This window comes from Hyla sarda, chromosome 10 (genome assembly GCF_029499605.1).
Source record: "Hyla sarda isolate aHylSar1 chromosome 10, aHylSar1.hap1, whole genome shotgun sequence".
Classification (NCBI taxonomy): Eukaryota; Metazoa; Chordata; class Amphibia; order Anura; family Hylidae; genus Hyla; species Hyla sarda.
In genome coordinates this window covers 8,546,179-8,610,783 of record NC_079198.1, presented here as the reverse complement: position 1 = coordinate 8,610,783, position 64,605 = coordinate 8,546,179, and the positions used below count along the sequence as shown (strand labels likewise).

Genomic DNA, 64,605 nt, shown 5'->3' with positions numbered 1-64,605 from the left:
TGATCTCTCATGCTGATCACTGGCGTGTATTTCCAGGAAAAATGGTTTGGTGAGCAAACCGAAACGTCGCCTCACGTTGTGTGAATAAAGACACTATCTGGCACTTTAAAAGGGTGTTGCTGCTGCTTAACTGTTTGTATCTACGTGGACCCCTGGACCTGGGATCTCGCTGACGGCACCCGTGCACTTTATCTGGGATGTGCGGCTTTCCTTGTTGTTTTTAGATAGATAGATATGAGATAAAAAGATAGATAGATGGATAGATATGAGATAGATAGATATGAGATAGATAGATAGATAGATAGATAGATAGATATGAGATAGATAGATAGATAGATAGATATGAGATAGATAGATAGATAGATAGATAGATATGAGATAGATAGATATGAGATAGATAGATAGATAGATAGATATGAGATAGATAGATAGATAGATAGATAGATAGATAGATATGAGATAGATAGATAGATAGATATGAGATAGATAGATAGATAGATAGATAGATAGATATGAGATAGATAGATAGATAGATAGATAGATAGATAGATAGATAGATAGATAGATAGATATATACATAGATAGATATGAGATAGATAGATATGAGATAGATAGATATGAGATAGACAGATATGAGATAGATATGAGATAGATAGATAGATAGATAGATAGATAGAAAGATATGAGATAGATAGATAGATATGAGATAGATAGATATGAGATAGATAGATATGAGATAGATAGATAGATATGAGATAGATAGATAGATATGAGACAGATAAGATAGATAGATAGATAGATATGAGATAGATAGATATGAGATAGATATGAGATAGATAGATATGAGATAGATAGATAGATAGATAGATAGATAGATAGATAGATATGAGATAGATAGATATGAGATAGATAGATAGATATGAGACAGATATGAGATAGATAGATAGATATGAGATAGATATGAGATAGATAGATAGATATGAGATAGATAGATATGAGATAGATATGAGATAGATAGATAGATATGAGACAGATATGAGATAGATAGATAGATATGAGATAGATAGATAGATATGAGATAGATAGATATGAGACAGATATGAGATAGATAGATAGATATGAGATAGATATGAGATAGATAGATAGATATGAGATAGATAGATATGAGATAGATAGATATGAGATAGATAGATATGAGATAGATAGATATGAGATAGATAGATATGAGATAGATAGATATGAGATAGATAGATATGAGATAAATAGATATGAGATAGATATGAGATAGATATAGATAGAGTTCATTTGTACTATTGATTTATGGAAGGTTTGCTGAAGGGTTAGTGGCCATTTACATTCTGAGGCCAATTACCACTGTGTTAACTCTTTCAGTGCTGAGCGCTTTGACCGCTGAGATTTGCTGCAAAAATATCCCATTATTCTCTACTTAGCAATGTCTGTTATATCATTTCATATCTATTTTGATAACCATCTATTTAACGCGAATATCTGCTAATCCGGCATCTATCGTCACTGGTGAGGTGATGTCACTACAGACGCTGCTATTAACCCTCTAATTCCCGCTGTACTCTCGCACCCTCCCATACACCCAGGACGTCTGTTACAGCCCGGGGCCTCATCTCCCCATCAGCAGCCGGGTTCCATCATGGTAGCCCCTGCCTCTTTGCGCCTGCTCTTCTCTCTCCTCCAGCCTCTGTTAGTTCTTCTGGGACTTCCCCTCCATCCTCTTAAGCCGGGGGGGGGGGGGGGCAGTCATGTCCGCCATCAGTGCAGGTAGTGTGATGTCACATTACATCGACAGGACACATGCATGGAGGTAGACACAGGTCCGCTTCTTTTTTCTCCGCTTAACTCCTGCAAAACAACGAAAACCTGATGGACCCCATTCAAAATCAATAGGACCCGTTGGTGTCCGTTGTGCAACAGGCCCTTCTTTTGCACGTGTGACGGAACACCGGAACACACATGTGAACCTACCTGATGTCTGTGCTTAAAAAAAGAAAACTCCCTCTCTATTAACACCTACAGGGAACTACTTAAAGGGGTATTCCATGAATAGGTAATAAATGAACTTGGGTCAATAATGGCATCTGAGAATGTAGATTTAGTGGCTGTTACTGAGACACGGTTTAATGAAAGTAATGACTGGGACATATCCATACCAGGGTAATCTTTATACAGAAGAGACAGAGAAGACAAGAAAGGAGGAGGAGTGGCCCTATATGTGAACGATAGCATAAAATCTAACCTAATACAAGTTAGTGAGGCCAACATAGTGTGGTGTCCCGGTACCATATAGTATACCGCACCTTGTATGGTGGTCCCCAAAGTCAGAGTTACTTTGTTCCAGTAGGGTCCTCCTGGTGGGATAGCCCCTAGTCGCCTCTTCCTTCCTCATTTCTATGATGTTTACATGTATAAATAATTGTGTATTTAATTGTCTATATAGTGTCGTAGGATCTTAGGTCACATGACTAATGTTAATTCTAGTAAGGTATGTTGAAGGACCTTCCTAGGTCACGAGTGTGGTCACATGGTTAGACCATAATTCCTTGTACATATAAGGGAGCTGCCAGCCAATCCTCGTTCTCTTGGGTTCCGGACCAGTGAGGAGAGAAGTGATCCGTGCAACTTACAAAGACAAGCTTAGGCCTAAAGCCTTCCAGCCTCAGCCTGAATCTAATCGTGAGTTACGATATCAATCCCCGCTAAAGCTAGTGTGACTGCTGGACCTAAACTCAATCCCCTAAATCAAGCGGAACAGCACTTATTCCTTTTCTAAGAACTCACGGTCCCAACCAACTGTCAGGATCTTAATAGACTCTTGTACAAAGACTGTTCCTGTTTAATGTTGCATAAAAGCTGCAGCAAAGGTTCCGACAGTTTTCTGAAAACCTCCAGTTGTGGACAATCATTTATTATACCTCCCTATCGTTCTTGGGACGGGTAGCGATAGGACATGCATATACAGAGGAGCCCCCCACCCTGGCGTCACGAGTGATAAGGGTTAAGCAAGCACCCTTTAGTTACCGCACAGCTACACCCCATATACCCTACAACCCCAGGCTACCACAATAGAGTCAGTTTGGGTTACGTTGCAGTTTGGTAATCATGCAGTAACTCGTGTAGGTGGGATGTATAGATCACCCGGCCAAGTTAAAGAATTAGATGATCTACTAGTTGGGGAAATATCTAAAATGACAATGAAAGGAGAAGTTATCATTATGGGAGACTTCAATCTTCCAGATATAAACTGGAAAACCAAAATGGCTAGTTCTGCCAGGAGTACAGATATTCTAAATTCCCTTCTGGGATTATCTCTACAACAAGTGGTTGAGGAGCCAAACCGGAGGGAGGCCATTTTGCATTTGGTATTGTATTCAACTCTCTGGAGCCAGTTGATATGAAGAAAATTTTTCTTTCATGGAGTACCCCTTTAAAGGGGTACTCCGGTGAAAACCTTTTTTCTTTTAAATCAACTGGTGGCAAAAAGTTAAACATATTTGGAAATTACTTCTATTAAAAAATCTTAATCCTTCCTGTACTTATTAGCTGCTGAATACTACAGAGGAAATTCTTTTCTTTTTGGAATGTTCTCTGATGACATCACGACCACAGTTCTCTCTGGTGACGTTATTATAATAATAATAACGTTTTATTTATTGTTGTCCTTAGTGGGATTTGAACCCAAGTCCCCAGCACTGCAAGGTAGCAGTGCTAACCACTGAGCCACCATGCTGCCCTTAGCATACATCTGCTATGCATGGTTGCTAAAATGGACAGAGATGTCAGCAGAGAGCACTGTGCTCGTGATGTCATCAGTGTTCCAAAAAGAAAGGAATTTCCTCTGTAGCATTCAGCAGCTAATAAGTACTGGAAGGATTAAGATTTTTTTAATAGAAGTAATTTACAAATACACCACCACTGAAGAAGGGGTACTACTAATGTGCTTTGAACCCCGAAACGCATTTGGTGACTGTGATTGAGTTATATTCAGTACACACTACAGCTGCGGCTACACAGCGTTTATTGGAGAGTTCCTTTCTGGAGAGACTTCATCCATTTATCATCTATTATCCACCTACTTTATGGATCCGCATTGAAATCCATTTGCTAAACCGGTATAGAACCCTCCACTACTGGAATATTGCTTTAAAGTTCCTTGGAGTTATACTTTTATCTGCACGTACCAATCATCTGCATCCAACGCTATCCAGTGCCTACCAGCCTCCCGCACAAAGTGAGCTGACCTGCCATCAGCTGACCTCAGACGCCAAGGGGCAGCTCGCCGGTGAGAGCCGCTGCACATTTTGGCGACCATCACGCCGCCCCGGCTAGAGCGCATCTGACCATCGTCCATCTGCTTACCAGCGGTGCGGTGAGTGGCACAACTGTGCCAGAACATTCTATTTCTTTTGCAGACAACTTGAATGTGGAGTGGAAAAAACGCTAACAGCGATCCAGCTTCAATAGCCATTCTACAAACTGATCTGTACCCTACCTATACCTGTTACAGGACATTATTATATTACAGGACACCTTTTTTTCAGGACAATTTTAGGATACTTATTTACTTTACAGGATATCAACTCTACCATCTACAAGACCGCCATTTGACATCTGCAGCGTAATTAACACGTACCCCTATTCACAGGATAGGGGATAAGTGTTTGATCGGGGGGGGTCCGACTGCTGGGACCCCCTGTGATCTCCTGTACGGGGCCGCGGCTGTCCCGTGCAGGGGGCGTGCCAGCCGCAGCATGACGTTGCGGCCGGCACGCCTCCTCCATACATCTCTATGGGCAGGAACACTGCCTCCCCGTCTCCCCCATAGAACTGTATTGGGACGGGGAGGAGACAGGGCGTCACCGTCGACCTCTAGGGGGGCTTACCGTCAACGCTCACAATGAGCGCTAATGCCGGCGCCCCGTTATGGAGATCGAGGGGGGTCCCAGCGGTCGGACCCCCCGCGATCAAACACTTATCCCCTATCTTGTAGATATATTGTGCTGCAGTTGTCCTTTAATCATTGAATATTCATTGCATAGAAGGTTTTTCTGACCGATAAGCATATCAAACTGATTTTCTTTCTAGGAGGAACGTTTCCATTTTTTTTTTTTTTTTTTTTTTTTTTCATGCCTAGATCCTCATTTTTGTGCACACCAGTTACACTATCATTTTGACAGCTATAGTAGATACATTGGCTACATCAACCTATGTCATTGAGGGTATCACCAATACTATTCGTCTTCGCTCTGTAGTGTAACACCTAATTGCTCTTATATATTTTATTGTACCTTTTAACCGTTTGTGCGCTACCGTAAGGGCCCTGCGGTAACGCATATTTTATATCTTCTAATAAACAATTTATCAGTCCAATCATGATCTTTCTTTTTCGCCATTTTTGATACCAGACATCTACCATTCAATCTTTTTGATATTGAGCTGAGGACTAATAATCAATTTTTGCCCCCAATTTACAAATATGTTTAACTTTCTGCCACCAGTTGACTTAAAAGAAAAATGGTTTTCACCGGAGTACCCCTTTAAACAAATATAGTAAAATGTGACTGTAGTACCTAAATTTTACCACTAGATGTCACCAAGTACATACAAAACTCAAGAGCTTTGCACAGACTAGAACAGTGGTCTTTAACTTGCGGACCTCCAGATGTTGCAAAACTACAACTCCCAGCATGCCCGGACAGCCGTTGGCTGTCCGGGCATGCTGGGAGTTGTAGTTTTGCAACATCTGGAGGTCCACAGGTTGAAGACCACTAGACTAGAAAATAATTTTTTTTTTAAATGTCTGATGCTTAGATACAGTATCACTTGTAATGAACCTTTACCAGTATTTAAATTGATGCCAGTCCTCCATAAAGAGTGGTAAGGCTGGGTCACAATGCTATATTTCCCAGCCATTTATCAATTTGGCGCATAACTCAGGAGCCTTAGGCGTATTCTTAACCCCTTAGTGACAGAACTAATTTTTGGTTTGAGGATAGTAAAATAAATAAATAAGGAAATTTTAGCCGTCATAACTTTTTTTTCCCTTTTTTCTACTTATGTGAAGCTGTAGGAGACCTGATATTGTGGCAAGAAGAGTTGTAGTTATATATATATATATATATTTATATTTCTTTATTTATTTTTTAATCATTTATTTATTTCTTTATTTATTTTTATTTGCTGCATTTCTGTTTTTCTGCATTCCAAGATATATATATATATATATATATATATAATTATTATTATTATTATTTTATTTTTTTATTTTTGTTCTATCAACGTTTTCTTGCAGGATGATTTGTAGTTTTTATTGGTGATATTTTTATGGTATATAAAATAGCTTTTATTATTTTGGGATGGTTTCCATTAGTTTTTTTCCCTTTTCTTTATGGCATTCATCAGTAGCGCACTTATTGCTTGGGTGGTTGCAATTGCGGTTTTTATATTTTTTGTTTTTTTTTACACCTTTAGAAAGAAACCCGCTTTTTATTAAATAAAAGTTTATATATATAATTTTACAGCATAGTTTCATTTTGTATACACAATATTTAACTTTATTCTTTCAGTCTCTGTAGGGGATTTAACTGTGTGAATGCTTGATCGCTTACATCAGTGTTTCCCAACCACAACTACAACTCCCAGCATTCCCGGACAACCTCTGACTGTTTCATTCTAAATACTGGAGTTTACATTTTGGCTACTAGGCCTAAAACTGAGCTGAGCCTTCGGTACAGATAACTTCCCAGCAATGTCCTCCCTATCATCACGCACAGGAGTGACAGGGAACACCAGTAGATAGATAAGATAGGATCAGGGCATTTATAATAGGTGATGGTCACAGCTCAGCCTCTCCCTCGCCCCCAATGCAACAATAACCTCTGCAAATGACAAAGTGATGTGTAGTAAGATACAGTCTTCAGTATTAGTAGCCAGATCAATCTATCATCTATCTATCATCTATCTATCTCATATCTATCTATCTATCTATCGCTCTCATATCTATCTATCTATCTATCTATCTCATATCTATCTATCTCATATCTATCTATCTCTCTATCTCATATCTATCTATCTCATATCTATCTCATATCTATCTATCTATCTATCTATCTATCTATCTATCTATCTCTCATATCTATCTATCTCATATCTATCTATCTATCTATCTCATATCTATCTATCTCAATGAAAAAATGCAGCAGCACTCCGTTGTGAATGAAAAAAGTGGAGTTAGGCTTTATTCATCAGGTGCAGTACACAACGTTTCGACCGTCTCTCACGGTCTTTGTCAAGCAAGGCACATTCATAGTGTAGGGTCCGTCCCAATGAGGTCACCTTATCGTGGTGGGATGGTACATGCTATTTGGCCAAATGGTAAGCTAAGAACCTCTATTTTACACTATAGCAATATAACATTTTATATATATCTTTGTGCTAGCAGTGTGCTGCTGTATTCTTCTGCTTATCTATCTATCTCATATCTATCTATCTCATATCTATCTATCTCATATCTATCAATCTATCTCATATCTATCTCATATCTATCTATCTCATATCTATCTCATATCTATCTATCTATCTCATATCTATCTATCTCATATCTATCTATCTCATATCTATCTCATATCTATCTATCTCATATCTATCTATCTCATATCTATCTCATATCTATCTATCCATCTCATATCTATCTATCTATCTCATATCTATCTATCTCATATCTATTTATCTATCTCATATCTATCTATCTCATATCTATCTATCTCTCTCATATCTATTTATCTATCTCATATCTATCTATCTCATATCTATCTATCTATCTATCTATCTATCTATCTCATATCTATCTCATATCTATCTATCTATTTCATATCTATCTCATATCTATCTATCTCATATCTATCTCATATCAATCTATCTATCTATCTCATATCTATCTCATATCTATTTATCTATCTCATTTCTATCTAATATCTATCCTTCTACAAACACAATGACATTAGTTAGCCACTTACAGTAATATTACAATATTAGTCACAGCGGAGAACAATTGCGTTATGTCATTTGCCGCTCCCATGCTGTAATTCTCCGTACTATGTTACCATGGTGACGTTTTCGCTCCGGAGTGGCCCTTTTTGGTAGTAAGCTGTACTTTTATCTGGCGTCTGGTTTACTTTGGAGCCTCGTGTGACATTTATCACTTACACGTAATTGATAATGATGGATTTGGCCTGGGTTTCATCATGACCTGAATTATTTATTGGTCATGAATTTCCAGCTGGCTGGAGCTTTATGCTACTTTATCGGAATCTCGAAATCAGGCCCTCACAGGAGTCATGACAAAAAGGCAGTAGGGGGTGCAGTGGTCTCCAAACTGTGGCACTCCAGATGTTTAAAAACTACAACTCCTAGCATGACCGGACAGCCAACGGCTGTCCGGTCATGCTAGGAGTTGTAGTTTTGCAACAGCTGGAGGTTTACTGTCTGAAGACCACTGTTTCAGAAACTCAAGTCATCCCTGGGGTGTTCACTGCATCATGTGGAGCAAATATACACCCACAAGCTGTATCCTAATCCATATTACAACTCCAGGAGGGAGATTCAGTCAGAAGGGAGAAGTTGGACAAGGGCTCTTCTCCTGATCTATATTACAACTCAGAGAGGGAGATTCAGTAAGAAGGGAGAAGTTGGACAAGAGTTCTTCTCTTAATCTATATTACAACTCTGGGAGGTAGATTCGGTCAGAAAAGAGAAGTTGGACAAGGGCTCTTCTCCTATTCCATATTACAACTCAGAGAGGGAGATTCAGTCAGAAGAGAGAAGTTGGACAAGGACCCTTCTCCTTACACCCTGACATATGGTACTGCAGCACAACAAACCGTGAGCAACAAAGGACTTTTAAGTATTCATACTCACCATGGGGAGCCATTTGTAAAGGCCCATTTTCAGTAGTGCATGTCTATGTTTCTAAAGTAACACTCAACAGTGCTTCAAGTCCTTCTCCTGAGACTCTCAAAGCCTGAAATCTACTAAAGCTACCAAGGGGAATGTTGCCTCTTCCCATACACTGAAGCCAAAGTGTGTGAACGTTCCATTATTCTGAGTCTTAGGAGACTTCTTGTATTGGCTTATACAGAAGAACATTCATCAGTCAAGTTGCCATTTATGGTTCAATGTTGGTGTTAAAGGGGTACTCCGGTGAAAACCTTTTTTCTTTGAAATCAACTGGTGGCAGAAAGTTAAACATATTTGTAAATTACTTCTATTAAAATATCTTAATCCTTCCTGTACTTATTAGCTGCTGAATTCTACAGAGGAAATACTTTTCATTTTGGAATGCTCTCTGATGACATCATGACCACAGTTCTCTCTGCTGACGTTATTATAATAACACTTTATTTATTGTTGTCCTTAGTGGGATTTGAACCCAAGTCCCCAGCACTGGTGGCTCAGCAGTGCTAACCACTAAGCCACTGAGCCACCATGCTACCCTTAGCATACATCTGCTATGCATCTGCTATGCATCTGCTATGCATGGTTGCTAAAATGGACAGAGATGTCAGCAGAGAGCACTGTGCTCGTGATGTCATCAGTGTTCCAAAAAGAAAGGAATTTCCTCTGTAGCATTCAGCAGCTAATAAGTACTGGAAGGATTAATATTTTTTTAATAGAAGTAATTTGCAAATATGTTTAACTTTCTGCCACCAGTTGATTTAAAAGAAAAAAGGTTTTCACCGGAGTACCCCTTTAAATTTATTTGGGCCTAAATCATGGGTACATCTGCCCTCAGATATCATGACCACGGGGTTCAGTCCCTCATTGACAAAGAGTTCTGAGACCATAGAAAGGTGCTCAAGCTACTGCTTCAGCCTTCAAGCTACTGTGATACCAATAATTCTATATGGAGTACTACAACTACCAGCTGGCCCTGCACTACAATCCCATCTTCCACACGGTTAAGGGGTATTCCAGGAATAAAACTTTTTTTTACATATCAACTGGCTCCAGAAAGTTAAACAGATTTGTAAATTACTTCTATAAAAAAAATCTTAATCCTTCCAATAATTATCAGCTACTGAAGTTGAGTTGTTCTTTTCTGTCAGACAGCAGTGCTCTCTGCTGACATCTCTGCTTGTTCTCGGGAACTGCACAGAGTAGAAGAGGTTTGCTATGGGGATTTGCTTCTACTCTGGACAGTTCCCGAGACAAGTGTCATCAGAGAGACAGAAAAGAACAACTCAACTTGAGCAGATCATAAGTACTGAAAGGATTAAGATTTTTTTAATAGAAGTAATTTACAAATCTGTTTAACTTTGTGGAGCCAGTTGATATATATATATATATATATATATATATATATATATATATTTATATATAAAAAAAAGTTTTTCCCCTTTAACACACAAATGAATTAGGAGAATACAAAGGAACCAACTCCAGATTCAAGTCATGGCTGGAAGGCTTCATGGTTGTTTGGGCTGGATGGAGAAAAAAGGAAAAAGAGAACAACCCCAAGAAGACGCTGGATATAGGAACTACTCCAAGAAGACATTTATCAAGCCTTTTTACACTGCTTTATGGTGTAAATTTGTTGCAGATTTGTGTGCAACTTTTTGCTAAAGTGGTTTTGGCTAAAATGACTTGGTGCACCACTTTGCAGTGGTAAGAGATTTCTTTAAAAAAAGCGCATAGCCCTCAATTACACCCCAAACCTACACCAACCCAGACCTGCCTTACAAAAGAGGCTGTAGACAATATAAAAAAAAAGTTTTAGAAAAGTTGCAGAAAGGGAATCATACAAAGAGGTGTTCTGAAGCTAAATTTCCCATAATTGTGTCCTAGCCCCATATTTATCACATGTCCTGCGCCATTTATTACATTTGGTGCACGTACACTCCAACCACACCAATAAAACCTGTGTATAACGTCAGTGCACCTACACCGACTGTAAGAGATGTCCCCCATAGTCTGTAGTCACCGGATGAAACTGCACTGTAATCACTTATAAGAATAAAAATCAACAACATGGCTCACCGTCTCCAGACCTGTGTTTACCCTTAAAACAAATCTATATGCCGGCTGTCGACAGTAACTCAATAAAATGTATTATTCAAAGGGTAACTCTCATTAAAACTAATTTTTTTCTACTGCACTCCTTATGGTAAATAAAAAATATTTCTAATATACTTTATTAAAAAATAAATTAAAAAAAGTTTTCTATGTTTTATTTGTGCTCAAGATCACATTTTCCCCCATCTTATAGACAGATTTAGGACCGAGGTCCAAACACAGGAAGTGCAGCCTGGAGTGCTGAGGGGTGTGTCCTGCCTCATCCAATCATAGCTCCTCTCACACTTAACTGCCATATGCTGTTGGTTGGACACATACCCCCCCCCCCTTCCCCTCAGCACTCCAGGCTGCACTTCCTGTGTTTGGACTTCGGTCCTAAGTCTGTGTATAAGATGGGGGAAAATGTGCTCTTGAGCTTTTTTAAGCACAAATAAAACATAGAAATACTTTTTTAAATAAAGTACATTAGAAATATTTTTTATTTACCATAAGAAGTGCAATAGCAAAAATTAGTTTTCATTTTAGTGCCCATTTAAAAAGAAAAAAAAAAAAGTATAGTCAATTATACAAGGATAAATAAATCACAAATATAATGCAATAGAAAGTAATGGCAACCAAACTGATAAAACATCTTACAGAGGTCATTAGCAAAACCTACAGGGCTGGGAGCAGGAGGCCAGCTGATGACGGTAGTACGGAAGCCTGGGAGGTCCAGCCATAGGTTGGATCGCACAGGCTGTTAGCGTAGTACTGACTGTTATACTGTGCTGCAGTACAGATGTACTGCAGCATAGAATAACCTGTAAAAAGTAAAAAATAAATAAAAGGTTTTCAAATAAATTAATAAAGTGTAAAAACAGTAAAATAAAATAGATGCCCTTTTCCCAATAAAACCCTATATTATCACCCAAAAAATTAAAAACACCCAAACCTGTACATAATAGGTATTGCCATGATCGTAATGACTTGTACAATAAAATGATAATTGTATCTATCCCGCACGGTGAACGCCATAAAAAACAAAAACAGCAAAAACACAAAAAACGGTCCTAAACGTAGAATAAAAAAATATCAAAAGGTAGCATCAATCGCAAAAAATGGTACCAATAAAAAGAACAGCTCATCCGGCAAAAAAAAAAAAAAAAAGCCCTCACACAATGGTGTTGGATGAAAAATAGAAAACAAAGTTATGGATGTCAGAACTTAACAACACAAAAAAGGGGAAAAAAAAGGATTTTAGTGAGAAAAGTTTTTGGGTCCGGTTAGAAAACCGTATACGGGGCAAAAATGAGCCGACCGGAGTCAGAGTTTGACTCTGGTCGGATCATTGAAATGAATGGGGTTCGGGCGGATCCGGCTGGGATACGGGAGCGGACGGCTTTCGCTCCCCCCAACCGGATCCAGCACCCATACACTACAAATCCTAACTTTCTGGCACCAGTTGATAAAAAAAAAAAATTTCCAGGAAAGTACCCCTTTCCTTTAATCAACCGCTCGCCATGTGGTTCTATGGGGAGAATTTACTATGGCGGCCAGTCTTAAAAGGGGTACTCCGGTGGAAAACTTTTTTTTTTTTTAAATCAACTAGTGCCAGAAAGTTAAACAGATTTGTAAATGACTTCTATTAAAAAATCTTAATCCTTCCAGTACTTATTAGCTGCTGAATACTAAAGAGGAAATTATTTTCTTTTTGGAACACAGAGCTCTCTGCTGACATCTCTGTCCATTTTAAGGATTGTCCAGAGTAGGAGAAAATCCCCATAGAAAACATATGCTGCTCTGGACAGTTCCTAAAATGGACAGAGATGTCAGCAGAGAGCACTGTGCTCGTGATGTCAGCAGAGAGCTCTGTGTTCCAAAAAGAAAATAATTTCCTCTGTAGTATTCAGCAGCTAATAAATGCTGGAAGGATTAAGATTTTTTAATAGATGTAATTTACAAATCTGTTTAACTTTCTGGCACCAGTTGATTTAAAAAAAAAAAAAAAAAAAGTTTTCCACCGGAGTATAAGTTTATAACAGGCAGCGTCCTTAAAGGGTTAAACACCAAATGTTTATTATTGAGGCTGTGTTTACATGTTGCAGTACTTTATACTGTAATTAGGCAGTACAGTGAGGACTACAGAAGAAGAGTTGTGGTCGACCAGCAAAGATCACACCATAAGTAAGGCCTGTCACGCCCCCTCCCATAGATTTCCATTGAGGGGGCGTGGCCGTGACGTCACAAGCCTCCGGCGCTGCACCCAACGCTCTAAACAATGCCGGGTGCAGCAGGGAGATCTTGCTGATTCCCAGCGTTGGGACCCCCCATGATCAGACATCTTTTACCCCATACTTTGGATAGGGGATAAGATGTCTAGGGACGGTGTACCCCTTTAATGTTTTGGAATGAACAAGTCACAGTTCTGACCTTAGTGTAATAGAAAAAACGGGGATTGACCTGAAGTGAGCAGCTCATGGGACTGAACCCACCAACATATTAAAGGGGTACTCCGCTACCCGATTTTGTTCCAAACGCTTGGAGTGGGCGGTGGGGTCGTTAGATCACAGCCACGCCCTTTGTGACATCACGACCACGCCCCCTCAATGCAAGTCTATGGGAGGGGGCGTGGCGGCTGCCACGCCCCCTCCCATAGACTTGCATTGAGGGGGCGTGGCCGTGACGTTACGACTCCCGCAGCCTGCTCCAAGCATTCTAAACGAACGCCGGGTGCTGCACAGAGATCTTATCCTTTATCAATTGGATAGGGGATAAGATGTCTAGGGGCGGAGTACCCCTTTAAGAATGTATATATTTGTATGTATACACCAATATATTATGTATGTATAAGAATATATAATAGTATAATTATAACTCATTTTTGACCCATGTGAGGGAATCATTTCCATTGAAGTTCCCTTCCCAAATAATCCAGATTGTGAGGCCCCCAAACCCTGGGGCTCCTCGGGGTCCACAGGCAATGCTATTTAGGGTGACCTCAGTTTACTCTCCATTATGTGCGTCCACACTCCCTGTTGCACATTACATTACTCTGGTATTAGTCTTGATATTTGCTTAATCTAAAATGTGTCTAATAGATCTTAATGGAATATGTAATACGATAGGACTGAACGCAAAACATTTCCTGCTGCAATGGTAAATGACTGGACCGATCCAGCAGAACATGGAAGCCCAGAGCTGCACGTATGATCAGCTTCAATCCTTGTAAACGGCCACAAATGTCAGTACAACCAGGACAATGTTCTGTTTCTTCTAGTGATGACAAAAATTAGAACAGCGCCACCTGTGGGCCACATATTTATAATTAAAAAAAATTCACTTGGAAACAATGTTCTGGAGCCTTATGTCTTGGACCCATTGAAGACCCATACTCCAGAGATGCACTCACTATTCTGCTGGTGAGGTCACTGTGTACATACATTACATTACTTATCCTGTACTGATCCTGAGTTATATCCTGTATTATACCCCAGAGATGCACTCACTATTCTGCTGGTGAGGTCACTGTGTACATACATTACATTACTTATCCTGTACTGATCCTGAGTTATATCCTGTATTATACTCCAGAGCTGTACTCACTATTCTGCTGGTGAGGTCACTGTGTACATACATTACATTACTTATCCTGTACTGATCCTGAGTTATATCCTGTATTATACTCCAGAGCTGTACTCACTATTCTGCTGGTGAGATCACTGTGTACATACATTACATTACTTATCCTGTACTGATCCTGAGTTATATCCTGTATTATACTCCAGAGCTGTAGTCACTATTCTGCTGGTGAGGTCACTGTGTACATACATTACATTACTTATCCTGTACTGATCCTGAGTTATATCCTGCATTATACTCCAGAGCTGTACTCACTATTCTGCTGGTGAGATCACTGTGTACATACATTACATTACTTATTCTGTACTGATCCTGAGTTATATCCTGTATTATACTCCAAAGCTGTACTCACTATTCTGCTGGTGAGGTCACTGTGTACATACATTACATTACTTATCCTGTACTGATCCTGAGTTATAACCTGTATTATACTCCAGAGCTGTACTCACTATTCTGCTGGTGAGATCACTGTGTACATACATTACATTACTTATCCTGTACTGATCCTGAGTTATATCCTGTATCATACTCCAGAGCTGTACTCACTATTCTGCTGGTGAGGTCACTGTGTACATACATTACATTACTTATCCTGTACTGATCCTGAGTTATATCCTGTATTATACTCCAGAGCTGTACTCACTATTCTGCTGGTGAGATCACTGTGTACATACATTACATTACTTATCCTGTACTGATCCTGAGTTATATCCTGTATTATACTCCAGAGCTGTAGTCACTATTCTGCTGGTGAGGTCACTGTGTACATACATTACATTACTTATCCTGTACTGATCCTGAGTTATATCCTGCATTATACTCCAGAGCTGTACTCACTATTCTGCTGGTGAGATCACTGTGTACATACATTACATTACTTATTCTGTACTGATCCTGAGTTATATCCTGTATTATACTCCAAAGCTGTACTCACTATTCTGCTGGTGAGGTCACTGTGTACATACATTACATTACTTATCCTGTACTGATCCTGAGTTATATCCTGTATTATACTCCAGAGCTGTACTCACTATTCTGCTGGTGAGGTCACTGTGTGCATACATTACATTACTTATCCTGTACTGATCCTGAGTTAAATCCTGCATTATACTCCAGAGCTGTACTCACTATTCTGCTGGTGAGATCACTGTGTACATACATTACATTACTTATTCTGTACTGATCCTGAGTTATATCCTGTATTATACTCCAGAGCTGTACTCACTATTCTGCTGGTGAGGTCACTGTGTACATACATTACAATCCTTATCCTGTACTGATCCTGAGTTATATCCTGTATTATACTCCAGAGCTGTACTCACTATTCTGCTGGTGAGGTCACTGTGTACATACATTACATTCCTTATCCTGTACTGATCCTGAGTTATATCCTGTATTATACTCCAGAGCTGTACTCACTATTCTGCTGGTGAGATCACTGTGTACATACATTACATTACTTATCCTGTACTGATCCTGAGTTATATCCTGTATCATACTCCAGAGCTGTACTCACTATTCTGCTGGTGAGGTCACTGTGTACATACATTACATTACTTATCCTGTACTGATCCTGAGTTACACGTATTGATTAATCCTGAATGTAACATAAAATATAGTCATGTCTTTCAATTCTTGTAAATATTTGGGGTTAACCCTTTCAGCTCCATCTCTCCCGGTTACGTCTGGCCTCCGGTTCATCCTCAATAAACATTATGATCCAACTGTTGCTGATCTCTCTGATCTCTGGTGTTTCTGCTCCTCAGACTCCGCACATCCCTGGTTCCTCGGTCACGTCTGATGTAATTCTGAGGCTTTTACTGCTCTTTGCCATTTCCATTTTATTTATCCCCTCCCCTCGGTGTTTTTTTTTATGGCATAATCTTATGAAGCCAACGCCCTGTTATAAAGTAAATCTGCACACAGTCTGCACAGTAAACTCCTTGTCCTTATAGCGTCTTCAAGTCATGGAAGGATCACATCTTCTGCTCCTCTGCATCTTATCTGGTGGCATCACAGCTGCAGGTAGGTACCCGGGCGAGAGGGCAACGGCGTCAGGTGACCTCCGACTACTCACATTATTATAGATCAGATTTCTATTTTATGTCAACTTAAAAAAAAAAATATATATATATATTTATAGCATCATAACAATACACCTAATAAATGATTTATTTGTTTTAAATTTAATTATTGTTTCATTAAACAATACATTTTATTTTTTTATATTTATTTTATTAGTTTTTTTTTTATATTTACATCTGTATTGCACTTTTATTAATATTTTTAGCAGCAGAATATTTTTTCTTTTTTAATAAACCATGAAGTTTTCTTTTTTAATACATGTTTATTACACTAATATTTTCTTATATTTTTTATAGTATTATTGTTATTATTGTTTGTATTATTATTATTATGGTTTCTATTATTAATGTATTATTATCCGTTATTATTTTTGTTATCCATTATTATTATTACTATTATTATTATATTATAGTCACTTACACAACTAAATGTTATTTTGATATATAAATAAATATATATATATATATATATATATATTTTTATATATATATATATATATATATATATATATATATATATATACTCCCACTTACTTCTCCTGATGATGATGATTGGGGATATAGATATAACTGCATATTAGAGTATAGTTAATTACTAATGTATATAGGAGAGTTACGCACTTTATTAATAAATCTCCCCCATATAGATGATTAAAGGGGTTCTCCGCTTTGAACAGTCCTTACTTTTTTTGGAAAAGTCTCTAGACCAGTGGTCTTCAACCTGCGGACCTACAACTCCCAGCATGTCCGGACAGCCGTTGCATCAATGAATTTCATTCCTGTAACTGGGTCATGTGATCACCAGTCTGACTCACAGAAAATCACAGTGCTCAATGCTGTGTTTTTTTTTTGACCAGGGTTCTTCCAGCTGTTGCAAAACTACAACTCCCAGCATGCCGGGACAGCCGTTGGCTGTCCGGGCATGCTGGGAGTTGTAGTTTTGCAACAGCTGGAGGTCCGCAGGTTGGAGACCACTGCTCTAGACAATAAGCTGATCACAAGGTGTCCCCCTACTAAGCCCCTATTGATCAGCTGTCATCTGGAGAAACCTGACAGTAAGTGTTCACTCTTCCTACAGCGCCTCCGCAGGTGTAATCAAGTATTACACAGTGTCCATTCATAACAGTGAGCTGCCCCTTTAATTGAAGGAAATGGCTGGTCCCCGAGAGACTGTGATCCTTATTATAAACAGTCTCTGCTTTGGCCTGATGGACTTTACAGAGACACATTGAGCACTTACAACCTTAAAGGGGTACTCCGGTGAAAACCTTTTTTTTTTTTATTTATTTATTTTATTAATCAACTGGTGCCAGAAAGTTAAACAGATTTGTAAATTACTTCTGTTAAAAAAATCTTAATCCTTCCTGTACTTATTAGCTGCTGAATACTACAGTGGAAATTCTTTTCCGTTTGAAACACAGAGCTCTCTGCTGACATCACGAGCACAGTGCTCTCTGCTGACACCTCTGTCCATTTTAGGAACTGTCCAGGGTAAAAGGAAATCCCCCATAGCAAACATATGCTGCTCTGGACAGTTCATAAAATGGACAGAGATGTCAGTAGAGAGCACTGTGCTCGTGATGTCAGCAGAGAGCTCTGTGTTTCAAAAAGAAAAGAATTTCCGCTGTAGTATTCAGCAGCTAATAAGTACAGGAAAGATTAAGATTTTTTTTAATAGAAGTAATTTACAAATCTGTTTAACTTTCTGGCACCAGTTGATTTAAAAAAAAAAAAAAAAAAAAGTTTTTCACCAGAGTACCCCTTTAAAGGGGTACTCCACTGCCCCAGCATCCGGAGCATTTTGTTCCAAACGTTGGGTGCGGGCTACGGGGGGTCATGAGGCCCCCTCATGATGTCATGCCACACCCCCTCAATGCAAGTCTATGGGAGGGGGCTTGGCAGCCCTTTCACATTTTGTTATGTTTTTTACCCTTTTTTACATTTTGTTATGTTGCTCCTTGTACTAAAATAAGAACAAAATTCAAGAACCCTCCATCATTCTGCCCTAAAACCCCATAAAGGGAATAAAAACTATTGGGGAGATTTATCAAAATGAGAGGAAAAGTTGACACATAGGAACCAATCAGATTGCTACTTTTATTTCTTTTTATTTTAATGAAAGAAGCAATCTGATTGGTTGCTACGGGCAACTGCACCACTCTTCCTCTGCGCAGGTTTTGATAAACCTCCCTATATGTTCCTATACAGCGATGTGGACTAAAAAGTGAAATGGTTAAAAGTAGTCAGAAAATAGTAATAAAATTATATATTTAAAAGTTTTTTTTTAAGTAGTTAAAGCGGTACTCCGGTGAAAAACTTTCTTTTTCTTTTTTTTTTTAAATCAACTGGTGGCAGAAAGTTAAGCAGATTTGTAAATTACTTCTATTAAAAAATATCAATCCTTCCTGTAATTATTAGCTGCTGAATACTACAGTGGAAATTCTTTTCCGTTTGAAACACAGAGCTCTCTGCTGACATCACGAGCACAGTGCTCTCTGCTGACATCTCTGTGCATTTTAGGAACTGTCCAGAGTAAAAAGAAATCCCCATAGCAAACATATGCTGTTCTGGGATGTTCATAAAATGGACAGAGATGTCAGCAGAGAGCACTGTGCTCATGATGTCAGCAGAGAGCTCTGTGTTTCAAAAAGAAAAGAATTTCCGCGGTAGTATTCAGCAGCTAATAAGTACTACAGGATTAAGATTTTTTAATAGAAGTAATTTACAAATCTGTTTAACTTTCTGGCACCAGTTGATTAAAAAAAAAAAAAAAAGTTTTTCACCGGAGTACCCCTTTAAACATGACAGAAACTAATCAAATGGATTGCTATCGTACCATCCTGGGGAATACAGATAACGTGTCAGTTTTGCTGCAAATTGTTTATGGCTATTAGAAGAAAAAATAAACACAAAATATTTAAAAATATAGCGTCCTCAAGGGGTTATGGAGAGGGAGTAATATCTTTCCCTCAGGAAGTGGATCAATTCCTCAGGAGACTGGTAAGGCTGTGTTTACACTTGGGGAAACTGTGTTAGGGAAACACAGCCTAAAGGTACGTTCACATGTGCGTATTTTGCTGCAGATTTTCTGCAGCAGAATTTGCTGCCCATTAAAGTCAATGGGGGAGTTTTCATCAAAACCTGTCCAGAGGAAAAGTTGCTGAGTTGCCCATAGCAACCAATCAGATCGCTGCTTTCATTTCTCAGAGGCCTTTTCAAAAATGAAAGAAGCGATCTGATTGGTTGCTATGGGCAACTCAGCAACTTTTCCTCTGGACAGGTTTTGATAAATCTCCCCCAATGGGTGAGAAGATCAGCAGAAAAGTGTGAGAATGTATCTGAGGGTGCATTCACACCACGTTTTGTACATACGGGTGCCGGATCCGGCGGGGGGAGGGGCAACTGGGTGCTTCCGTACCCCGGCCGGATCAGCCCGTGACTCCATTTACTTTAATGACCCGACCGGAGTCAAGCGGGGACTCTGGTTGGCTCAGTTTTGACCCGTATGCGGTTTTGGACCGGACCTAAAACCGTAGGAAACCGCATACGGGTCAAAACTGAGCCGAACAGTGTCACCGTTTGACTCCGGTCGGGTCATTAAAGAAAATGGAGTCACGGGCTGATCCGGCCGGGGTACGGAAGCACCCAGTTGCCCCTCCCCCCGCCGGATCCGGCACCCGTATGTACAAAACGGGGTGTGAATGCAGCCTTAAGGAAAGTTTTCCAAATAACTATTTTACTTTATTCTGATATCCCCCCACAACCATGGCACATTATTCTGCACAGGTCTCTTAAAGGGGAATTCCAGCTTTATATATCTCATCCCCTATCCAATGGGACCCCCGCGATCTTGGTGTAGCCCCCCGGCATTCTGTGCCAGGCACTGCCTCCGAGACCAAGACATGACGTCAAGGCCACACACACCCCTATTAATGACGTCACAAAGGGGCGAATCACGTCTCGGTCTCAGTGACAGCACCCGCCACAGCATGCCAGGGGCTGCACAAGATCGCGGGGGTCCCAGCAGCGGGACCCCCGCGATCATACATCTTATCCCCTGTCCTTTGGATAGGGGATAAGATGTTTAAAGCCAGAATACCCCTTTAATTTCTGGGTTCTCTCCTGCGCTCTCTTTGTCGCCCCCTGGAGTGTAATGCACTTTGTAGCAGTTGCCATAAAAGCAGCAGATCAGCAGAGACTGATAACTAGTCAGAGGTGGTAACACTGACCTCCATTCATCACTAGAATATCTATACTAAAAGAGCACTGACTACACCAATACTGCCCCCTAGGGGTAACAGAACGAATCTGCAAAATGAAGGCGTTTGAAGATGTTGAACATGTTTCATTCTGTTCTAGACATATCCTGCGTACAGTGTGTTGGGGAGAAGAACTGTCACGGATCTGCAAAGAAATGTCCGTCGGGTGTTGAGGATTGTATCTCAGTTTATGAAGAAACTAAAATAGGTATTGTATGTATATGGACTGTCAGGGAATGCTGGGAGTTGTAGCTTTGCAACAGCGGGAGAGCCCCATGTTGGGTAACACTGATCCATTAATGTGTACGTGTCGTTAGCAAAAACTCTTTATATAATGTACATAATACTATTATAAGTATATTTGTAGTATACATTGGTGAAAGGAGAACCGTCACATGGCGCTCAGCCTATCGCTGGCCGCCGCGATGTTCAGCCTCGGCCCATAATAGGCTGAGCGCCATGTGACGCTTCGTTACACCCGGAAGTATGAAGGAGATGGACCGGAGGACCGATCAGCTGTAGTGACGCTCCGCGGGAACCCAGGGAGGTGAGTGATGGTTCATTTTCATTTATTTTGCAGCTCGGGGAGGACGGAGCAGGAATACTCTGCACTAGAGTACTCCTTTAAGAAGTGTGTATAATTTTGGGTGAAAAAAGCTGTCCCTGCAGCTATTGCCTGTGTGTCTCTGTGAGGAGACCAAATACAGGAAGTGAGGGCGGGACAGGCTGCTGACTTGTCAATCATCCTGCTGTGTGAGCCACAGGCATATCATAGAGCCTCAGTGCACACTGTCCTGCTTGTCCTCAGTGTACAGAGCCCTGCTTGTCCTCAGTGTACAGAGCCCTGCTTGTCCTCAGTGTACAGAGCCCTGCTTGTCCACAGTATACAGAGCCCGGCTTGTCCTCAGTGTACAGAGCCCTGCTTTTCCTCAGTATACAGAGCCCTGCTTGTCCTCAGTGTACAGATCCCTGCTTGTCCTGCTTGTCCTCAGTGTACAGATCCCTGCTTGTCCTCAGTGTGCAGAGCCCTGCTTGTCCTCAGTGTACAGAGCCCTGCTTGTCCTCAGTGTACAGATCCCTGCTTGTCCTGCTTGTCCTCAGTGTACAGATCCCTGCTTGTCCTCAGTGTGCAGAGCCCTGCTTGTCCTCAGTGTACAGATCCCTGCTTGTCCTCAGTGTACAGAGCCCTGCTTGTCCTCAGTGTACAGAGCCCCGCTTGTCCACAGTGTACAGAGCCCTGCTTGTCCTCAGTGTACAGAACCCTGCTTGTCCTCAGTTTACAGAGCCCTGCTTGTCCTCAGTTTACAGAGCCCTGCTTGTTATCAGTGTACAGAGTTCTGCTTGTCCTCAGTGTACAGAACCCTGCTTGTCCTCAGTGTACAGAGCCCTGCTTGTCCTCAGTGTACAGAACCCTGCTTGTCCTCAGTGTACAGAACCCTGCTTGTCCTCAGTGTACAGAGCCCTGCTTGTCCTCAGTGCATAGAGCCCTGCTTGTCCTCAGTGTACAGAGCCCTGCTTGTCCTCAGTGTACAGAACCCTGCTTGTCCTCATTGTACAGAGCCCTGCTTGTCCTCAGTGTACAGAGCACTGCTTGTCCTCAGTGTACAGAGCCCTGCTTGTCCTCAGTGTACAGAGCCCTGCTTGTCCTCAGTGTACAGAGCCCTGCTTGTCCTCAGTGTACAGAGCCCTGCTTGTCCTCAGTGTACAGAGCCCTGCTTGTCCTCAGTGTACAGAGCCCTGCTTGTCCTCAGTGCATAGAGCCCTGCTTGTCCTCAGTGTACAGAACCCTGCTTGTCCTCAGTGTACAGAACCCTGCTTGTCCTCAGTGTACAGAACCCTGCTTGTCCTCAGTGTACAGAACCCTGCTTGTCCTCAGTGTACAGAGCCCTGCTTGTCCTCAGTGCATAGAGCCCTGCTTGTCCTCAGTGTACAGAGCCCTGCTTGTCCTCAGTGTACAGAACCCTGCTTGTCCTCATTGTACAGAGCCCTGCTTGTCCTCAGTGTACAGAGCACTGCTTGTCCTCAGTGTACAGAGCCCTGCTTGTCCTCAGTGTACAGAGCCCTGCTTGTCCTCAGTGTACAGAGCCCTGCTTGTCCTCCATGTACAGAGCCCTGCTTGTCCTCAGTGTACAGAGCCCTGCTTGTCCTCAGTGCATAGAGCCCTGCTTGTCCTCAGTGTACAGAGCCCTGCTTGTCCTCAGTGTACAGAACCCTGCTTGTCCTCAGTGTACAGAACCCTGCTTGTCCTCAGTGTACAGAGCCCTGCTTGTCCTCAGTGCACACTGTCCTGCTTGTCCTCAGCGTACAGAGCCCTGCTTGTCCTCAGTGTACAGAGCCCTGCTTGTCCTCAGTATACAGAGCCTGCTTGTCCTCAGTGTATAGAACCCTGCTTGTCCTCAGTGCATAGAGCCCTGCTTGTCCTCAGTGTACAGAGCCCTGCTTGTCCTCAGTGTACAGAACCCTGCTTGTCCTCAGTGTACAGAACCCTGCTTGTCCTCAGTGTACAGAGCCCTGCTTGTCCTCAGTGTACAGAGCCCCGCTTGTCCTCAGTGTACAGAGCCCTGCTTGTCCTCAGTGTACAGAGCCCTGCTTGTCCTCAGTGTACAGAGCCCTGCTTGTCCACAGTATACAGAGCCCGGCTTGTCCTCAGTGTACAGAGCCCTGCTTTTCCTCAGTATACAGAGCCCTGCTTGTCCTCAGTGTACAGATCCCTGCTTGTCCTGCTTGTCCTCAGTGTACAGATCCCTGCTTGTCCTCAGTGTGCAGAGCCCTGCTTGTCCTCAGTGTACAGAGCCCTGCTTGTCCTCAGTGTACAGATCCCTGCTTGTCCTGCTTGTCCTCAGTGTACAGATCCCTGCTTGTCCTCAGTGTGCAGAGCCCTGCTTGTCCTCAGTGTACAGATCCCTGCTTGTCCTCAGTGTACAGAGCCCTGCTTGTCCTCAGTGTACAGAGCCCCGCTTGTCCACAGTGTACAGAGCCCTGCTTGTCCTCAGTGTACAGAACCCTGCTTGTCCTCAGTTTACAGAGCCCTGCTTGTCCTCAGTTTACAGAGCCCTGCTTGTTATCAGTGTACAGAGTTCTGCTTGTCCTCAGTGTACAGAACCCTGCTTGTCCTCAGTGTACAGAGCCCTGCTTGTCCTCAGTGTACAGAACCCTGCTTGTCCTCAGTGTACAGAACCCTGCTTGTCCTCAGTGTACAGAGCCCTGCTTGTCCTCAGTGCATAGAGCCCTGCTTGTCCTCAGTGTACAGAGCCCTGCTTGTCCTCAGTGTACAGAACCCTGCTTGTCCTCATTGTACAGAGCCCTGCTTGTCCTCAGTGTACAGAGCACTGCTTGTCCTCAGTGTACAGAGCCCTGCTTGTCCTCAGTGTACAGAGCCCTGCTTGTCCTCAGTGTACAGAGCCCTGCTTATCCTCCATGTAAAGAGCCCTGCTTGTCCTCAGTGTACAGAGCCCTGCTTGTCCTCAGTGCATAGAGGCCTGCTTGTCCTCAGTGTACAGAGCCCTGCTTGTCCTCAGTGTACAGAACCCTGCTTGTCCTCAGTGTACAGAGCCCTGCTTGTCCTCAGTGTACAGAACCCTGCTTGTCCTCAGTGTACAGAACCCTGCTTGTCCTCAGTGTACAGAGCCCTGCTTGTCCTCAGTGCATAGAGCCCTGCTTGTCCTCAGTGTACAGAGCCCTGCTTGTCCTCAGTGTACAGAACCCTGCTTGTCCTCATTGTACAGAGCCCTGCTTGTCCTCAGTGTACAGAGCACTGCTTGTCCTCAGTGTACAGAGCCCTGCTTGTCCTCAGTGTACAGAGCCCTGCTTGTCCTCAGTGTACAGAGCCCTGCTTGTCCTCCATGTACAGAGCCCTGCTTGTCCTCAGTGTACAGAGCCCTGCTTGTCCTCAGTGCATAGAGCCCTGCTTGTCCTCAGTGTACAGAGCCCTGCTTGTCCTCAGTGTACAGAACCCTGCTTGTCCTCAGTGTACAGAACCCTGCTTGTCCTCAGTGTACAGAGCCCTGCTTGTCCTCAGTGCACACTGTCCTGCTTGTCCTCAGCGTACAGAGCCCTGCTTGTCCTCAGTGTACAGAGCCCTGCTTGTCCTCAGTATACAGAGCCCTGCTTGTCCTCAGTGTATAGAACCCTGCTTGTCCTCAGTGCATAGAGCCCTGCTTGTCCTCAGTGTACAGAGCCCTGCTTGTCCTCAGTGTACAGAACCCTGCTTGTCCTCAGTGTACAGAGCCCTGCTTGTCCTCAGTGTACAGAGCCCTGCTTGTCCTCAGTGTACAGAGCCCCGCTTGTCCTCAGTGTACAGAGCCCTGCTTGTCCTCAGTGTACAGAGCCCTGCTTGTCCTCAGTGTACAGAGCCCTGCTTGTCCTCAGTGCACACTGTTCTGCTTGTCCACCCACACTTGTATTTGGACTCCTCACAGACAATAGCTGAAGGGACAAAAATATAGACATTTTTTTAAACAATGTATATTACAAAGATACATATAATGTTATTTTCTACATTATATAAAAAGTTTTTGCTAATGACAGGTACACTTAAAAAAAAAAATTACCTGTCAATCATTCAAGAAAACACAAATTGTTACATTGCTTTTGTTGAGTTAGAGGTCGGTCAGGACATGTCCCTATTCTACCCGCAGCATTAGGTGCCCTCTGGCATGCCTATGGGTAAAACCCTCCTCTAAGTGGTTTAAGATCTGGAAATCATTAGTAAGAAGCAGGAAACAGAAAAAACAGAGAAAGAACAAACATTACAGAGGTTTATACTAATGGGTGAGCGATGACTTCCTGAAGGTAAGGACAGCAGGCGGCGGATCTGAGCCACGTAATTACTACAACCAAAGATTTAATTACAGGTCAAAGCATCAGCTTCAATAGACAGAAAAATACAGAAGTATATTAATAAATAAATACAGGTCAGTCCTAGTATCAGCTTCATAGAACAGAAACAACATCACTAAATAGATAGATAGATAGATAGATATGTATGAGATAGATATATGTGAGATAGTAGATAGTAGATAACTAGATAGATAGATATGAGGTTTTTGAGATAGATAGATAGATATAGATATGAGATAGATAGATAGATATAGATATGAGATAGATAGATAGATAGATATGAGATAGATAGATAGATATGAGATAGATAGATATGAGATAGATATGAGATAGATAGATATGAGATAGGTAGATGGATATGAGATAGATATGAGATAGATAGATATATATGAGATAGATAGATATGAGATAGATAGATAGATAGATAGATAGATATGGGATAGATAGATGTGAGAAAGATAGATAGATAGATATGAGATAGATAGATAGATAGATAGATATGAGATAGATATGAGATAGATAGATAGATAGATAGATATGAGATAGATAGATAGATATGAGATAGATAGATAGATAGATAGATAGATATGAGATAGATAGATATGAGATAGATAGATAGATAGATAGATATGAGATAGATATGAGATAGATATGAGATAGATATGAGATAGATATGAGATAGATAGATGTGAGATAGATAGATAGATAGATATGAGATAGATAGATAGATATGAGATAGATATGAGATAGATAGATAGATAGATAGATATGAGATAGATAGATAGATATGAGATAGATAGATAGATATGAGATAGATAGATAGATAGATATGAGATAGATAGATATGAGATAGATAGATATGAGACAGATAGATAGATATGAGATAGATAGATAGATAGATAGATATGAGATAGATATGAGATAGATAGATAGATATGAGATAGATAGATAGATATGAGATAGATAGATAGATAGATAGATAGATATGAGATAGATATGAGATAGATATGAGATAGATAGATAGATATGAGATAGATAGATATGAGATAGATAGATAGATATTAGATAGATATGAGATAGATAGATAGATATGAGATAGATAGATGGATATGAGATAGATAGATAGATAGATAGATATGAGATAGATAGTTTGTTAAATAGATATTTTAGGTAATTTCCTGAGACATATCCATAATTGTATATAGCAGAGCTCTTGACGTGTTACTTCTTCCAATTTATTGTGGATGTATGTTACACAGGTGGAAAGATAAAAACATCAATCTTCATAAGACTCTGTGGTAACTGCTCGGACTATAAGACGGCGGCCATACGGTTCGGTAAAGGTGTCCTGAGGACCAGCGCCACCTGCTGCAAAGGAAACAACTGCACTCCTGCGGACCCCATCAGTAAGTGCTGGAGAAATTAATGGAGGTATAGAAAGTTTATGCTTTATGGCAGTGTTTCCTAACCAGGTTGCCTCCAGCTGTGGCAAAACTACAACTCCCAGCATGCCCGGACAGCCAACGGCTGTCCAAGCATCCTGGGAATTGTAGTTTTGCAACAGCTGGAGGCACACTAGTTGGGAAACACTGATTTATAAAAGACAAAAATGCTTAGGCTTAAAGGGGTACTCCTGTGGAAAACTTTTTTGTTTTTTGGCACCAGTTGATTAAAAAAAAAATTTTTTTCCAGGAAAGTACCCCTTTAAAGGGGTACTCTGGTGGAAAACTTTTTTTTTTCTTTTTTTTTTATCAACTGGTGTCAAAAAGTTAAACAAATTTGTAAATTATTTATATTAAAAAATCTTAATCTTTCCAGTACTTATCAGCTGCTGAATACTACAGAGGAAATGGTTTTCATTTTGGAACACAGAGCTCTCTGCTGACATCATGACCACAGTGCTCTCTGCTGACATCTCTGTCCATATGTTTGCTATGGGGATTTTCTGCTACTCTGGACAGTTCTTAAAATGGACAAAGATGTCAGCAGAGAGCACTATGGCCATGATGTCAGCAGAGAGCTCTGTTTTCCAAAAAGAAAACCATTTCCTCTGTAGTATTCAGCAGCTAATAAGTACTGGAAGGATTCAAATGTTTTTAATAGAAGTAATTTATAAATCTGTTTAAGTTTCTGGCACCAGTTGATTCAAAAAGAAAAAGTTTTCCACGGGAGTACCCCTTTAAGACTTGGCTCCACAGCGCCATCTGGCTTTGTTAAGATTGTGTGTTGCCGTGACCATCACATATGTGGAGGGATGTTTTCTCACACATTTCGTTTTACTGTAGGCTGTAAAGCAAGACTTCATGGTAGGAACTGTTCTGCTGACATCTAGTGGTGAACATGAGAAATGCAATGTGATGTTTTTTTTTTTTTTTGCTTAACATCTTAATTTAATTTTTTTTTGTTTGTTTTTTATTCTACCATAAGTTCCACCGCCTAAACCTACCTCTAGGAACGTCAAAGCCAAAGGCATCACGTGTAAATCCTGCTTCGCCTTAAACGCAAAAAACTGCGATTGTAACAACGTCTTTGTGGATTGCACCGTGGAGGAGACGAGATGTGTCTCGCGGTCGATCTCTGCTACAGGTAAAGTTCTTCAAAGACGGCGAGAACTTAGATCTACGGAGGTGACGCCTCTGATAGTGTGGGAACAAAATTTTTAGTACAGTAAAGATCAGCAAGTCAATTGGGCTCAAATCAAATTTTATCCAAATTTTGCAGTCCAAAATTCATTTTTTTTAGAATTCCAAATTTTGTTTTGTTATTTGTTGTGGTTTTTCTCTGCTGTACTGAGTGGCCCAAAGTTGAAGAAACACTTTTATTTATTTTTTTATTTAATTTATTTTTTTATTTTTTATTTAATTGAATTTTTTTAATACATTTTTTATTTTTTATTTTTTTTTTATTCAATATTATTTATTTATGTTATTTATGTGACACAACTTAACCCCTTAAGAACCAAGTTACTTTTAACCTTAGGGACCAGGCCAATTTTATTTTAGCGTTTTCGTTTTTTCCTCCTCACCTTCTAAAATCCATAACTCTTTTATATTTCCATTTACAGACCCATATAAGGGCTTGTTTTTTGCGTGACCAATTGTACTTTGTAGTCAAACCTCTCACTTTATCATAAAATTGTACGGCGAACCCAAATAATTATTTTTTGGGGAGGAAATGTAAATGAAAGCCACAATTTTGCACATTTTGGAGGGTTTCGCTTTCACACTGTACACTTTACGGTAATGACGTGTGTTCTTTATTCTGTGGGTCGATACGATTAAAATGATACCCATGGCTAGATAATTTTTTATTTTTGTACCGCTTAAAAAAAATCTAAAACTTTTTGTACAAAATCAGTAATCTAAAATCGCCAAATTTTGACCACCTATAACTTTTTCCCTTTTCCGTATATAGGGCAGTATGGGGGCTCATTTTTTGCGCCATCATCTGTTCTTTTTTATTGATACTGCATTTGCATATATAAAACTTTTAGATAAGTTTTTTATAGCATTTTTTGGGGAATAAAATGTGACTAAAAAGCATAATTTTTGGCCTTTTTTTTTTTTTTTTTTTTTTTTTACATTTACGTTGTTCATCGTACAGGATCATTAACATTATATTTTGATAGTTTGGGCATTTATGCACGCAGCAATACCAAATATGTTTATTTAAAAAATGACGCTTTTTGGGGGTAAAATGGGAAAAAGTGACAATTTTCATTTTTATTGGGGGAGGGGATTTTTATTTATTTTTTTAACTTTTATTTTTTTCAATTTCTTAACTTTTTTTTTTTTAACACTTTTTATGTCCCCATAGGTGACTATTTATAGCAATCATTTGATTGCTAATACTGTTCAGTGCTATGCATAGGGCATAGCACTGATCAGTGTTATCGGTCATCTTCTGCTCTGGTCTTTCTCGATCTCAAACCAGAGCAGGAGACGCCGGGAGACGGACAGAGGCAGGTGAGGGGACCTCCGTCTGCTATTACAGATGATCGGATCCCCGCGGCAGCGCTGCGGGCGATCCGATCATCTATTTTAACATGGGCACTCCCGCAGATCACGGCATCTGAGAGGTTAATGGCAGACATCCTCGCGATCGCGGATGTCAGCCTTTACCGGCGGGTCCTCAGCTGCTGCTAGCAGCCGGAACCTACCGTGTTTGACGCGAGCACCGCTCATATGCTCATGGTCATACACAGGATGTAAATGTACTTCCTGGTGCGCTAAGTACCGCAGCACCAGGATGTACATTTACATCCGTGGTCGTTAAGGGGTTAAGCTCGTATAAGAGAATAGTGTAGAGGTTCTTGTGGATGCCTTCTGCTTTCCTGTTTTTGCTGATGTGGCAGGCATGGGGTTAGGCTCCATTTTGGATGTAATTCCATCACTGAAATGATTTCCTAATGCTGCCTACATTTCCCATGAATCTTCTGGTTTTGCAGAGAGAGGGAGTGGAGTCTGATCGCAGCACCTGCTCTTCTAATTAGGCTACTGGTGTTGGAGATCACCTAGGAGACTTTGTGAAGGGTTGGGGTCAGTTAACATTATGTGCAGTTTTCATGCATATATATATAGTGGTCCCTCAACATACGATGGTAATCCGTTCCAAACGGACCATTGTTTGTTGAAACCATCGCATGTTGAGGGATCTGTGCAATGTAAAGTATAGGACAGTGGTCTACAACCTGCGGACCTCCAGATGTTGCAAAACTACAACACCCAGCATGCCCGGACAGCCGTTGGCTGTCCGGGCATGCTGGGTGTTGTAGTTTTGCAACATCTGGAGGTCCGCAGGTTGTAGACCACTGTTAGAGGAAGTTGTACTCACCTGTACCTGCCCTCCGGACCGTCACCGCTGCCCGGGATGTCGCTGCGTCCCCGAGGTGTCTCCGATGCTCCGGCAAGGCCTCTGCTTCCCCGGCATCCGCGCGCTCCGTCGCCGCAATCACGTTGTTACGCACGCCGCTCCAATTGGATGACGGGACGGCGTGCGCAGCGACGTGATGACGACGATGGAGAGCGCCGACGATGCAGGGGATCCCAAAGAAGACGCGCCGGAGCCCCGAGGACAGGTAAGTGATCGTCAGCGGACCACACGGGGCACCGTAAACGGCTATCTGGGGGCAGCTGAAGCAGTCTGCGCTGCCGGATAGCCGTTTATGCGATGGCCCCGACATACAAAAGCATCGCATATTGATGCTGCCTTCACCATGCGATGACCTCTGAGAGGCCATCGCATGTAGAAATTATCGTATGTCGGGGTGTCTTTATTTACTCCAAACGAGCGACGTTTCGGCCGGCTCACCCAGCCATTATCAAGCTTGATAATGGCTGGGTGAGCCGGCCGAAACGTCGCTCATTTGGAGTTAAAAAGACACCCCTTTCTTCACAAACCTAGAGTGCCGCTGTTTCTACTTTTATATATATATATATATATATATATATATATATATATATATATTATTATTATTATTTTTCCACTTACATGACCGACATTTTTTTCTTTCCATCTTTACAGGGAGACAAGGGTACAACCATGTAGCCGCCATCCGAGGCTGCACCACGGAGGACATGTGCGTCCCGGCCGAAAGAGCATTGAGGGTTAACAAAACTAACTTGAAGTTCATCAGTGTCTGCACGAATGAAAGCGACAGCGTCCGCAACTGTTTGTTACCGCTCGTCCTCACCGCCGCCATGTTCTTCATGTCTACAACACCCACGTGACAACGTACCGCCATATAAAAAATACCCGTGCAAAACTTCTGAACTCCCGTCAGAGTCACCTTTATAACGCTTTGCTTTCCTTATTTACTAGCTTACAGGTAAATGATGCTTTCTCCTCCATTCACTTCCAAAGATTTCTGGTGGAGCAGGGCATTGTGGGTGTGGTTTTGTTCAAAACGCTCGGAGCCAGAGGCCGTGATCGTTATGTCATGGCCACGCCCCTCCTGATATCACGCCACGCCCTCTCCATTCATGTCTATGGGAGGGGGCGTGTTGGCCGACACGCCCCCTCCCATAGACATGAATGGAGCAGGCCTGGCGTGACGTCAAGCGGGGGTAAGATGTCTAGCAGTGGAGTACTTCTTTAAGCTCACAGCGAGACAGGTAAGGCTCAGCTGTCCGAATACTTGGCAGGGGCATAACGATAGGGGGCGCAGAGGTAGCAGTCGCATCAGGGCCCCAAAGCAACAATCTACCCAATAAGAGACTAATTTTATAAATGGCACATGGGGCCTGGCTGCGGATTTTTGTAATGGGGTCTAGAAACTACAAGTTACGCCTCTGCTCCTGGTATATATTAGGTGACAAGTGGCAGAATTTTTTACCTTTGTTTTGAGTGTGAATGGAGACCAAAAATGTCAAAAAGTAAAAAATAAGGACTTATTAATAATAATAATAATAATTATTATTATTATTAATAATTATTATTGTTGTTATTATTTCATTATTAATAATAATAATAAAAATGATACATAATAAAGTCTTGTAAAAAAAAAAAAAAAAACTAAAGCAACCAAGAGAAAAGGCAGCTCACACCGGAGAAACGGACATGGACGGGTGCAGTGGTGAAGACTACGTATGCTCCAGAAAATCCTTAAAATTCAAACAATGGCGAAAGTGACCTTATGAATGACAAATGGTTTGTAGTGTTTTTTTCCTATTACGTTCGCAAGTGCATACAAACATATCCACGAAAAAACCCTAGAAGGTCTTCACATACCAAAAATTCTCAAAAAGTTCTTGGACCCATCCATTGGAGCAAAAGATGAAGACTTTGGAAGTCTTTTGCTAAAGTGATCCAGACAGGTTTTTTTTTTTAGGGGTTTTGAGCCCAAATTGTGTCGCCAAAATTAGCAAAAATCCAACCAACTCTACTTTTTACTCAGAAAACCGTAAAAAAGGGTGTGGCCACTGTGGAAAGTGGGTGTGGCCTACAAAAGGGGTGTGGTCCAGACATTTTCCACAAAAAAAAATAACTAAAACATTTCCTAACGTTTCCTTATAAAATGGTGGATTTAAGCTCTGGAAAACCAACAGCTCAGAGCATGTGTAAAAAAAACTAAAATTAGTAAATACCGTGGAAAAATACCTGTCGGAAAAAAAAAACACAAAGAAAACTACACTCCCCTCTTAGTAAATCAGGGCCTATGGCCCTGATTTACTAAGAGTGGAGTGTAGTTTTCGTTGTGTTTTTTATTCCCCGACAGGTACTTTTTCATGATATTTACTAATGTTGCGCTTTTCCTAAGTATTTTTTTTATACCTCCTTTCCCCCAATGACCACGCCCCTTTTTGGGTTTTCTGCGTAAAATGGAGAGTTTGCAGGTTTTTCAGGTTTTTCTGGATTTTTTTTTTTGTTGCAAACTGTGGTACATGTCATGTCCGACACAAAAACCCCACAAAGACTACTCTGAACCCCACAAAGACTATTTAGTAAATGAGGCCCATTGAGTTGGTGGTTAAAGTGGTTATCCAACATAAGGGACTTACCTACTGGACAGTAATGGACATGCTTAAGAATGATCCATGCCTTTCTTGGAACTAAATGGCTAAACAGCTATTTCCTGTTGGAATTCCCTCCCTCCAGCTACACATCCCATGATCCCTTGTTTGTGAGTGTAAGGTCCCTTTTCTCCCTCCCACACATCAGCCATCCCACCCATTGAAGCACACCTGAGCTGCCTTCCATGCTGTGTTGTAATCAATAAACTAGTGTTTTCTAACCAGGGTGCCTATAACTGTACACAACTACAATTCACTAAAGAATGATCCCCCCCCCCCCCCCCACCCAACGGTTGCTCCACCCATTGAAGCACAGACATGCTCCCTTTGAACACCTGACTATTGATGTAATATCTCCGGTCGCACTGCAACTTGGGCAAACCATAGATGACATTCATTTTGTATGCTGTTAAAAATAAACATCGGGGCAAAGATCACAGAAGAATTGCAACTTGGTGGTTGGCTCTACTGCCATGTAGGACCTGTCCAACCGGGTCAACATTGTCTTTCTTTGGAAATTGCCATCACATCTTTCCTCTTGGCACTATGGTGTGACCATAAATAGTGTGTAAGGTCATCGAGAAACTAAAACAATAAAAATTATGTATTTTAGACTTTACTCCCCTGCAACCTGTAACCGCCATCCATTTGCACTAGACTGGCTCCATTGACTTAGAATGGTCAGAGTTTGCCGCATCTGGTATGACCTCATATTTATAATGCATTTGAAAAGTCTTTAGAGACTTTCTACAGAAATGTCAAGTGCCCCATCATTGTGCTCTCAATATAACTGAGAATGTGAAAACAGAATTATAATTATTTGCAGATTTAGTAAAAGAGGGGGAAAAAAACGAATACTCCTCATGCACATAAGTATTCAGACCCTTTGCTACGACCATTGATATTAGCGCTGGCTCCTTCCATTTCTCCTGATCCCATCACCTGCTCAATACCATCCCTACAGTGATCATGGTGGGGGCAGCATCATGTCTGGAGGAAACCAGGCACTGCCCATCACCTGCCCAATACCATCCCTACAGTGATCATGGTGGGGGCAGCATCATGTCTGGAGGAAACCAGGCACTGCCCATCACCTGCCCAATACCATCCCTACAGTGATCATGGTGGGGGCAGCATCATGTCTGGGGGAAACCAGGCACTGCCCATCATCTGCTCAATACTATCCCTACAGTGATCATGGTGGGGGCAGCATCATGTCTGGAGGAAACCAGGCACTGCCCATCACCTGCCCAATACCATCCCTACAGTGATCATGGGGGGGGCAGCATCATGTCTGGAGGAAACCAGGTACTGCCCATCACCTGCCCAATACCATCTCTACAGTGATCATGGTGGGGGCAGCATCATGTCTGGAGGAAACCAGGCACTGCCCATCATCTGCCCATTACCATCCCTACAGTGATCACGGTGGGGGCAGCATCATGTCTGGAGGAAACCAGGTACTGCCCATCACCTGCCCAATACCATCCCTACAGTGATCATGGTGGGGGCAGCATCATGTCTGGAGGAAACCAGGCACTGCCCATCATCTGCCCAATACCATCCCTATAGTGATCATGGTGGGGGCAGCATCATGTCTGGAGGACACCAGGTACTGCCCATCTCCTGCCCAATATTATCCCTACAGTGATCATGGTGGGGGCAGCATCATGTCTGGAGGAAACCAGGCACTGCCCATCATCTGCCCAATACCATCCCTACAGTGATCATGGTGGGGGCAGCATCATGTCTGGAGGAAACCAGGCACTGCCCATCATCTGCCCAATACCATCCTCACAGTGATCATGGTGGGGGCAGCATCATGTCTGGAGGACACCAGGCACTGCCCATCACCTGCCCAATACCATCCCTACAGTGATCATGGTGGGGGCAGCATCATGTCTGGAGGAAACCAGGTACTGCCCATCACCTACCCAATACCATCCCTACAGTGATCATGGTGGGGGCAGAATCATGTCTGCATAGATGGATTCCATAAAATATAGCTTTTACTAAGTTCATATTAAAATGCAGAGTATACCAGACTCATGAAGAAACAGGAATAATTATTTTTTTTTTTTTTTTAAATGGCCCACCTAAGTGATTAACAATGTAAAATATCCATGCTGGATTGATGCGTAACCAGCAAATCACATGATCGATCTGGGTTATCATGTGATCTGCTGCTTTTCCTTCATCATCTCACCGCCCCCTTCCCGCCCTGCTTCTTCCGTCCTCCAAAAAAAACACTATTTACTGGCTTGCGCAAGCCGAACCGGTAAAGGCTCGAGACTTAGCTCAGCCAGAAAAATCCTAAAGTTCGGGTCAACCTTGTATAATGGGGCCTCTCACAAAAGAAGGATATCAACAAACGCGGCTAAACTGTGACTCCATTGCTTCCATTCAGCATGGATATTTTACATTGTTTATCACTTAGGTGGGCCATTTAAAAAAAAAAAAAAGATAATTTCATGTTTCTTCATGAGTCTGGTATACTCTGCATTTTAACAAGAACTGAGTAAAAGCTATATTTTATACAATCCATCTATGTCTCATGAGGCCGGAATAAGTTCACCTGCACGAAACCTACCGGTTTGTAGCCTCTGAGCTTCCCGCACCATCTCGGACATCCATGGCGGCTTCAAGACTCTGATTTACATTTTGCGGTGAGTTGCTGGACTTCATCTCCTTTGTTTATCTACATTTTTGTTTCCACTGATTCCTGGCATCACCAATACTTTCAGCTATATCACTGAGCCGTCATCTACCATGGACCTTCATCTACATGTGCTAGTTTTCATGCTTTAGGTGTGTTAGGTGCCTCCATTTTCTATTTCTCTACGTTACTTGCAAAGGTGAGAGTAAGGTTGGCCATGGTGGTTTAGCTCTGGACCTAACTGGCTGGTCAATTATAAACTTTTCCAGAAGGGCCTTAGACTCCGCCATGAATGGGTCCTCCTCTTTGTGGATGCCAACTGGAGCAACAGTATTGGTGGAATAGATTATGCAAAGAAAGGTAGGTATCTAGCACTACCGTGAATTCCAGGGTCACTATGCAGGCGGCGACTTTCAGAAAACCGGAATATTCCTATGCAGATATAGGTACTGCTACGAGTGTAACAAATCCATACAATGTGGAGCATAAGAAGAAAAGACTCGGCGACTCACCGTTCTGCGAAGACTTCACTTTATTCCAAGAGGTGTTCCCAAATACACATCAGGCCAGAGAGGGCAAGGGATGAGGCAGGGGGTGCGGGTAGGACTGCGCAGTTTCGTGCTGGTCTGACACTTCCTCAAGCTACATGCACACCATGCCGTTGCCGGTCTGGCACTTCCTCAAACTACATGCATACCATGTGTGTGCATGTAGCTTGAGGATGTGCCAGACCGGCACGAAACCGCACAGACCTACCCGCACCCCCTGCCTCATCCCTTTCCCTCTCCTGCCTGATGTGTATATGTGAACACCTCTTGGAATAAAGTGAAGTCTTCGCAGAACGGTGAGTCGCCGAGTCTTTTCTTCTTATACTCCACTATTGGTGGAATGCCCATGGGCACTTGTACGGGCCGGTTTCTGTTTTTCAGCCAAACGTGAGAAACAATCTTGGCATCTTAAAGAAACGTGCAAAGCTGGCAGCGCCGGAGGGAATATTGGCAGAGTAGGTGGAGGTGCTTAGTCCAAGAGGCCTCGTTCTTCAGGGTTCAACTCTCTTAGTCTTCATACCTCCACTTGGCTGTCCCATATCTACGGTAGCGTCCTTCCTTCCCTCCGTCCACAGCCACTAACAGGTTACTCAGTGTTGTCTACTGGGCCAGTGGGAAAGGAGAACAAACACAGCTCCCCCCCCCCGAATGGGGAAATAAAACAGAAAAACAATGTATTATTATAATCACTTTCCAACTAAGTGACTCTCTATGGCAGTGGGACAACTAAGACTCTCTATGGCAGTGGGACAACTAAGACTCTCTATGGCAGTGGGACAACTAAGACTCTCTATGGCAGTGGGACAACTAAGACTCTCTATGGCAGTGGGACAACTAAGACTCTCTATGGCAGTGGTCTCAAACTGTTACCCTCTAGATGTTGCAAAACTTCCACTCCCAGCATGCCCGGACAGCCGTCGGCTGTCTGGGCATGCTGGGAGTTGAAGTTTTGCAGAATCTAGAGGGCCACGGTTTGTGACCTCTGCTCTATGGTGATGGTACTCACAGCTGGAGCTCATCTGGCATCACATATCCGGTTATTGAATAGACAACATTATCATTATGTGATGATGGGCAGGTGATGGGCAGTACCTGGTTTCCCCTAGACATGATGCTGCCCCCACCATGATCACTCTAGGGATGGTATTGGGCAGGTGATGGGCAGTGCCTGGTTTCCCCCAGACATGATGCTGCCCCCCACCATGATCACTGTAGGGATGGTATTGGGCAGGTGAGGGGCAGTACCTGGTTTCCCCTAGACATGATGCTGCCCCCACCATGATCACTGTAGGGATGGTATTGGGCAGGTGATGGGCAGTACCTGGTTTCCCCCAGACATGATGCTGCCCCCACCATGATCACTGTAGGGATGGTATTGGGCAGGTGATGGGCAGTGCCTGGTTTCCTCCAGACATGATGCTGCCCCCACCATGATCACTGTAGGGATGGTATTGGGCAGGTGATGGGCAGTGCCTGGTTTCCCCCAGACATGATGCTGCCCCCACCATGATCACTGTAGGAATGGTATTGGGCCGGTGATGGGCAGTGCCTGGTTTCCCCCAGACATGATGCTGCCCCCACCATGATCACTGTAGGGATGGTATTGGGCAGGTGATGGGCAGTACCTGGTTTCCTCCAGACATGATGCTGTCCCCACCATGATCACTGTAGGGATGGTATTGGGCAGGTGATGGGCAGTACCTGGTTTCCTCCAGACATGATGCTGTCCCCACCATGATCACTGTAGGGATGGTATTGGGCAGGTGATGGGCAGTGCCTGGTTTCCTTCAGACATGATGCTGCCCCCACCATGATCACTGTAGAGATGGTATTAGACAGGGGATGGGCAGTGCCTGGTTTCCCCCAGACATGATGCTGCCCCCACCATGATCACTGAAGGGATGGTATTGGGCAGGTGATGGGCAGTACCAGGTTTCCCCCAGACATGATGCTGCCCCCCACCATGATCACTGTAGGGATGGTATTGGGCAGGTGATGGGCAGTACCAGGTTTCCCCCAGACATGATGCTGCCTCCACCATGATCACTGTATAGATGGTATTGGGCAGATGATGGGCAGTGCCTGGTTTCCTCCAGACATGATGCTGCCCCCACCATGATCACTGTAGGGATGGTATTGGGCAGTTGATGGGCAGTGCCTGGTTTCCCCCAGACATGATGCTGCCCCCACCATGATCACTGTAGGGATGGTATTGGACAGGTGATGGGCAGTGCCTGGTTTCCCCCAGACATGATGCTGCCCCACCATGATCACTGTAGGGATGGTATTGGGCAGGTGATGGGCAGTACCTGGTTTCCTCCAGACATGATGCTGCCCCCACCATGATCACTGTAGGGATGGTATTGGGCAGGTGATGGGCAGTACCTGGTTTCCCCCAGACATGATGTTGCCCCCACCATGATCACTGTAGGGATGGTATTGGGCAGGTGATGGGCAGTGCCTGGTTTCCTCAATACATGATGCTGCCCCCACCATGATCACTGTAGGGATGGTATTGGGTGGGTGATGGGCAGTGTTCAGCGTTTGTGTATCTTCAGCTCTCCTATAGAGATGCATTGAGGGGGCACCTTGACCAGTGCTTCAAGCCATGGTCGGCACACTTTATGCAGAGGGGGTTTCCAGCAGTCATACCCACAGCGATCTGACACTTATCCCCAATCCTACGAATAGGAAATATGGTTTTTTTTTTTCAACTGGACTATTCCTTTAAGGTGCATGATACATAATAATATACTGTAATTACTCTAATTATTAAAAAATAAATAAAAGCCTTCGGAAATTCTTGGGTTAATTTCAGTTAACAACTTAGAATCACAAGACCCGATAAAAATCGTTGTGCATTTGTCATCTCTAAACTCAGGAAGAAAACTGAATCTGCTTCTCTTCCTCTTCCCTTCACTTCCCCGACTTATTATAAGAAAGCGGATCACAGATACGACTGAGTCATTTTGCAAAACCAACGCCCCGGTTTCTGGAGAAAAAAAAAAAACATAACCGTCTTCTGCTGTAGGTCGCGCAGTTGTTCTCGTATTATCCTCCTGGAATCATGAACAATGCTGGGCTCCTGCTCCCCTTCATCCTCTCCTCCCTGGTGTCTACAAGTAAGTAACTCTTTATATAATGCCTGGATTTCTTTTTATATTTTACAATTTAAAAAAAAAAAAAAAAGCTAAAGAAAAAGCGGTGATAAAGTTTGAAAAAAAAAGAGTAGTTAGTCAAATCCAAATTTAAAAACAAAATATTAGTTCAATTTTACTGCAGATTTTAAAATGATCTTTTCATCTCCCCCTTCTGTGGAGAACCATATTGGTATTTTTCCGGACAGAGCTGTTATTTCTTTAGGGCTACTAAGTAGTTAAAAAAAAAAAAAAGCTTTTGAATATTTTTGAATTAATATTGTACAATAATTTAAAAAAAGCAAAGCAAAATAAATCGGCATTTATTCCATTTCCTTTTAAGTTTCATTATTGTTTTTCGAGTTTTATGTCCCTTTCAGAACGTTTCTGGCTTCTTAGACTCTTCCAGCCAGAAAGTTCCAATTAAAAAAAGGAAAAGAGAAAAAAGTGTTCCATTTCCATATTTGTCCGAGATTTGGCTCCAATTCTAGGAAAATCTGACACATTGAGAAGCTCTGGATTCTGCGGAGTCCGTCACTAGTTAACTCTTCGAGCCGCTCCTCCTTGTTCTTGTTAATGTAGAGAGCGGATTAAATTTAGAAACCCTGGCGAGTAACTCTAGGAGAGGAATGTCGCCCCCTACACCGCCTGGACCCCCGTCTGTTACTAAATGCCATACAGTAAATGCACGAAGAGTACAGGAGTGCCGTTCTAAAATAGGACACTACTACGCTATTATAGGACGGCTCGGGTAGACACAAACTTCCTAGTGTTTACTAATTCGACGGAAAGTCAAAAGTTTTATTTTCTTTCAAGATTTAAAAAAAAAAAATATTATAAGAATTTTGTGGATAAGCTGCAGTACCAAACATCACCCATGGTGGGGCTATTTCTTTAAAAAAAAAATTCTTTTGAAATGCTTTACAGCCCTATAAGTATGTGTTTGGAGCTTTTTTTTTTTTTTAGTTTTGCTAATATACTGCAGCATAGACTATTATTAGAGAATAATGTAGAGGTTCTTGTGGTGGCCTTGTGCTTACCTGTTTTAGCTGATGTGGCAGGCATGGGGTTTTCAGTCATACTGATTGCAATTCTATCTCCGTAATGATTTCCCAATGCTGTCTACATTTCCAATGAATCTTCTGGCTTTGCAGAGAGAGAGGGGGTGGAGTTTGATCACTGCACCTGGTCATCTAGTTAGGCTGCTGGTGCTGAAGGTCGCCCAGGTGAACTAATTAGAGTCATGAGTGGGTTGGGGTCAGTTCACACGTTGCAGTTTTGATACATTTTCTTATTTAAAGTGTGTTTTTTAGAGAAATATTGCCATGAGGTGAAAGTGATTTGACCTATAATAACAATTGAGGTGTTTAATGAAGATTTTAAGTCTGTAGGCTGTGTTCACATGTTAAAGAGGTACTCTGTATGAAAAAAAATATTTAATATCAACTGGTGCCACAAAGTTAAACAGATCTGTAAATTACTGTATAAACCCTAAAGTTAGACCAATATAGCTGGGCTGCCAAATGCACTACACAACCCAGTGCACAAATACCCCTCAGAGGGCCATCTAGTCCAGTATGTGTTCCCAGACTATGTAAAATCTTTCCCCCAGTCACAATATATATATATATATATATATATATATATATATATATATATATATATATAGACCCGACGTACATTTGCACACTTGAACTAATTTAGATTGCATCATAACCAGAACAGGGGGCTAGTCTCTCATCAATGAGGTTGGTCAGAGCAATAGACACCGCTATGTGGTTCCACATCCAAACCGTATCCCCTGTTGGTGTCTCATTTAAAGGCGCACTCCGCCCCTAGACATCTTATCCCCATCCAAAGGATCCGATCTCGGCTGCGGACATCACGGCCACTCCACGCTCGTGACGTCACAGCCACGCCCCCTCAATGCAAGTCTATGGGAGGGGGTGTGACGACCGTCACGCCCCCTCCCATAGACTTGCATTGAGGGGGCGTGGCCGTGATGTCACGAGCGGGGCACGGCCGTGAGGTCATGAGCCTCCGGCACTGCACCCGATACTCTAAACAAACTCCGGGTGCAGCAAGGAGATCGCAGGGGTCCCCAGTGGAGGGGCCCCCGCGATCAGACATCTTATCCCCTATCTTTTGGATAGGGGATAAGATGTCTAGGAGTGGAGTACCCCTTTAAAGGAAAACTGTCAGCTTTCTCCCCCTGCACTAACCAGCGGTACTTGCTGGTAGTTATGCGGGGGGCGCTGATCAGTTTGATGCTTACCGTGCCCAGATCCGCTGCGCCATTCGGCCCTAATCTTCTATTTAAGTATATGCTAATGAGGGGCTAACTGGCACTCTGACATCAGTGCCGCTGGCTGCAGCACCGCCCAGCTCATCAATATTCCTCCCCTCCCTCCGCCTCTCCCTCTTCTTCCCGCTCTGTAATGAAGAGAGAGGGGAGGAATATTGATGAGCTGGGCGACACTGCGGCACTGACGTCAGAGTGCCAGTCGGGCATGGTAAGCATTAAACTGATCAGCATCCCCCGCAGTACCAGCCAGTACCGCTGGTTAGTGCGGGGGGGGAGAAAGCTGACATTTTTCCTTTAATGATTCCACACTGGAGCCACGTGTGCTCCCAGCCTCAGTAGACCACTGCATAGCATCTGAGGGCAATGTAAATAAACAATGAAGGGGGGGGAATAAAAACAGCCATACTTACCTCCTCCTGACTCCTCCTGACTTCAGCAGCTCCCACAGCATGGCCTCTCCGCTCCACTAGAGAAAGAGTTCGGCCTCTCGTGACTTTTAGCTACATGCAGCCGGTGGGCACTTGAGCGATTGACAGGGCGAGGAGCCATTGGCTGTCAAACTTCCCCCAGAGGGCAACATTTAACTAACCTCATTAGGAGACGTTAACAGTTAAATGAGGGACATGTGGGGGACAAGTCTCATGATCGGGACTGTCCCACCCAAATCGGGACAGTTGGGAGAAATGTGTTATTGTTCAAGGTCATGTTTCCATGGAACAGCACAACATGTGGTCACGTTTGGTACTGCAATGACATAAGTCAAAGACCTCTTAGTGGTTCAAAGACTGTAGGTTGGAAAGCCCAGGTATAGTCTTGATCTACGGTAATTGTCTTCTTTATTTATTTCAGCCTTTTCTCTGTCATGCATGGAATGTACTGTGCAAGGAGAAAAACAGTGCCAAGGACCCTCAGTTACCTGTCCTGCAGAATTTGATGCCTGTGTTGCAACCTTAGAGAGTAATACTAAAGGTGAGCTATAGAACATAACTGCGTGAGAAGGTTCTATTCAGCAGCCATGACCTTAAGTTAACTTCGCCTTGGAATGTGGGCCAGAACGTTCTTCCTATGTCCTTGTGGTTACATAAATATTCCTCCCACAAGAGCTTAAAGGGGTACTCCGTCCGTAGACATGTTATCCCCTATCCAAAGGATTGGGGACAAGATGTCGGATCATCAGGGTCCTGCCACTGGGGACCCGCGCGATCTCCCTGCTGCACCCGGCATTCCTTTAGAGCGTTGGGTGCAGCGCCGGAGGCTCGTGATGTCACGGCCGCCCCCCAATCATGACATCATGACCACGCCCCCTCAATGCAAGTCTATGGGAGGGGGCGTGACTGCCGTCACGCCCCCTCCCATAGACTTGCATTGAGGGGGCATGGCCGTGACATCACAAGCGGGGCGTTACTGTGACGTCACGAGCCTCCACCCCGCATCGACAATCATCTGGCATGGAGCGAAGTTCTGATGTGCCACAGCCAAAATTGTGGGGGCCCCTAGTGGCGGGACCCCGCGATCAGACATCTAGACATCAGACGTCTAGGGGCGGAGTACCCTTTAAAGGGAGTCTTCATAAGACACCCCCTGTCTATTGTCCTGTTAGGACATATGGACATCATAGGGTGGGATGTGTGATCCCCAACCCCCCACCCCCATCATAGAGTGGGATCCCCACCCCCACCCTCTGTTAGCTAAAGTGGAGAATCACTAATCTTCAGAGCCTTTCTCCCTGGAGGACTCATGTTACATGGTCTGTCTTTTATTTGTATGGGCATCATGTAATACTAAGTTTCTCCTGCAGTGGCCGCTACAGAGGAAATCTGAGGCCCAACAAAAGGTCCCTCTGCAGTGATCGATTTATACAAGAGTGACAGTGATCTCGGCCACTATTGAGGAGGTAGCTCAAATGTGTGGCTCTTAGCCAACGGCCATGGCCGACCAACATGTAAAAACTCTAATGTATACAGAATGGCTCCAAGATAATATTAGAGACATGACTTAGAGCTCTGGGGCCCAAAACCCAACCTATCTAGAGGCCACAAATGTATTCAGAGTAAATCAAGTGTATTCAAAAGTTCCCCCCCAAAAATCAGATTTGCCTGAATTCTAAATTTTTTGGAGACATTTTGGGTGAATCTCTGAAAATGATTGCCCCTATTTTGGCAAAAGAAGGGTTAGGGTTAGGATAGCGTTAGGGACCCCAATTGTACAAATTTTAGCTAAGCTGAAAATAAAGGGGTTGGACGCAACCATAGAGACCTCAGAGTGTCCTTCCTGACTTTTCAGGGCAATTCGGGCACTTTCAAATCCAAACCTGAATAGAATCTAATGGCCAATTCGACTGAATCTGGTCTAAAACAATTTTTGGGAAATGTACCCTACTCTACTGGTGTCCATTGAGCACAATGTCCTGTGTATGGTAGCAACCTGGTGTTGTAAGGTTTATAGGTAGATGGCAGTCCTTGGCCCTTATAAGGGTATTCCACCCCTAGATATCTTATCCCTTATCCAAAGGATAGGGGAAAAGATGTCAGATCACGGACGTCCCACCACTGGGGACCCCCTGCGATCTCGGCTGCGGCACCCCAGACATCCGGTGCACGAAGCGATCTTCGTTCCGTGCCGGATGACTGGCGATGCGGGACAGGGACTCGTTACTTCAAGGCTTGTGACCCTCAATGCAAGTCTATGGGAGGGGGCGTGACGGTCATCATGCCCCCTCCCATAGCCCCTTAAGGACACAGCCCATTTTGACCTTAAGGACACAGCCAATTTTATTTTTGCAATTTCGTTTTTTCCGCTTCGCCTTCTAAAATCCATAACTCTTTTATATTTCCATTCCCAGACCCATATGAGGGCTTGTTTTTGGCGTAACCAGTTATACTTTGTAATGACATCACTCATTTTACCCTAAAATGTATGGTAAACCCCCCCAAAATTTTTTTGTGTAAGGAAATGTAAACAAAAATCATAATCTTGCAAATTTGGGGGGTTTCTTTTTGGCACTGTACACCTTACGGTAAAAATTACATGTTTTCCTTATTCTCTGGGTCAATACGATTCTATTATTGTACTGCTTTTAAAAAACCTCAAACTTTTTGGATAAAATTAGTACGTTTAAAATTGCCCTATTTTGACCACCTCTAACTTTCTTATTTTTCCGTATTCAGGGATGTGTGAGGACTCATTTTTTGTGCCATGATCTGTAGTTTGTTTTATTACCACATTTGTGTATGTGTGACTTTTTGATTGCTTTTTATTACATTTTGTTGCAATTAGATGTGACAAAAAAGCCGAAATTTGTAGTTTTTTTTTACATTTACGCCATTCGCCATAGGGGATCATTAACATTATATTTTTATATTTCGGACATTTACGCACGCAAAAATACCAAATATGTTTATTATTTATCAGGTTTTTTTTACGTTTTTTTTTATTAATATGGGGAAAAGGGGTGATTTAAAACTTTATTGGGGGGTTTAAAAAAAATTTCACTTTTAAAAAAACTTTTTTATACATTTATTTTATACTTTTTTAGTCCCCAGAGCACACTATTTATAGCAATCAGATTGGTAATACTGTTCAGTGCTATGCATAGGGCATAGCACTGGTCAGTATTATCGGCGATCTTCTTGTCTAGTCTGCTGGAAGGTAGATCAGTGCAGAAGGCCCCGGGAGTCGGACGGAGGCAGGTGAGGGGACCTCCATCCGCCATCTTGGCTGATCTGATCCCCGCGGCAGTGCCCGGGCGATCAGATCAGCCATTTTAAGTGCCGCACTGCCGCAGATGCCGTGATCTGTATTGATCACGGCATCTGAGGGGTTAATGGCAGACATCAGCGCGATCACTGATGTCCGCCATTACCCGTGAATCCGCGGCTGCTGACAGCTGCCGAGACCCGCCGGGAATGAAGCGAGCACAGCTCCTGCACTGGCGTCACAACTGCACTGTAAATGTACAGCGCTGTGCGCGAAGTGACTCTATGCAGCACCGTACATTTACAACGTACCGGCGCATGTCCTTAAGGGGTTAGACTTGCATTGAGTGGGTGTGGCCATGACGTTCTGAGCGGGGCTTGGCCCTAATGTCACGTGTCTCCGGCGCTGCACCCAAATGCCGGGTGCAGCAGGGAGATCGCAGGGGTCCCCTATGATCAGACATCTTATCCCCTATCCTTTGAAAAGGGGATAATATGTCTAGGGGTGGAGTACCCCTTTAAGCCTGAGGGGCCCCAAAGCTTTTCCTCCACATAAGAAGACACCAGAATGATAATGGCCCTTTGTCGGTGAAATGCTGGTTACGTTTTTGCAATGGGGCCCTGAAGCTTCAAATTATGTCTCCACATAGTGGAAATGCTTTTCCCTCTTTGTCATATGTTCTTCTTCGTTCTTTTTGTAGATGGAAAGGATGTGACGTACAGACAGTACTGCGGGAAGAGAAGTACCTGCTCTTATGGTGGAACTCTGACCACAAACCTTGGTGTAAAAAGAGTCAGTAGCAGTTGCTGCTTTATGAATAACTGTTCTCCTCCGATGCCGAAGTGTAAGTATCATCTACAAATGGTGGCTATAAGTAAGCGGTAGGAACACCCACTGATATGGTCTCTGAGGCCACAGGATCTCCTGCACCTCCTGAGAGGGAATCTTGTAGAAATCTAGCAGGATTTTTCCACAAAACGAGTGGCGGGGTTATACCAATGTATTCCAAAGTGGGTGTTTCACATAGTTAAAGGGGTAATCTGCCCCTAGACATCTTATCCCTTATCCAAAGGATAGGGGATAAGATGTCTCATCGCTAGGGTCCCCGCGATCTCGGTTGCGGCACCCCAGACATCCGGTGCACGGAGGGAACTTCGCTCCATGCCGGTTGACTGGCGATGCGGGGTGGAGGCTCTTGACGTCACAGGCACGCTCTACACGTGACGTCACGGCCACGTCCCTCAATGCAAGCCTATGGGAGGGGGCGTGACGGACGTCACGCCCCCTCCCATAGGCTTGCATTGAAGGGCGTGGCTGTGATGTCACAAGCGTGGTGTACCCGTGACCTCCCGAGCCTCTGGTATTCTAAATGACCACCGAGTGCAGCAGGGAGATCACTGGGGTCCCCAGTGGCGGACCCCCACAATCAGACATCTTATCCCCTATCCTTTGGATAGAGGATAAGATGTCTAGGGGCAAAGTACCCCTTTAATGCCAATTTTTGAAAGGCAAATAAGTTTAAACTCTGCCCCTTTTGTGTTTGGGATCAAAGGACTGTCCAATGACTATTGGCAACTATGGACTGGGAATTCAGATGTTGAGCAGGAGCACATGGTCTACACTTTTTGGATTGTGTTTTTTGACCTTTTTAGCCATTCTTCTTATAAATAAATAGGAGGAAAGGGGAAGAGAAAATGTAGAACCAAGATGGCTGGTTGGAAAAGAAAAGCAGTGTAGCAAAGCAAGTAAAATAGGAAGAGTTCGATGAGAAGACATTGATGATTTAATCCTAAAATGAAGCCCCGGAAGATCAATGATTGAGTTGCAAAATGTTATTTTCCTTTCTAAGTACCCACAGAAAAAACTGACAAGAACGGGGTTTCCTGTAAGGCCTGCAGTGAAGAGAAGGGGACAACGTGTGAGCCGAGCACCACTATAGAATGCACCGGGGACGAGAAGGAATGTGTGTCAATGACCGTCACCAACAAAGGTACAAATCCTCAGCTGTCACTTATATCAGTCCGAAAAGTTTTTATAAACCTTTTTTCTCACATGAACAGATAGAATAGGTAGGCCAGCTCACCACAGGTGGGTCCCATCCACAGCACGGCAGAACCAAAAGTCCAATGCAAATAGAAGCAAAAGCCAGCGTGGATATAGTAAAGTGCAGAGTCCCGTTTATTTCAGGAAAAGGTAAATGGTATAAACCTCAGCTACTGCAAAACTGCATTATTACAGCGAGCCAAGTGCTCGGGGGACTGGATGGAGCCAAACAGGAGGTGCAGGTGACCAGCGGGGGATCAGGGAAAGGTAAGTATGGCTTTTTTTTTTCATCTCATCCCCTCCCCCCCCCCCCCCCCCCCCATTCCAGCAGTATAATATTTTTATCAAACACTGGAATACCTCTTCCTATAACTCGTAAACTTTAATTTCCCATTTAATTTTGAACACTAGATGGCAGGCTAACAGGCTAAAGAATTATTCAAACAACTACTTGTACTGTTACAAAGGAACAAGACCATAATCAATAAGGTCACCTGATGTAAGTGCAAGGCCCAAGGAGGAAAGGCACTATGCTGGATTTTTTTTCTTTAACCCCTTAAATGGGTACTCCGCCCCTATCTTATCCCCTATCCAAAGGACCCTCCCGATGCTGTTTTCAACCAAGGTGGAACAAAAGATATGCCTTTTACTGGAGATACGTGAGTGCCGTGATCCTTTCTAACTTATATGGTGGATGTATTCTTGGACTCTGCTAAAGTCACAGAGCACCATGGAAGTATCTCGCTGACATGCTGGAGTGATTCAGGCTCAGGTTGGCATATTACAGGTGCACACCTGATATCGGCAGTGCCGACTGCATTTCCTTTATTGTGTGTTCATTTTCCTGTCGATCTTCTGTGATTTTGTCCCATGACTATCCATCAATGGGTTAATGGCACATGTAGCGCCTTGTTGTATCTCCTTTCCTTTTATAATTACCAACTGTCCCCCCAGTGGAGGACCCCACAGAAAAGGGCATTTATGAACCCTCAGGTGTGACCTGTGTGTGTTTTAAATGGGCACTCTCATGAAAACTTATTTTTGCTATTGCACTCCTTATAGTAAATAAAAAATCTTTCTAATGTAATTTGTTTTTAAAAAAAATTTAGTTTTCTATGCTTTATTTGTCTTTAAAAAAGCTTTCACTAGGTTTCTCCCTACTTGTCCAGAGCACATTCCCCCCATCTGCTGGCCTGGCAGAAGTCCAAAATCAGGAAATACTGACGGGGATGTGTGCAGCCTTATCCAATCATAGCTCATCTCAAACTGAACTGCTCTGGGCTGTCTGTTGCAGAATGAGGGAGGAAGTTCTCCCCTGTATGGCTTCAGATGATATCACACCTGCTGGGGAACGCCCCTTCCTAGTCTTTTGAATCTTACTGAGTAGAAAATACAGAGCAATATCAAGGTAGAAAACAAAAATAATAATAAAAGTAAAGACAGGGGGTGGTTTATCATGACGGGACAGTGATCTGGGAGGATTATAACATTTAACAAGATCATGAGATGTACTCTTTAAGGATTTTTTACACTTGAATAATGCACTATTCCCCTTTTTTTTTTTTTTACAGGACTAATGTCATCAAGTGCTTTACGTGGTTGCGGTACGGCAACATGGTGCAGCGTTAAGGATCGGGAACTTCTATTTGGCGGCCAGATAACTGAAGTCAGCATTACCTGCTCCGGTGGGCATACTGCCCTCCCCCCAGGCCTGCCTCTCATGCTGCTGGCTGCCATTTTTATCATAAAAGTCATTTATTAAGCCCTCAGATGTGCTGCATCTGCAGCAAAACATCCAAATGTTCCGAGTGCAATCATTGTGGAAGGGATGTCCCGATAAAGAAACTGGTATTGGCGCAGATACCGGACATTTGCACAAGTAATTGCACTCTTACAAATGTCCCGACACTGAACGGTTAAAAAAAAGTCATACTTACCTAACCCAGTACCGTGTAGCTCCCGCTCCAGGAACTTCGATCATTGCTACTTCAGAGACAAGCTATCTTAGCAGCACCTGCCCACTCAGCCAATCACTGGTCCCTACGGTGTCGCGCTGTCACTGATTGGCTGAGCGTCTGGATCTTGCCAAGATGGCTCATCTCGGAAGTAGCATAGAGTAGTAGGGGATCAGAAGTTGTTGCAAAGGGATCTGCGCTTGGCTGAGTTAGGTAAGTACTCTTTTTATGATGCTGGAATCTCCCTTTAATGTTTTACATACCTGCATGTTATAAAGCAGAGGTCCCCACCCCAGTCCTCCAGGCCGATCAACAGTTCAAAATTTGATTTTTCCCCCTGTTCTATTCCAATGGAGTTACTGAGGAAAACAGGAATGTTGGTGGCCTTTGAGGACTGGGTTGGGGACCACTGCTCTGAAGGCTTTGTCCTGTTTGGAATCACTGATACTGTATATTGTAAAGTCTGGTACCTACTATATCCAGGACTCCATCTTTAGAGCCATAGATAGTATCACATGATTCTTCTCAGCCAATTAGCAGCACTAGATAGAAATCATGTGATTCCTGTGGGCCCAGGAAGGGCTGTTTGATACTTTGGGGTCTCTTTGGCACTGGGATGTAATATTGGGGGGCAGTCACATTCAGGCCCTGAGACTCCGGTATTATAAATGGTAGATGGGGGATCTATGAGATATTGTACATTGAGGCCCAGAAGTTATTCCTCTAGTTTAAAGGGGTACTCCGGCCCTAAGACATCTTATCCCTTATCCAAAGGATAGGGGTTAAGATGTCGCTTAGGGGACCCCGGCAATCTTGCATTCGGCACCCACTTCTTTGAGATGCATGCCACACTGCCAGCTCACAAACTGGCGGGTGCCGACCACGGGGCCGGAGTATCGTGATGTCACGACTCCGCCCCTGTGTGACGTCACACCCCGCCCCCACTATGCAAGTCTATGGGAGGGGGCGTCACGCCCCCTCCCATAGACTTGCATAGCGGGGGCGGGACGTGACGTCACACGTGGCGGAGTCGTGACGTCACGATACTCCGGCCCCGCGGTTGACACCCGGCAGTTTGGGAGCTGGCAGCACGGCATGCAGCTTAAAGAGGTGGGTGCCAAATGGAAGATTGCAGGGGCCCTTAGGAGCGGGACCCCGCGGTCAGACATCTTATCCCCTATCCTATAACTTATTTAGGGGATCACGTCTGTCGGGCAGATTCTCTTTAACCAACCATTGTCCACACAATATCAGTCGAGTTCGTAAAACAACCAATAAATGTAACATACATGAAGGAGCCATATGTCATCGCCCATGTTCTGTAATAAAATGTTTTACCCCCCACTCGGTTTTGGAATGTTATTTTGTCTACATTTTTCGGTTCCTGAGCCTGTTGTATAAACCAACATCTATCATCATCAAACTGGTGCAAAGATGTCGTCAATGTGACGGGGGGTTGAGGGGGTCTCAATATGGATCTTCTGCTCATATAATAATGCCAGCTATAGAAAACATGTCATTTTAGCAATAGTTACCAGAAATAAAAGGTAGACTCTGTTATTTGACATTCTTTTATGGGACTATTCATAGAAAAAATGAATATCTGAAATATCTGAAAACTTTTACACTGATCACTGGAGCACACACAAAACTTGGCATACCAGTCCTCAGCAGCTTATCTGTGTAGAGTAAGACAGTATCAGCTGAGTTATCTCATGATCATTAGAAGGAGGGTAGGAATCTCATTATCATTAGAGGACAGAGTAATTCGAATCATCTTATTATGATTAGAGGGTGGGGTCAGCAGAGTCAACTCATCATCATTAGAGGGCGGGGTCAGCAGAGTCATCTCATTATTATTAGAGGGTGGGGTCAGCAGAGTCATCTCATCATCATTAGAGGGCGGGGTCAGCAGAGTCATCTCATCATCATTAGAGGGCGGGGTCAGCAGAGTCATGTCATTATTATTAGAGGGCGGGGTCAGAAGAGTCATCTGATTATCATTAAAGGGCGGGGTCAGAAGTGTCATCTCATTATCATTAGAGGGCGGGGTCAGAAGTGTCATCTCATTATCATTAAAGGGCGGGGTCAGAAGTGTCATCTCATTATCATTAGAGGGCGGGGTCAGAAGAGTCATTTCATTATCATTTGAGGGCGGGGTCAGCAGAGTTATCTCATTATCATTAGAGGGCAGGGTCAGAAGAGTCATCTCATGATTATTATTAGGGGGTGGGGTCAGAAGAGTCATCTCATGATTATTATTAGAGGGTGGGGTCAGAAGAGTCATCTCATGATTATTATTAGAAGGCGGGGTCAGCAGAGTCATCTCATGATTATTATTAGAGGGTGGGGTCAGCAGAGTCATCTCATGATTATAGTTGCTCTTACTGTGCTGATACCATGGATAATAAAAGTTACCGGACTTGACTGTACTTTACATGCGCACGTATTGTTGTATTAGCTCAATTAGTTGCAATAGGACATTAATAAACCCGCAGACAGTAAAGATGTTGCTTTTTAAAATTTTGAAACTTTGGAAAACTTTTTTGGGAATTGCAACACGTCTGTACACCCTGGAGGAATGGCTTTTTAAATTTTTTTAATTTAGAATTTTGTATTGCTGGCCCTGGCCATAGCTACATAGCTACTACTGTGGCATGAATTGTGCTGCACACTGACAATTGCATGGAGTGGCCCACCCTCTCCGCCACATGATTGTGCAAAGCGGGGGCTAATGGTAGCTGTAGCCAGTGAACAGTAGGAAGTGGTGAACTACTCTTACCCTCTGCACTCCAGTCTGTCAAATGCACCAAGTGATTGCCACTGAATATGCTGGTGTATGCCTCGCTGGTCAGTACACACGGGAACAGGGACTCCTATCGAATGACAGGAGTCCCTTCTCATGTATACCAACTCAGAGGTAAGTGGAAATATTTTACACATGACTGCTTGCACTCACTAGTACAGTGTTGGCCATAGAATCTGTATCTAATCAATGGTTGATTGGCAACAAATTAATTTGCTTATCACTGCTTAGAAATGCAACAATAAAAAAAAGATGACTGCTTATAGAGGGGGCAAAGAGCACCATTCAGTTATTCTATTTGCTATGGGTAATCTTTGCTTTCATTTACATTGTTCTGCTCCACATATCTTTGTTGAGGTGCACACTGTGTTTCCAATACATAATCCTGTCTTAAGACCTAATAACAGGGACCATGGCATGTGAGACCTTCATAAATGTTGGCTTTGTCTGAGATGTTACTGTTACAATGCTGGATGTGGACCCTACTAACCTGTGTGCCGATGACTCGGACCGTATCAGGGAGCGAAGTCTAAGGTGCCACTGGGCTTCACCAGAGCCACCGCAAGGCAGGATGGGCTTGCTGCAGCAGGTGATACCCAGGTCGCTACCCCCGACACGGCACGACCACACAGGTAGCTGGGCCAGATGAGGTACCAGAGGATGAGGCAGAAGCGTAGTCCAACTTAGCAGGAGGTCAAGGCAGGCAACAAAGGTGCATAGTCAAATAACGTAGCAGGAAGGTCTGGATACACAGGAAGTGGCAAACAGGCAAAGGGAACGCTTAATCTCAGGCTAGGGGCACTGAAGATCTGGAAGTGGGGGAGATCGGGAAGTGGGGGAGTAGCTGGCATAAATAACATATGGGATGGACCAGACACAATTAGTGGTGCACTGGCCCTTTAAATCTAAAGAAGGTACCGCGTGCGTGCCCTAGGAGGCGGGGGTGTGCGCGTGGGGAAGCAGAGGGCCGGGCAGCAGGAGGTAAGCAATGGGCCACGATTGGCGGCCGCGTGCCATGATGCAAATTGCGGTCCCAGTAGGAGTGAGAGACGGCAGGGGCTCACGTCCTGGTGCGGGACTGGATCGCTCACCGTGACAGTTACCTGTGAAGAGAGGAACATTTAACAATTTGAGAGAAAACCACAAAAATTCTACTAATGTTAAAAACTCAAAGACACAGTAAAGCGATGTAAACTGCATTAGAACAATGATAGGAGTTGACATGGAGATGATAGATTTCAGCCATTTTAACCCCTTAAGGACCAAGGACGTACCGGTACGTCATTGGTCCTGCTCTTCTGATATAACGCGGGGTTACACAGTAACCCCGCGTCATATCATGGCGGGCCCGGCGTCATAGTGAAGCCGGGACCCGCCTCTAATAGCGCGCAGCGCCGATCGCGGCGCCGCGCGCTATTAACCCTTTAGCCGCGCGCTCAAAGCTGAGCCGCGCGGCTAAAAGTGAAAGTGAAAGTTCCCGACTAGCTCAGTCGGGCTGTTCGGGATAGCCGCGGCTAATCGCGGCATCCCGAACAGCTGACAGGACAGCGGGAGGGCCCCTTCCTGCCTCCTCGCTGTCCGATCGCCGAATGACTGCTCAGTGCCTGAGATCCAGGCATGAGCAGTCATGCGGCAGAATCGTTGATCACTGGTTTCTTATGAGAAACCAGTGATCAACATAGAAGATCAGTGTGTGCAGTGTTATAGGTCCCTATGGGACCTATAACACTGCAAAAAAAAAGTGAAAAAAAAAGTGAATAAAGATCATTTAACTCCTCCCCTATTAAAAGTTTGAATCACCCCCCTTTTCCAATAAAAAAAAAAAACACAGTGTAAATAAAAATAAAAATAAACATATGTGGTATCACCGCGTGCGGAAATGTCCGAATTATAAAAATATATCATTAATTAAACCGCTCGGTCAATGGCGTGCGCGCAAAAAAATTCCAAAGTCCAAATAGTGCATTTTTGGTCATTTTTGATCAATAAGTCCTATCAATGCAAAAATGGTACCGTTAAAAACTTCAGATCACGGCGCAAAAAATGAGCCCTCATACCGCCCCATACACGGAAAAATAAAAAAGTTATAGGGGTCAGAAGATGACAATTTTAAACGTATTAATTTTCCTGCATGTAGTTATGATTTTTTCCAAAAGTCCGACAAAATCAAACCTACATAAGTAGGGGATCATTTTAATTGTATGGACCTACAGAATACATATCAGGTGTCATTTTTACCGAAAAATGTACTACGTAGAAACGGAAGCCCCCAAAAGTTACAAAACAGCGTTTTTTTTTCAATTTTGTCGCACAATGATTTTTTTTCCCGCTTCACCATAGATTTTTGGGCAAAATGACTGACGTCATTACAAAGTAGAATTGGTGGCGCAAAAAATAAGCCATCATATGGATTTTTAGGTGTAAATTTGAAAGAGTTATGATTTTTTAAAGGCAAGGAGCAAAAAACGAAAATGCAAAAACGGAAAAACCTCCGGTCCTTAAGGGGTTAAAGGGGTACTCCACTGCCCCAATGTTCTGAACATTTTGTTCCGAACATTGGGTGCGGGCTGCGGGGATTGTGACATCACGGCCATGCCCCTCGTGACGTCACACCATGCCCCCTCCCATAGATTTGCACTGAGGGGGCATGGCCGTGATATCACGACCCTTGCAGCCCACAGTGGAGTACCCCTTTATGGTGTTACTGTTACTTTAACTAAACTTTGACATGTCACACTTGCTGTTAGTGGCCACTGGCTGCGGCTTCGTCATACTGTACATGCGTCACCGGAGACTTTGCCGCCTTTGCAAACAGTCACTACAGCTCGTGTCTTGGATCCGCCATCTTCTCGTCCGGGGATGACATAGGTACGTTGAAGCTCCTCCCTCTTCTCTGTCCCCTCTGCTCAGTGGTAATCCCTCCCCCCCCCCAGTATTCTTCTCAGCAGTAATCCCTCCCCCCAGTATTCTGCTCAGCGGTAATCCCTCCCCCCAGTATTCTGTTCAGCATATTTTTTTGTGACATGTTTGGTGCAAACGTCTCAGACAACTATGAGATGGAGTAGAATCAATGAGGCGAAGCTTCTCTAGGGGATAAAAGTTGCATGACTTAGGCCAAAATACCGAAATGGTTGAAAGTCTCCCTATCCTCTCAAGTTTCCTGCCACTTTTGTATATCACAGAAAGCATTGACGTTTCATGCAAATGGCAATAATGTCACGATTTAACTATGTAAGCTGGAAAGAAATTAAAATTGTAGTCCAGGATGTTACGCCGAGCGCTCCGGGTCCCCGCTCCTCCCCAGAGCGCTCGCTTCACTCCCTCCGCTGCAGCGCTCCGGTCACGTCCTCTGACCCGGGGCGCTGCGATCCCGCTGCCAGCCGGGATGCGATTCGCGATGCGGGTAGCGCCCGCTCGCGATGCGCACCCCGGCTCCCCTACCTGACTCGCTCCCCATCTGTTCTGTCCCGGCGCGCGCGGCCCCGCTCCCTAGGGCGCGCGCGCGCCGGGTCTCTGCGATTTAAAGGGCCACTGCGCCGCTGATTGGCGCAGTGGTTCCAATTAGGGTTTTCACCTGTGCACTTCCCTATATTACCTCACTTCCCTTGCACTCCCTTGCCGGATCTTGTTGCCTTAGTGCCAGTGAAAGCGTTCCTTGTGTGTTCCTTGCCTGTGTTTCCAGACCTTCTGCCGTTGCCCCTGACTACGATCCTTGCTGCCTGCCCCGACCTTCTGCTACGTCCGACCTTGCTTCTGCCTACTCCCTTGTACCGCGCCTATCTTCAGCAGCCAGAGAGGTGAGCCGTTGCTAGTGGATACGACCTGGTCACTACCGCCGCAGCAAGACCATCCCGCTTTGCGGCGGGCTCTGGTGAAAACCAGTAGTGGCTTAGAACCGGTCCACTAGCACGGTCCACGCCAATCCCTCTCTGGCACAGAGGGTCCACTACCTGCCAGCCGGCATCGTGACAGTAGATCCGGCCATGGATCCCGCTGAAGTTCCTCTGCCAGTTGTCGCTGACCTCACCACGGTGGTCGCCCAGCAGTCACTACAGATAGCGCAACAAGGCCAACAGCTGTCTCAACTGACCGTTATGCTACAACAGTTGCTACCACAGCTTCAGCAGTCATCTCCTCCGCCAGCTCCTGCACCTCCTCCGCAGCGAGTGGCCGCTCCTGGGATACGCTTATCCTTGCCGGATAAATTTGATGGGGACTCTAAGTTTTGCCGTGGCTTTCTTTCCCAATGTTCCCTGCATCTGGAGATGATGTCGGACCTGTTTCCCACTGAAAGGTCTAAGGTGGCTTTCGTAGTCAGTCTTCTGTCCGGAAAAGCCCTGTCATGGGCCACACCGCTCTGGGACCGCAATGACCCCGTCACTGCCTCTGTACACTCCTTCTTCTCGGAAATCCGAAGTGTCTTTGAGGAACCTGCCCGAGCCTCTTCTGCTGAGACTGCCCTGTTGAACCTGGTCCAGGGTAATTCTTCCGTTGGCGAGTATGCCGTACAATTCCGTACACTTGCTTCAGAATTGTCCTGGAATAATGAGGCCCTCTGCGCGACCTTCAAAAAAGGCCTATCCAGCAACATTAAAGATGTTCTGGCCGCACGAGAAATTCCTGCTAATCTACATGAACTTATTCACCTAGCCACTCGCATTGACATGCGTTTTTCTGAAAGGCGTCAGGAACTCCGCCAAGATATGGACTCTGTTCGCACGAGGCGTTTCGTCTCCTCGGCTCCTCTCTCCTCTGGTCCCCTGCAATCTGTTCCTGTGCCTCCCGCCGTGGAGGCTATGCAGGTCGACCGGTCTCGCCTGACACCTCAAGAGAGGACACGACGCCGTATGGAGAACCTCTGCCTGTACTGTGCTAGTACCGAACACTTCCTGAGGGATTGTCCTATCCGTCCTCCCCGCCTGGAAAGACGTACGCTGACTCCGCACAAAGGTGAGACAGTCCTTGATGTCTACTCTGCTTCTCCACGTCTTACTGTGCCAGTGCGGATGTCTGCCTCTGCCTTCTCCTTCTCTACAGTGGCCTTCTTGGACTCTGGATCTGCAGGAAATTTTATTTTGGCCTCTCTCGTCAACAGGTTCAACATCCCGGTGACCAGTCTCGCCAGACCCCTCTACATCAATTGTGTAAATAATGAAAGATTGGACTGTACCATACGTTTCCGCACGGAGCCCCTTCTTATGAGCATCGGATCTCATCATGAGAGGATTGAACTTTTGGTCCTCCCCAATTGCACCTCGGAGATTCTCCTTGGACTTCCCTGGCTTCAACTTCATTCCCCAACCCTGGATTGGTCCACTGGGGAGATCAAGAGTTGGGGGTCCTCTTGTTCCAAGAACTGTCTAAAACCGGTTCCCAGTAACCCTTGCCGTAACTCTGTGGTTCCTCCAGTAACCGGTCTCCCTAAGGCCTATATGGACTTCGCGGATGTTTTCTGCAAAAAACAAGCTGAGACTCTACCTCCTCACAGGCCTTATGATTGCCCTATCGACCTCCTCCCGGGTACTACTCCACCCCGGGGCAGAATTTATCCTCTCTCTGCCCCAGAGACTCTTGCCATGTCCGAATACGTCCAGGAGAATCTAAAAAAGGGCTTTATCCGTAAATCCTCCTCTCCTGCCGGAGCCGGATTTTTCTTTGTGTCCAAAAAAGATGGCTCCCTACGTCCTTGCATTGACTACCGCGGTCTTAATAAAATCACGGTTAAGAACCGCTACCCCTTACCCCTCATCTCTGAACTCTTTGATCGCCTCCAAGGTGCCCACATCTTCACTAAATTGGACTTAAGAGGCGCCTATAACCTCATCCGCATCAGAGAGGGGGACGAGTGGAAAACGGCATTTAACACCAGAGATGGACACTTTGAGTATCTGGTCATGCCCTTTGGACTGTGCAATGCCCCTGCCGTCTTCCAAGACTTTGTCAATGAAATTTTTCGTGATCTGTTATACTCCTGTGTTGTTGTATATCTGGACGATATCCTAATTTTTTCTGCCAATCTAGAAGAACACCGCCAGCATGTCCGTATGGTTCTTCAGAGACTTCGTGACAACCAACTCTATGCCAAAATTGAGAAATGTCTGTTTGAATGCCAATCTCTTCCTTTTCTAGGATATTTGGTCTCTGGCCAGGGACTACAGATGGATCCAGACAAACTCTCTGCCGTCTTAGATTGGCCACGCCCCTCCGGACTCCGTGCTATCCAACGCTTTTTGGGGTTCGCCAATTATTACAGGCAATTTATTCCACATTTTTCTACCATTGTGGCTCCTATCGTGGCTTTAACCAAAAAAAATGCTGATCCCAAGTCCTGGCCTCCTCAAGCAGAAGACTCCTTTAAACGACTCAAGTCTGCCTTTTCTTCGGCTCCCGTGCTCTCCAGACCTGACCCTTCCAAACCCTTCCTATTGGAGGTTGATGCCTCCTCAGTGGGAGCTGGAGCTGTTCTTCTACAAAAAAATTCTTCCGGGCATGCTGTCACTTGTGGTTTTTTCTCTAGGACCTTCTCTCCAGCGGAGAGGAACTACTCCATCGGGGATCGAGAGCTTCTAGCCATTAAATTAGCACTTGAGGAATGGAGGCATCTGCTGGAGGGATCAAGATTTCCTGTTATTATCTACACCGACCACAAGAACCTCTCCTACCTCCAGTCTGCCCAACGGCTGAATCCTCGCCAGGCTCGGTGGTCTCTGTTCTTTGCCCGATTTAATTTTGAGATTCACTTTCGTCCTGCCGATAAGAACATTAGGGCCGATGCTCTCTCTCGTTCCTCGGATGCCTCAGAAGTTGATCTCCCTCCGCAACACATCATTCCACCTGACTGCCTGATCTCCACTTCTCCTGCCTCCATCAGGCAGACTCCTCCAGGAAAGACCTTTGTTTCTCCACGCCAACGCCTCGGAATCCTCAAATGGGGTCACTCCTCCCATCTCGCAGGTCATGCGGGCATCAAGAAATCTGTGCAACTCATCTCCCGCTTCTATTGGTGGCCGACTCTGGAGACGGATGTTGGGGACTTTGTGCGAGCCTGCACTATCTGTGCCCGGGATAAGACTCCTCGCCAGAAGCCCGCTGGTTTTCTTCATCCTCTGCCTGTCCCCGAACAGCCTTGGTCTCTGATTGGTATGGATTTTATTACTGATTTACCCCCTTCCCGTGGCAACACCGTTATTTGGGTGGTCGTTGATCGATTCTCCAAAATGGCACATTTCATCCCTCTTCCTGGTCTTCCTTCTGCGCCTCAGTTGGCTAAACAATTTTTTGTACACATTTTTCGTCTTCACGGGTTGCCTACGCAGATTGTCTCGGATAGAGGGGTCCAATTCGTGTCTAAATTCTGGAGGGCTCTCTGTAAACAACTCAAGATTAAATTAAATTTTTCCTCTGCATATCATCCCCAGTCCAATGGACAAGTAGAAAGAATTAACCAGATCCTGGGTGATTATTTGCGACATTTTGTTTCCTCCCGCCAGGATGACTGGGCAGATCTCCTTCCATGGGCCGAATTCTCGTATAACTTCAGGGTCTCTGAATCTTCCTCCAAATCCCCATTTTTCGTGGTGTACGGCCGTCACCCTCTTCCCCCCCTCCCTACCCCCTTGCCCTCTGGTCTGCCCGCTGTGGATGAAATTTCTCGTGACCTTTCCATTATATGGAGAGAGACCCAAAATTCTCTCTTACAGGCTTCTTCACGCATGAAGAGGTTCGCGGATAAGAAAAGAAGAGCTCCCCCCGTTTTTTCCCCTGGAGACAAGGTATGGCTCTCCGCTAAATATGTCCGCTTCCGTGTCCCTAGCTACAAGTTGGGACCACGCTATCTTGGTCCTTTCAAAATTTTGTGTCAAATTAATCCTGTCTCTTATAAACTTCTTCTTCCTCCTTCTCTTCGTATCCCTAATGCCTTTCACGTCTCTCTTCTCAAACCACTCATCCTCAACCGTTTTTCTCCCAAATCTGTTCCTCCCACTCCTGTTTCCGGCTCCTCGGACGTCTTCTCGGTCAAGGAAATTTTGGCTGCCAAAAAGGTCAGAGGGAAAAATTTTTTTTTAGTAGACTGGGAGGGTTGTGGTCCTGAAGAGAGATCCTGGGAACCTGAGGACAACATCCTTGACAAAAGTCTGCTCCTCAGGTTCTCAGGCTCCAAGAAGAGGGGGAGACCCAAGGGGGGGGTACTGTTACGCCGAGCGCTCCGGGTCCCCGCTCCTCCCCAGAGCGCTCGCTTCACTCCCTCCGCTGCAGCGCTCCGGTCACGTCCTCTGACCCGGGGCGCTGCGATCCCGCTGCCAGCCGGGATGCGATTCGCGATGCGGGTAGCGCCCGCTCGCGATGCGCACCCCGGCTCCCCTACCTGACTCGCTCCCCGTCTGTTCTGTCCCGGCGCGCGCGGCCCCGCTCCCTAGGGCGCGCGCGCGCCGGGTCTCTGCGATTTAAATGGCCACTGCGCCGCTGATTGGCGCAGTGGTTCCAATTAGGGTTTTCACCTGTGCACTTCCCTATATTACCTCACTTCCCTTGCACTCCCTTGCCGGATCTTGTTGCCTTAGTGCCAGTGAAAGCGTTCCTTGTGTGTTCCTTGCCTGTGTTTCCAGACCTTCTGCCGTTGCCCCTGACTACGATCCTTGCTGCCTGCCCCGACCTTCTGCTACGTCCGACCTTGCTTCTGCCTACTCCCTTGTACCGCGCCTATCTTCAGCAGCCAGAGAGGTGAGCCGTTGCTAGTGGATACGACCTGGTCACTACCGCCGCAGCAAGACCATCCCGCTTTGCGGCGGGCTCTGGTGAAAACCAGTAGTGGCTTAGAACCGGTCCACTAGCACGGTCCACGCCAATCCCTCTCTGGCACAGAGGGTCCACTACCTGCCAGCCGGCATCGTGACACAGGATTTAAAAAAAGCAAAAAAAACAATAGCTGCTTTCTTCCAATAACAACGCCACACCCGTCTAAAGGTTTTGCATGGTATTGCAGTTCAGCTAAATTCTGTTCAAGAGCCACGGAGTGGACAAAAACCTATGGACAGCTGTGGCAACATTTTCTTCTTAATAAGTAAAAAAATTAAAAAATTAAAAAAAGTTTCACATTGTTCCAAAACTTCTTGCTGTCTGTGCATTTCAAAAAGTTTTTGTGGTCATGAGGGGTTAATGATAAAAATAGGAAAATAAACAGGCAAACCTTAAGTGAATACTTCTAATGGAACATGTCATCTCCTGGTCACCCCCCCCCCCCCCCCCCTCCCTATCTCATCTGCCGAGTCCTGGCAACACCCATTTATTATAACAGAGCGCAGGCAGCTGAGATTAAAGCTCCTATAATAGTCCTGGAAGCTGCGAGGACAATGAGCTCCTGTCTGCTGGTCACCTGCCTCCTGTCTGCTATTGCAGCTACAGGTAAGGACAATTTTTTCTAAAAAAATAACAAATAATATTATGTAGCGTCGCTTGCTGTAATACGACCACGGACCTGGAATGGAGTGCATATAAATAGAAGAGGACATGCACATATTATCCAATGTGTAATAAAGAGGTCAGAAATGATAAGGGCAAACTCTGCTCTGCTACATCTGTGTGTTGCCTTTTGCATTTCTGGATCTCCTTATACTTATATAAAATTCTAGAGTTCAGAAAAAGTTGTCTTTTATCCTATTCGCTACTTTAACAAGCAAAGTGTTGTTTTTTTGTCATCATCATCAACGTAGCTCAGCGAAGTCAGCAAAGTCCTGTTAAAAATCTCCACCTCTATAGGGTAAACTGTATTTGTAACAAGATAAAGGTCGAAATTACAAAATACAAAATATCATTAGATTTGTCAGTATATGAGTAGGGATGATAGGATTTCCTAGGGTTGGATAATAGGAGTTATATCTCTTTTAAGTAAAGTTTATGAATGTTATGAAATGTTGTGAGTAGATGAGGTGTTCTGAGGAGGATATAACATGACGATCATGAGACCAGATAAGTGGTGGCAGCTGTGAAACCACAAGCCTCAGATACTAAGGAAACCCAGAAGCTACAAGAGTAACATCTCTAATGTTTTTGCTTCTTCTGAGGAGTCTCTACCTAGACACCAGTGATTCGACTACTTCTGTGATGGTACTTGAAGATTCATGTAACCCCAATGTTTTTAATGCAAAAAAAAAACTTTCCCATAGGGAAACAATAGGGGTCCTACAATATTTACATAGCTAAAATAATTTTTGGAATTTTTGGTGACACTCATATGGGGATTGAAAAAAAGCTAAAGGGGTATTCCAGCCATATACATTTTATCCCCTATCCAAAGGATAGGGGATATGATGTATGATCGTGGGGGTCCCAGTGGGACCCTCGTGATCTCTGTGCAGCACCCAGCATTCTCTGCTGGGCTGCTGCTCTAGTCTTGAAAACCTCTGTGTTTCCGTGACTGCAGATGTGACGTCCCGCAATGCCCCCTTCATTCATGTCTATGGTGGGGGGCATGGCGGACGGGCCCCCCGTAATCAGACATCTTATCCCCTATGCTTTGTATAGGGGATGAGATGTCTATGGCTGGAATACCCATTTAAGGAATATATGTAATATTAATATATTACAAATTATAAGAACAAATGTGTTTGATCTGCACAACAATATAGGGACATCAGGGGTGGGGCACTTCTGTCTCTGTCCTAAGATATGTAGGAGCATGGGTGGCCTTAGGGGAAAGAAAGGTGGGGGGGGGGTTACCATTTCAAATAACTTCCTTTCATTTGATAGCCCATGGGATTCCTGACATGTTTGTAAATCGCTTCATTTACCAAAAATTATTCCATACCCCCAGAAAAACGGCTGATAAATCTTGGCCACAAGGTTTCTTCATTCCCTGCAATGTACAGTAGAAATCTGTCTCAAGTAACAACTAGATCTGGACAGAACAAAAATAAAAATAATTGTGGGCGGGGCTAAGCATGTGCAGGAGAGAATGCAAAACAGCCTGAGAAAGGGTGGGCTGTCTGTGTACCTACAAGCTGAGCAGGCTTTCTGCTGAAGATAATCCACTGTCCATTAAAGGTAAATCAAGGCTTACCTCTTATTGTTGACCACCCATAATTCTCTAGGCAGTTGGGAAAAATCACCCCAAGATATAAAACTTACTATTAAAGTCTTATCACAAACTGTTCTGGCTTTAGCATAGTTTTGCACAATTTAACCCTGACAGAAAGTCGTGTAGCCCTCTCATTGTTAGTGCAGTGTTGTCTCAGCAGTTCCTCTTGAGATGGTGCACCATTCTCTGCTGTCTCAGGAGGAATAGCTAGATCTTGTCTCTGAGCTCTAGCCCCACCCTCTGGGTGATGTCACCACATCTGACCAGCCCCTACAGCTACATCTCCCTGTCATATACACATATACATACAGATCATTTTAGAGATATTTAGAAAAGAATAAGGTTGTTAATTTCATGCTGCCTTGTTCTGAACAGCCAGAGGAGCAGACAGGGAATGAATACAGCAATGTTCTGCAACAGCTTCATGTGGGTGACTGGAAGGAGTGCTGTGGAGGAAGGGGCCTATGATGAAGAGCTTTGGAAAGGCAATGCATTCTGGGAATTGTAGTACCAGGCAACTGCTCCAGTAGGAAGTAGTATTTCTGATGTGGTGGGGGATAGGATTACAGACCCACAAAATGGGATTTTAGAAATGTTAGATCTGGGGCTGTAATGGTCGTCTCCCAGACTAACAATGTACGAGAGTTTTCTGTTTATAATAAATGTTTGTTTTTATGATGGTATAAGATGCCGGTCTGGAGCGTTATTGGTTTATAGTAGAGAGATGGCAGGGACCGCTGCCAGCACAATCCTGGGACACTGCCAGACATATCAGATTTTACAGTGAGGGAGTAACCACACCCAGGGTAATGCCGCCCGGCGTATCATGTATATTTAGATACACAGAGTGAATGCATCTCAACCATCCACAGCAAAGGCCAATTACATAGAGCAAACAGAGGGACAATACAATGGGCATCACCCAATGCCAGGGCCATGCTGGGAGGTGTAGTGCTCTGTGTACAGAGAATAAA

The 64,605-nt window shown here is 44.1% G+C and overlaps 2 protein-coding genes and 1 pseudogene across 2 annotated transcripts in view; all 3 read left to right on the top strand.

The window, feature by feature from the left end:
- The first annotated feature begins 16,604 nt into the window (after nucleotides 1–16,604).
- Nucleotides 16,605–31,672, top strand: LOC130293537 (phospholipase A2 inhibitor gamma subunit B-like; annotated as a pseudogene).
- A 7,881-nt stretch (nucleotides 31,673–39,553) lies between these two features.
- On the top strand, nucleotides 39,554–50,645 carry LOC130293538 (phospholipase A2 inhibitor and Ly6/PLAUR domain-containing protein-like). The gene is made up of 5 exons (XM_056542345.1): nucleotides 39,554–39,737; nucleotides 42,907–43,026; nucleotides 46,454–46,597; nucleotides 47,603–47,743; nucleotides 49,368–50,645. The coding sequence occupies exons 1-5, from the start codon at nucleotides 39,683–39,685 to the stop codon at nucleotides 49,556–49,558; spliced, it is 651 nt and encodes a 216-aa protein (XP_056398320.1). The 5' UTR covers nucleotides 39,554–39,682; the 3' UTR covers nucleotides 49,559–50,645.
- Nucleotides 50,646–61,869: 11,224 nt separating this feature from the next.
- LOC130293642 (phospholipase A2 inhibitor and Ly6/PLAUR domain-containing protein-like) overlaps nucleotides 61,870–64,605 on the top strand; it is a 19,076-nt gene continuing 16,340 nt past the window's right edge. Inside the window, exon 1 of the mRNA XM_056542557.1 lies at nucleotides 61,870–61,959. Coding sequence (XP_056398532.1) covers nucleotides 61,908–61,959 — 52 coding nt within the window. The 5' untranslated portion in view covers nucleotides 61,870–61,907. The remainder of the gene's footprint in view (nucleotides 61,960–64,605) is intronic.

Bases quoted from the DNA above. Each gene is read 5' to 3' on its own strand.
- LOC130293538 (XM_056542345.1), top strand. From the start codon at position 39,683: ATGAACAATGCTGGGCTCCTGCTCCCCTTCATCCTCTCCTCCCTGGTG. The intron at 43,027-46,453 runs GTGAGCTATAGA...TTCTTTTTGTAG, and splicing joins CTTAGAGAGTAATACTAAAG to ATGGAAAGGATGTGACGTAC. The intron at 47,744-49,367 runs GTACAAATCCTC...TTTTTTTTACAG, and splicing joins AATGACCGTCACCAACAAAG to GACTAATGTCATCAAGTGCT.